The following is a 63,764-nucleotide window of genomic DNA, read 5'->3' as shown; positions in this document are numbered from 1 at the left end:
CCACTTGAATTGCAATGCCCATCAACTTTGGGGGTCCTGGCCCCCTAAAACACTTTATTGGGGGCAAAAGACCCCTCAGCCCCCAGGGGTTGGCTTCTATGCCACACCCTGAACATCAGCCCCATACCCTCCAACATTTCTCCAATGAAAATAGGGTTGTCCTAAATAACAACAACAACAACAACATCATCATCATCATCATTCTGGGCAGCTTCCAACTCACATAAAAACATTTAACATTAAAAAAACTTCCCTATACAGGGCTGCCTTCAGATGGCTAGGGGGTGGGATAACTCCATACCCTCCAGCATTTCTCTGATGAGAATAGAGATGTCCTACAGAAAAGGGGGACATTCTGGGATCGAATCAAAAACCAGGATGGCTTCTGTAAATCGGGGACTGTCCCTGGAAAATAGGGGCACTTGGAGAGTCTGCAGAACTTTTTTGTGCAAAACATGTGTTCTGCTACCACACGATTGCCTTTGATTTTATGTTGTCCAGTGGGGTCAACCTGAGGTTTGCACACACTAAATATGGGTTATTGTAATCCACAGATACATCTGAGCCCACTAAGCAACTTTCAAAAGTCTTGGTTGAAACACTGAAACACTGAAAAACGAAGTCCATGCAATTAGTAGCATCCTCAGAGAGGGTGTTCTAGTCACACATCCCAGCTAGCTTTGGAGTGCCTTCTTGAATATCTGGTGGGGTAAAGAGCAGCTGCTGATCTCCAGCAAACATCAGACAGCCCTGGATTAAAATGACTGGTGAGAAAGTCAATTACCAATTAGAAGATGAGATGATTGCGATAGCAGGAGTGAGTTTTCCCCTGGGCAATTTACAGTTGCTGAAGAGGCCTTTACTTGGTGTGAATAACATTCCTTGAGGGATTTGTATTGTATTTGCCGAAGAGCAATTGAAAATGGTTCTTTAGAAGCGTTCCTGGGGACGTGGGGGGCAGCATTTCGATAAAATGGGATAGCAGCAGCTTCTTTGTCACAGCAACATGGAGCCTCAGGCATCTCTCTGGTCACAAGTTAACCATTTGCTCTGTCTCTGTCTACAGTCTGCCTGCTGTTGTCTTCTGCAATTGCAGTGGACACCAGCCATCACTGCCAAGAACTTGTGCCCACCCTGCAGGAGAACACCCAGGGACGGGGAAGTGAAAACACGAGAGTCTGAGGACAAGGACATACTATACCTTTAAATCACATCCAAAGCACATTCTTTCCCCTCAGAGAATTCTGGGCACTGTAGTTTGTTAAGGGTTTCTGGGAATTGAAGCTCTGTGAGGCGTAAACCACGGTGGCCAGAATTCTCTGAGGGGGGGAAATGTGCTTTGGAAGCGCTTTAAATGTAGAGTATGTACACAGCCTGAATCTGAAGTCTCCTGAGACTTTTTATCATGTGAATGTGTGGGTGATATGACACTGGCAGGGCTATCTGTGGAGATAGCTAATGGGGAAGGAGAGGTATCTGAAAGTCCTCTTGGTGTGGCTGAAAGCTCCTAGGGACCAGTCAAGTGACCTTTGTCCTCTCTCCTCCTCCCCTCTGAAGCAATGTTCTGGCTTTCTTTGGGGGAGCTGCTAAGACAGTGTGTGGCTTGATATCCTCACAAAACAGAAATTGAAAGTTTGAGGAAGGGCCATAGCTCAGTGGCAAAGCATCAATGTTGCATGTAAGAAGCTCCTGGGTTCAGTCCTCAGCATCTTCTGGTAGGACTGGAGAGAACCCCACCTCTCTAAACCCTGAGAACCAGTGTGGTGTAGCAGTTAGAGTGATGGACTAGGACCTGGGAGACCACAGTTCAAATCCCCATTCAGCTATGAAGCTCACTGGGCGATCTTGGGGCCAGCCACTGCCTCTCAGCCCATCTTACCTCGTAGGGTTGTTTTGGGAATTAAATGAGGAAGGGGAGAACCATGTAGGCCACTTTGAGCACCTTGTAAAAAAACAAGTGCAATAGAAATGCAATCAGTCCTTTTTAAACAGGCCTTTGGTTGATCTGATTGACATCTTATGCCCTTTTTATAATACAGTGGTACCTCGGGTTAAGAACTTAATTAGTTCTGGAGGTCTGTTCTTAACCTGAAACTGTTCTTAACCTGAAGTACCACTTTAGCTAATGAGGCCTCCTGCTGCTGCCGCGCCGCCGGAGCACGATTTCTGTTCTCATCCTCAAGCAAAGTTCTTAACCCGAGGTAATATTTCTGGGTTAGTGGAGTCTGTAACCTGAAGCGTATGTAACCCAAGGCACCACTGTATGTTTCTTTTTTGGGAGTATGTGTTATTGGGTTGTTGTTTTTATTTTGATTACAGTGGCACCTTGGTTCTCAAACTTAATCCTTTCTGGGAGTCCATTCGACTCCCGAAACCATTCGAAAACCAAGACACGTCTGATGATTGGCTGCAGGAGCTTCCTGCACTCAGTCCAAAGCCGCGGAAGCTGCGTCAGACACCCAGCTTTCGAAAAACGTTCACAAACCGGAACACTCACTTCTGGGTTTGCGGCGTTTGGGAGCCTATTTGTTTGATAGCTAAGCCGTTCGGGAACCAAGGTATCACTGTATATATTGTAGTTTTTATGTTTATCTTTTCTATGAATCGCCCTGAGACCTCCGGGTATAGGGTGGTATATGAATTCAATAAATGAATAATAAAATGAATAATCAATCAATCAATCAATCAATCAATCAATCAGTCAGTCAATCAGTCAGTCATTCCTGGAGAGCCATTGCCATTCCATGTAAACACTACTGAGCTAGATGGACCAATGGTCTAACTCAGTACAAGGCAGCCTTCTATGTCGCTTTGTGTTGTTGTTTTTTTTAAAAATGAGATGATGCTCTTCAACCTACTTTGCTTTTGCTTCTCTTAGCCATTCCACACACACACACACACCCAGCCTTCACTGCAAAAACCTTCCATTCCCCACCCTTCTCACTGCAGCATTAAACAGTGTGAGGCATTCATCTGCCCTGGGCCCTGGCCAAGAAAATCCGTGACGACAGACAGAACCGCCAGCCTCTTGAGGATGCAATGAATTCTGGAGGCCGCTTGCCTGCCTGCCAACCACATCAAGAGCTGCCACCGAGATCACATTCCCTCTTTAATTATGAGCAGCCGTGTGAAAACTCTTTGGGGACTTCTTCCAAATCTGATTACATCTTGAAATGAACCTGGCATCGCGGGGATGTTGGAGGGTGGGGGATATCTCAGCCACTGGCTTCTTCTCAGCTCCCTCCGTTTCATCCTAGATAGCCATTATTGAAAAAGATGATAAACTAATATTGGGTAAAATAATTTCCCCAAAGTTTAAGTGGGTAGCTAAATGCCCCCCAGGCAGTGGCAGAGTTAGATAACAGTAATAGAGCCAGCAGTCAAGAAATCTCAGAGAGTATAGCAAAGTGATCCTTATTTTAAAAAATCCCAGCAGTGAACTAAGCAAATACCTCAAGGTGGGAAGGCCTTCTGTTGCTGTGATAATACTAGAGGATTCTGCAAAGTAGATTGTTTGTCCTGAAGTATGTATTCCTGTGCTGGTTTTCTTTTCTTTTCTAGTCAATAAATTCAGCTCCCAAGAGGGTAAACGATGACGTCAAGCATTACATGTTCTGCTTTTCCATTGCAACTGGACTGAATTATGTGTTGAATTATAATAAACACTGCCATGATGAACTTTAAGTATTAGGAACGCGTGCCATTGAATCTAGCTGAGAGGCTGATGCTCCTTTACTAATTGGCAAGTACTTAGAAAAGTCTGCACAGGGGGCATGAGGAACTCCTGGCTCATTCTGAAGACTTGGTGTGGTAGTGTCCAAGGATGTTATCATGCGACACCAGTCCTCCACAGACATTGCTGTGGTGTCACGGGAGGGACATGTGACCGCCAATGTACGAAAGAATCTACAGGAAGTTTGAGGAGGAAAATGGACTCAAGCCAACTGAGCCAATAGGATTTTTGGGTTGTTTTTTTTACTATGGTACTGAGTACCAGAAATTGTTCTTTGGAACTTAAGGTAAATTCCAACCTCTGATTTGGAAAGTCAGTCAGCAGGAGCCTAACCTTGGGAAAACAGGTCATCCATTTTACAGATAGAAAACTGGGACTCACAGAAAATTGGTTTCCTTTTATGTCATAACTCCTCAGGTCACCAGCAAGTAATTTGATTATATAGCACCTTTTAGATACAGATTTCCTTGTGTTTTTGGTACGAAAACACATACCCTGTTTTTTCAGATTTGGTTTTAAAATATTTAATGCCATAATTCAGCGCATAATTATGAGTATTATTACTGAGTCAAAATTATTACCTAATGGTCCTTGCTATTTCCTCCTTTTAAAAAATCAGGGTGCTCCAATCCCAGAGGCATTGGAATATGCACATTCCTTATTGTCAGATACATTGTTCAGGAGCTATGAAGAAACTGGAGTGATTCCAACTGCTGGAGCAACTGAAAGTATTTTCAGAGTCATCTCTGAAACTCTCCTGCTTACTTGCATAGGAATATTCTTGGCCATAGCTGAGCATTTGCCTTCATGATCCAAAAGAAGTGATTCCAAAAAGTTTACAAAGATGAATGATGATAAGAATCCTGTGCTTGAAAATGGACTCCTGAGGCTAAGGATGCCAGATGTTCGCATTTTAAAAATATTGTTCCTGGCTTTAAAGGATCATCTTGTATTTGCAAAACTCCAGTGGCTATGTTTTGCAAAGCCCACCATTCCTCCTCCTTGCCTCCTTTGGAGAGATTTTGATATGGCAGCCATAAATAGGAAACCCTCTGTGTTTTGCTGCAGAGATGTGCGAGCTGCACTCCCCTTTGTCTTCTTCTCACACTGCTGCAGTGATGTTTAGTCCAATTTAAGGGGCTGGCAGAAAACATTTCTCTGCCTAAGATAGTGCTCTCCTGCCCACTCCATGTACAGGAGCCAACCAGATGGACAACTGAATCTTCAGCCTCAAGGCTGGTGATGAGACAACCTCTACCACCACACCTGAGGGCTACAGGTGAGCTTAGGAAGTGTACGGCAGGCACACACTGCTCTGCCCTCCAACACCTCGGTGCAACTTGCTCCCTGCTGCACCTGGTGCCTGCTCGCTTCCCGCTTACGCAAATGCTTCAGGGCCAATGCGTGGCACATGAGCAGAGGAATGCATGTGCATGTGCGAGGCTTGCTGGAGTGCTGTCTTTTGCCCAGTCGCTTGGTGAAAGGGCCTTTCCCACTGCAACTGCCTGCGATGCATTGGAAGAAGGCCATGGGTCAAGGCAGCCAACCAGCCAGGCAAGATCAGCATCACTGTGGCTGGGACATCTCTGTGGCTGCAATATGTGTGTGTGCACCGAAGCAAGCAAAACGAATTGCTTCCTCATCCTGTGCCGAACTGTATAATAAGGGAGACAAATGGAGTGCCAAGAACAGTTCCAACAAATGGAAGAGTTCTTTTCTTTGGTGTGTATTGGGGCAACACACTCCGGGTTCAGCAGAGGCTCTTATGGTCAGGGCCGGTCCTACCATGAGGCAAAGTGAGGCAGCGGCATCAGGCATCAGATGATGGGCACTGGGGAGCTGCCACAGGGTGCTGGAAGACAGAGCTGCTTCCCCTAAGCTAGCCTTGCCCTCAGATACGGAGGAACGCAACACCATTTCCAAGATCAAAGTAAGATTTAGCTGTCAGTGCCATTGCTTCTGTACGTGGAACTGGGACGCCATCTTGTTCTTTGCTTCAGGCATCACAGTGGGGTCCTAGGTGGTTAAAACTACACACCATTCACGTGGGAAACAGTGCAACAGGGTTTGTGCTTGAGATACTTGTGTGTAGCACAACCAGCACCAAAACCCACTCGCTAAGATTGAAAGAGGCCAAGTAAAAAATATTTCCAGGGCTATTTTCACTCCCGCCCTTTCTTTTACGAGTCTAATATGAAAACTGAAGAGACATTGTGAGGGCGTCCTCTGCTTGGCCCAAACCCTGCCTTTCTGTGCTATTTTTGGGTCCAGCTTTAATTATTTTCACTCAGCAAGAGAACATGTTTAACTGTGTGGCGGTTTCTTTTTATTTTGATAAAAGCTCCCGAATTATTCTTACAAACCGAACAAGTCACAAAAGACACTCCTGCTGGGGTTTTAAATGAAAGCTTTCTTCTCGTTGCTGGAGGCAGCCATTTCTCTCTCCCGCCCCCCCCACTTTGCGAGGCTTGTGTAACCTCAGAGCTCTGACTCATTCGTCGCTTGTCCTCAAAGGAGTTGATTACGAAGCGCCGCTTGTTACAGCTCGCCAAGGAAGAAGTCTCAATCTCCTGAAGAAAGTTCAGGCCACAGCTGGTGGGCCTGATGCCTTTTCTATCTGCATTCATCCTCCTCCCATCTCTTTGCTGACATATGTATTCCTTGTACTCATGCCACTAAATGAGCACATGTTCATTGCACCGCATGTCAAATCGAGTGTCTTCCCAGCAATCTTAAAAGGTAGGCATGACACCAATGCCCCTTCTATCAGGAAGGAAAAGAGGGAGGTTTCACCCTTCAAATCGTAGTGTTTTTATCTCTTTTCCACTTCCCTGGCTAGTGAGATGTGAGAGTGGCAATCCTACCAGCTTCAGATCCCTTGGAATGAGTGACGACCGCAATCGCTTTCTGGCATTGGGTTTTGTTGACAAATATATAAGTGCGGGTGGCGCTGTGGGTTAAACCACAGAGCCTAGGACTTGCTGATCAGAAGGTCGACGGTTCGAATCCCTGCGACAGGGTGAGCTCCCGTTGCTCGGTCCCTGCTCCTGCCAACCTAGCAGTTCGAAAGCACGTCAATGTGCAAGTAGATCAATAGGTACCACTCTGGCGGGAAGGTAAACGGCGTTTCCGTGCGCTGCTCCGGTTCGCCAGAAGCAGCTTAGTCATGCTGGCCACATGACCTGGAAGCTGTATGCCGGCTCCCTAAGCCAATAAAGCGAGATGAGCGCTGCAACCCCAGAGTCGGTCACGACTGGACCTAATGGTCAGGGGTCCCTTTACCTTTATATAAGCAAAACAGTGCCTCTGGAAGACCTCTAAAAAGATGCAGCTGAGTTGCAGAGGGCCCATTTGTGCAGTCTGTCCCAAGCCATATTCCTGGCTTCAGTTAGCTCCAGAAAGAAACGCTGTCTTATCTCCCCACCCCATTTGGTTCAGATGAACCTACACCCATCCAGTGAACATGAGCAAAGCAGAGCGGGTCACAGTGGTACGTCCTGCCCATCGTGCCAAGGGAATGAGTAGCGAGTCAGGAGAGGAGTCTGGGAGTGGGTGAGATGGGCATGTGAGCAGGCTCAGTCTCTGTGAACCGCCCTGAAATATAAATTTAACTAATAAATAAAATCTCACCTATTGGTTTGAAACCACCAGCCAGACATGGAACTGCAGGGCTGTTAGTCAGAGTCAGATTGGCCAAACAGGTTGGTAGTGCTGGACTATCAATCCTTAGCAAGTTTTCTTGCCAGTGAGCCAGTTTGGTGTAGTGGTTAAGAGCAGTAGACTCGTAATCTGGTGAACCGGGTTTGCGTCTCTGCTCCTCCACATGCAGCTGCTGGGTGACCTTGGGCTAGTCACACTTCTTTGAAGTCTCTCAGACCCACTCACCTCACAGAGTGTTTGTTGTGGAGGAGGAAGGGAAAGGAGAATGTGAGCCGCTTTGAGACTCCTTCGGGTGGTGATAAAGCGGGATATCAAATCCAAACTCCTCCTCCTCCTCTGTCTTACCCAGAATCTGCCGCTTTCTCTTTCTCGTTAACGGCAATTTCAGATGCTTGCGCCATCTAATTAACTGTTTTCTGGGGAGTGGGGGGGGGGAGAGAGGAAAGGATTAGTAGCAACGAAGCCGATGTCTTGCTCTCTTCACGGGAGACAAAGCTGAAATGAGCAACCCTTGGGATTTAGTACTGCTAGCCCCTTCCTGCCCTGAAATTGCGAGGGGTGGCGGGGGCAAGGAGAGAAATGTGGAGGTTGCATCCATGTGGCAGGGAAAAAGGGATGCGATTTCCCTCTGGTACCGCTGCCGCTGCTAACTTTACCCCCGATCTGATGTGAGCCGCTGCTTCGGCACAGCACATCTTCGGATGCGCTTCTTGGCTTGTCACATTGAGGAGCCACAATTAGAAATGGGAGGGATAGCGTTAAAATGATTATTATAAGGTCACTGTTTATGTGGGAGTGGGGGAGGGGGTGGGGTGGAAGAAGGAAGAAGCACTCGTGAAACTGGCTAGTAATTTTGTTGCCTTTTACACCAGATGTCTTTAAATGCATTTGACGGCTGGGAAATATAAGGCTGCTTTTCAAAAGGGTGGCTTTCATTTGAGGGAATGAGGCCATATAGAATTCTGACAGGAGCTTATTTCTGCTCCTGTTTAAAAGCACAGTGTTCCGGGAAGAAATAAATTGTTTAAAGTAAACTTCCTATAGTAAAAATAAAAATAGCTTTTGTACTTTCCAGGAAGAATTACACCGTAATCCTAAACACGTCTGCTTAGAAGTAAGTCCCGTTAAATGGGGCTTAGTCTCACGTACAGTAAATGGTTATAGAACTGCAGCCTTCATTATTTTCTGAGAACATTTCTTGCTTTAAATTTTATCCTTTAGCTACCAAATTTCTGACCAGCTCTTTTCCTTAGAATGAGGTTAATTCCATTAACACAATGGAGAAATTGTAAGAAAAATATTGGGGTCTAATTTGATCTGTAGAATGTTTGGTATCTGGTGGGCGGGGCTTGTGTCTTATGCTCTGGAATCAGCCCCTCCCTTCTGGGTTTTCCGTTAAATTTCAGTTAAGAGGGACCAACTGCCTCTTCTTGTTTCTTGCTTCAGACTTGACTCATGTTGCTGTATTTAGTTTCCCTCATTATGTGATTTTGTCACAGTTTTCTTTATTATTAAAGCTTAGTTTACATTTACATTAGCCACTTATTTTTCTCAAAGAAGAAACTGCTGAGGAAAGGTGTGGAACATCCTAAACTGTGCCTGTGTGGGGATATTCCCAGTTTGCCAGGAGGGCTGATTTTGTTAATCATCCCCCCACCTCCACAACAGAAATAACAACCTGTAATGATGCAAAATATAAAGGAGGGAATCCTTCATTACAGTGACTACTGGTAAATGTTTATATTCAAGAAGCACAGCTAAGGATCAGAGATAAAATTCCCATTTGCCTCGCTATTGTTCTTCAGGATTTTATATAATGGATACAAAGGGTTACATCTACAATGCAAACAGAGTCCAATTTGTTGGTGACATGGGTACTTGGAACTGGGCACATTCCTCCATATGTGGTGGGGATGCAAAATAGTACAAGGCTTTTCAGAGCAGAGGGATCTTACTGGAATGTAGTAAAATCATAAGCCATCCTATTGAACCTTCCCTGACACCTGCATTGTTAACTGCTTTTGATGTTGCTAAAAAGTTGCTATTTTAGCTGCAGCTAGACAGGTTACAGCAATAAATGGGAAAACTGAAGGTGGAGAAACATTTCAAGAATGGAAAAGTGTAATCTGGCGATATGCTTTAATGGAAAAATTGACAAATAAAGTATATGCAATGTGACAAATGAACATGGCAGAAAATTTCGTAGGACAGTGGTAAGGAATCACCCTGTGAACTAATGAAGCTGTGGCTTCACAAGGACTTTCATGGAGAGACTGAGTTGGGAAGTTATATTGATTTCCCCTTTCCTTTGTATGTAGCATGAAAATAAAAATAATGGCATTTCCGCAGTATTGTATGCCAAAGAAACCAAACTAAACATTTTCTATGGACAGTTAGATAGATAGATAATTTATTACTGTCAAAGACCAACTCGCATAACACAATAAAAACAGCGTTCATAAAGATAAAATATACAATTAGAGCAGATTGCAGCAATAGATCATGAGTTAAAATTGACAGTTCTTTTTTTGTGTGGTTATGAAGGAAGGAGAGTTCAAAGTAAACAGCAGGAACAACTCCATAGGAACTATAATTTTGTGAGGTCACTGATAATGAAACTTAGGTTGTGACACAAAGTTCCTTTAAGCGAAATTATTAGAAAAATACAGACAACCATTTACCATTAGGGATGGTGGAGGAAATTGATTCACCATGTATTTAAATATGAATCTATTAAATTCACACTTTTTGCATTTCTTTGAATTTTGCAATGTAATTCTCCAACCTACCAATGTTTACAAATATGAATATATCAGGGAAGAGTGTGCATGAAAATGAAAGTATTAGTGAAAATAATATGTCCTGTGGGAGGCATGCCCCCCCCACTTTGCTTCTTCTCCAGATAAAGGGTCCAGCTAGCTTCAAGGACTATACTGATTTCAGTGGGCATAAGCACACTCTTAAGATCTGTTCCATTGAAAGAAATGGGATTCTGCTTATTCCTGACCTTTGGGTGGCTCTAACCCAAAAGCTTTAATGCAGAGAGCAATGAGCTGGAGCCTGAAGTGAATCGGAAGAGTGAAGTCACACAATTTTGCTGCCTCTGCTGCTTCCGTCCTTTGTGCAGGTGGGCAGCAATTTCGTAGGACCCGTGTCAAGAGGAAAAGCGAAGGCAGTAAGAAAGGCAGCCGAGCATGCAGCAATTGTTTGGCAAACCAACAGTTCAGCAAGAGTCTGGCAGAACCAGATCACTGAGCTGGACATTTGTCTGATCATACCTTCCTCTGCAACAGTCGGACATTTTCGGATGGGACATCCACACACATCCGTGTGCAAGAGAAGCGTAAAGAACAGGTGGTATTCTCTGCCTCCCCGTCATCCCAGAGACATGGTTGCCACTTCTGAAAATCCTTTTTTTAAAAAGCCAAACATGGGGAAATTCTTGTATAACTCAGCATGAATAAGTGGCAGATGGGGAAAAAAATCTATCGGATCTGACAGCTCTTGCTGTGCTCGTTTTGGGATGCTGACAATGACCCTGAGACATCCTGGCTGAAATATTTCTTTTGAAGTGAATGAAGCTAGAAAGCGATATGATTGCCCTCCCCTCCTTATTTTCTTTTCCTCGTACTGATTAAAAAGAAGAAAGAAAAAAAACACACTGAAAAGTATAGGGGATTGTGTGAGCCTCTGTGAAGAGTATCATTAGCATGTGTTAGGCAGCCTGCCCTTTCTAAGCACTATCAATTAATTGCTATCCTAATCTGCAATATCTGGTCCCCACTATTCAAAGCGCTGGCCGTTTCTGAAATAAAGTGCTAATTGGTCTGGACCACAGGCAGGGAGCTGCAGCAACATGCTCTGTAGCTGGAGGAGGCAGGCAGAGAAAAGGAAGTATCTGGAGACAGAGGCTTTATCCCCTACATGGAATACAAGCAGATTTCTTGGCCCCATTGTGGTCTCGACTCAAACATGGTTTTGAGGTTTTTCAGGCCATCGAACAAGAGTGCACACTCAAGCAATGCTGAGCAGAGAAACCAAGAATCACAACTAGAGGGATTCCAGAGGGCAAAACAAAAAGGGAGCCATTCACATATCCACTTGGATCCAGCTTTCTACAAAAGCTAACAAAAGTGCGGATCCTCTAACAAGATACACCTGCTATAATAATAATAATAATAATAATAATAATAATAATAATAATAATAATTTTTATTTATACCCCACCCTTCCCGGTTCAAAAATCGGGCTAAGGGCGGCTAACAACAAATTTAAAACACTTCAAAACACTTAATTATAAAAGCAGCATAAAATACAGTATAAAAACATGAATAACAATAATGAATAACAATGCTATGAACTATAAGCCAACCAATTTTACTTTTTAAAACCCAAGAGGCATTGCATTTATATACCATGAGTAGTAATGACGAGCCACCTATTCAGGAGAAGCCAGGTATATGTAGGGAAGGCATTCTGGCTTGAAGTCACACACTGTTCCACATACTGTTGGATATGTCCTAGTCAGGAAACTTGTCATGAAGTTCCTGCTCATCTGTCTGTCTTGGGTGGGCTAGGGAGCTGCAGGGTTTCCATGGTAGATCCTTACAAGTCAAAACCATTATGACATAGTTCCGGATGGTGGCAGTCTGTGCATGGCAGCCTACAGATCCTCCAAGTGTCCCTATTTTCCAGGGAAAGACCCAGGTTTACAATAGCCATTCTGGTTTCTGATTTGATCCAGGAAGGTCCCGCTTTTCCTTAGAATGTCCCTATTTCATCAGAGAAATGTTGGAGGGTATGGAAGAGGACATCCCTATTAAGTTGGAGGGGACGCATCTACCTTGAACCTGATGGTTGCTCTATTCTGGAAGCACCACCCCACCTTCTCTAACAGCTTCAGTCTTCTGTTCCCACCCCCTATTAGCTTGGGTGTGAGGTCCCCGGCAGCCTTGCCCATTGCTTGTTTCTCTACCCCCTTCCTTCTTGGCCTCTGGCCTCATTCAGTTCGGAATATTGCTGTTTGGAGTCTCATTGCCTCCTATGGACCCTGCTTCTTATTTTGAGGCCAGAGTGGCTTTCTAGAGATGCATTATACGAGCTGCACCATAAATTCTCTCCCAAAATGGGTATGATTAAAATGGACACTTTTTTAAGCTTACAGGAACGCGAGCGAAGGCAGTTTGTGTGGCAGATGAGCCATCTGCATCCCCAATATGTGATGAAAGAAGAACGAGCACGTTTTGTTAAAAGAGCTTCATTCCATATCTGGGAGGAAAGGGCTGTTGTACTGACTGTTATGGTTTTTAAATAGCTCAGCCGCACTGGGGTGAGCTCAGAAATGTTTCTGTGCCATGAGTCCCATTGATTCCAGTAGGACTTCCTCCCACCCAGCAAGTTTGTGTAGGGTTGCAGCTGCATATTGTTTCTCAGGAAGAAGCACTAGCCACATCACTCTTCATCGCTGCCAAGTTTTGCTGGCTCGTGCCAATGAAGTCCGGGTTGCTGCTGCTATTGCAAGCACAGCGAACTTCATGGTCATCCATGCCCCTGAGCAAGAAGTTAACTTGATGCTAGATAGGCCAGTTCAAAGCCTTGTTTAATATCTGCATGACTTGCTCCTTTCTGGGGAATCTCGGAGATGTCAAAAGAGCAAATAATGAAGAAGATCCACAACTGCATCCGCTTAATTAATGTAGCATCTCAAGCGAATAGAGAAATAACAACAAATGAGTGAGACTGATTGATTTTAAATGCTTATTCCCTCTCTTTCCACCAAAAGGGGCTGAAGGCAGCCAGCAACATTAATTCTGTCACCAAATCACAGCCCCCCCCTCTAATTTTCTTCAATATTAAACAAACAAATACATAAACAGAGAACAAGCACACAGGTCATGAACTTAAAGAAGAGTCCTAACCCTTTAAAAACTTTAAAAATGAGGCTGTAGACTGGATGCAATTAGTTGGGGCTGCCATACATGCAGAATTTCCCAGACATATACGGGATTTGTTGAAAATAGCGTCCTGGAGGAATTTTCAAAAAACCAGTAAAAATGTTGTTGGGGGAGGGGGGAGATTTTGCAAAAAGAAAAGTTCAACAAAAAATAAAAAACTCAGCATCTTTGCCTCCCCCAAAAGCTGAACAACTTTGCCCCCCCTCCCTCTGCCAGATTAATGTCTGGATTTTCACTTTTTAAAATACGGCAACCCTAAGTTAATCATCCTTAGGTCCACTGAAATCAAGCTGAAAAGTTAGGCGTGACTTACTTAAGACCCACTGATTTCAATGGGAACTAACAGAGCAACCCAAACTAGAAAAATCCAGCATAGTCCACCTGAGGGTAAATTATCCTGGTGTAATTTACCCAAATTCCAAACTCCCTTCAGGAGTGGAGCTACTGAGAAGGCTTCAGCCTGACAGAGTGAAAAGAATCCTTTACAACTGAGTTTGACTCACAGCACCCTTTTTTCCAACTGAGCCTTCTGCTGACTGAACTGAACAGAGTTTGGAGAGGGGTATGTCTGCCCTCACGAATATTGTTTGATTTGATATAAGTTGTTTACTTTAAAGTTATCTTTTTATTATGACTTTTTGTATTGGATCAGATTGCAATTAGGTGTGTGATTGTGGTTGTCTATTCTGTTGTTTCTTCAGCTTGTAAACCCGCCTTGCATATAGTAATAGAGAGAGGGGGGTATACAAAATAAAAGTGAAATGAAAATGAAAGGAGCCATGGTTAGCAAAAGCCTCTGCTGTCCTCCTACATCCAAATGCTAGCCGTAGTCTCTGAGCACTTCTCAAAAGTACTGCACATCCCTAAACAAAACATTTCCCCAAGGTTGGGTCAATCAGCTCCTGCGTTTTCTCGCTGACTAGCGCAGGCTTTGCTGGTCAGTCACAGGGAAAGAATTACAGCACATGAAATTCCCCGCCAAGAGATTTGGGAACATCTCTTAAACACGCAGCAGGGGGAGCCTGCAGACTGCTCTGAATGACTGTTTCCGTAAGTGAAGAGCGCAGGGACTGTGTCTTATTTCTTTTGCTGCTTGTGAGTCACACTTTTTGGTGCAAGCGCAGCATGAACATCTCGCCCCTTTTCCAGTTTGTGGCGGACTGCCTTGAGGATTCGTCACTCAGACCGAAACGTGGCGTTGACGCCCATGTGCTGAGAGTTCAGAGAGACTAGTTTTGCCCTGGGGGCGGGCAACCGCAGGGCCAGGAGGCAAGTCCATCTCTTCCAGCCTTTTTATTGGGATTTCTTCCCATGGCATAACTCCTCTTCACAATCCACAACCCATCTCTGGGCTCCCTTCCCATCTGCCTGTCTGAAATGTGTCCCGGAACTCTGCTGAGGTCTCTTGCATGCCTGGCTAGAGGGCAGAAAAGGGTGTCCGTGTGAGTAGAAACTAGCTTACAATATAAAGGCCACATTTCTATTCATTGCTCCATTTGTTTTTCTGCCCCTGGTCCCACTCACTGCTGGCATGTGGCCTCCAGAAGGTTCTCACATGGCCCTCAGGAGGAAAAGGACCATTCATCTTAGGGTAGCAGCGTATTAGTTAGCTTCTAGTCTGGCTTTTTTTGTTTTGTTTGCATAATCAAACATTTAACCAGTTCAGAGCAAACTTTCCGCAGACCATCTCTTTGGAAACCAAAGCTTGTGCCAAATCATGGATGCTTTTGTTGAGATTCCTGCATCGCAGGGGGTTGGACTAGATGACCCTTGGATCCCTTCTAACACTACAATTCTGAGATTCTAAATGACTCACTAAGTCACTCCCTCACGAGGCTATCATGGTGGCTGGAGTACATTTCCGCAAGCTGGAAATTAAGACATTGTTGTCCAAAACACTCATATCAGTAGCAGCAGTAATAATAGTAATAATAGTAATAATAATAATAATAATAATAATAATAATAATAATAATAATAATAATAATATCAGCCAGTATATGCAGACATGCTAACTTCATTCTCCAGTTCCTTATTATTTTGCACTTGACTTTGCAGGGGGCTTCTGACTTCGGCCTTTCCCTCTGAAATGTCCCACTTTTCCTTAGGGTCTCCCTATTTTCTTCAGAGACATGTTGGGACGTCCCTATTTTCATCAGAGAAATGTTGGAGGGTACACAATGGTCAATTCAGCAGATTGTGTCACATTATAGTGATACAGAGGTCTATGTGAGATATTCGAAAGGCTCCTGGGATGCAGCCCCGAGGGAACCAACCATGCAACACAAAGCAGCAAGAAACCCCAAACCAACAAGAGCCTGCACCAAAGGCAGTGCGGCGCTCCTCTCTCTTCTACCTCAAGAGCTGGCAATTTTTCATTTACGTGCTAAATTAGTAATGAGCTTCAGTCTCCACAGTCTTGTTCCTGGTGTTCACCAATGTAATGTAGGCCTCAAGACTCGCCAAGTGAGAATAATGCAATTTGTCAACCATTTTGCAGAGGTGTAAACAAGTGTATCCGATGGAGGCCGGGAGGGAAATCTCTCCGATACCCATGGAGGGGAGTGAAAACATCTACAACAAACATCCACGTTCTCAAGTTTATGTCAATATTTTAAATGCTTACCGTCAAGAGCTTTCATTCTGGGAATAAATGCACCAAATATTTATGTTCATATACATTGAGAAGTAACATTTGTATGCCCCCCACCTCAGCCTTAAAAAAACCCCTGTTTTTTGTGGTATGTTTTTGAACCAAAGTAAGGACAAGCAGATATGTAGGGCGTTGAAATGCTGCCCCTGACCAGTGGAAATCCTGTTTCAGTAGACATTTCTCCCTAATAATAATAGCTAGAAGCTTGCTGTCTTTTTACAAATGGAGGCTTACTAGGCCTGATACTCTGTTAGTTAGAGCATGGTGCTGATAACGCCAAGGTTGCAGGTTTGATCCCCATATGGGACAACTGCATATCCCTGCATTGCGGCGGCGGCGGGGAGGGGGGTTGGACTAGATGAACCTCAGGGTCCCTTCCAACTCTGCAGTTCTATGATTCTATGAAGCCGAGACTCTCAGAAAGCTTTATTCTGCATTCAGAATCTCACACTGTGGTGTTTACATGGCACTAACCCACATGGCGATCTCTTTGTCTCCATAGTGTGCCATCCACTACCTCCCACCCATTGTCAACACATGGATTTTTTTTTAAGATTAATTACCTGCCAGCTTTTGTAATTGCTGTGTAGATTTTCTTGCTAATGGCATAGCCATAAACTTAACGAAATGAAAACTCAGCATCGGGCTGAAGTCAGTGGGGGGTTTGCCACTGATTTCTACTAAGCCAGGATTTCACATGTAAGTAGTTAATCACACTGTCTATGGGATGCATATCCCAAGGAAGAGCATAACTCGTGAATTCTCAAGCCGTTCCAGAGAGGGGGGAAAAGAAAAAGCTTGTCGCAGTCATAAAAGGGCCAATAGTAATCCAATCCTAAGTGTTTCACTTGCTATTAATGTCTGTCTGATCTACATAACCTAAACGACACATGTGAAGTTCATCCTTCAGCACAAATTAAAAGACCCTTAGTAGCCAACCTGGTGCCCTCTACACCTTGTAGACTACAAATACGAACACCCCTAATTATTGGCTGTGCTGGCTAGGCTTGATGGGAGTTGTAGTACTCAAGCTCTGGGCTACTATTTGATCAAATCTTCCTTTGCAGCAATGTTTATATCCTGCTGACCTCTGAGCTCAGGAGTACAGGCCTCAAAGAAGAAAACAATTATTTGGCAAAGATTCGATTCTTCCATTTTCGCTCTGGAAAATTTATTCTGTTTTCTCGTTTTTATTTTGACCGGAAATTGCATTTGCCTCAGTAGTTTTAATCTAGTGAAAGCAGTTTAATGGGTCATCCTACTCCGGCACTGTTATACTGGAGATAATATAATATATTTTGCACATCACTTGGGAAGACAGGCAAACTAATGCCAGTGTATTGGAAGAAGCAAAGATCACCAATGTCGAAGCAATGATTCTTTGACATCAACTTTGTTGGACTGGTCATGGTTTTGGATGCCTGATTATCGTCTTCCAAAGCAACTACTCTATTCTGAACTTTAAAATGCAAAGCGTAATGCTAGTGGTCAACAAAAGAGGTTTAAAGACTCCCTCAAGGCAAATCTAAAAAAACACGAACAATTGGGAAACACTGGCCTGCGAGCGCTCCAATTGGAGAACAGCCTTTACCAAAGGTGTCATGGGCTTTGTAGATGCTCGAACTGAGGACGAAAGGGAGAAACGTGCTGAGAGGAAGGCATACTTGGCAAACCCTCACCGTGATCAACTCCCGCCTGGAAACCTATGTCCCCACTGTGGAAGGACGTGTGGGTCCAGAATTGGCCTCCACAGTCACTTACGGACTCACTGTTAAAACCGTGTTTATAGAAGATAAACACCGTGTTTATTCGGCTGCGAGTGATTGCCAAAGAAGGTTGGAGATAAGCAACACAGACTCCTTCCTGAGTCAAGAGGGGAGAGTCCCAATTTGTGCAAGGTCTTTCTGGTAGTTCACTGGGGTTTGGCGGCATATGTCCCTGTTCTGGTATTTCAGAACCAGCAATGTGAAATGGACTGAAACCCCGTTTTTCGGTGTTTGGCTATAAACATCAATCTTGATACGAGATAAAGTGGTACCTCGGGTTACATACGCTTCAGGTTACAGACTCCGCTAACCCAGAAATAGTGCTTCAGATTAAGAACTTTGCTTCAGGATGAGAACACAAATCGTTAAGAACAGTTTCAGGTTAAGAACGGACCTCCGGAATGAATTAAATACTTAACCCGAGGTACCACTGTATCAACAATGCTTGGGTGCTATTACTTGAATACAGGATGTAAAGCTATACTAGTTCATACAGACTCAGGCCGGAATAGCACTAGACATTTAAAGCAGCACCTCACCCCTTTAAACAGTGCCGTCTTCCTCCAAAGAACCCTGGCAACTGTTTGTTTAAGGGTGCTGAGAGATCCCATTCCCCTCACAGAACTATAGTTCCCAGACTGGTTTAACAATCAGCCTCTCTTCCCAGGAGAGTCTGGGAGCTGAGGGAAATAGGGGTCTCCTAGCAAATCCACTACATAGGCTTGGGGGAAAATAATCTGGAATGGATTTAGGGGTGTTGGAGTCTGCAGGGGGAAAGGGAGGGATAATATTTTATTTGCTGCCTTGACATCAAATTGCATTGTACCTTGGAGTTTTCAGTTGCTGCCTACTCTGTGTCGTTGCTATGGCAGGTGTGTAGCTGAAGAATGTGATACCCAGATAGTATTGGGGTTCTGAAAAAAATAAAATAGTTTAAGCCATAAGTGCACCTTGCACCTCAGGCTTAGCAGGAAAAGTTATCCATTAGGCCTGTGAGGCAACAGTCCACTACCTACTCGCAGCTCTGAAGGTTGTAACAGGCAGACAATAATAGTTTACTGAGGTTTTGTAGGGTTTTTTTGGAACATCTCATTTTGGGTAATGGATAGGACTGCTGGGCAAGAGGTTAGGAAATACTTGGCCAACCCCCCTACCCCCCCCAGCAAATACTGTGAGACTTTTAAAATCTGCCATGCGCTAAGAATAGGACTCATATTGATGACCACCAAGAGCCACAAAAAAACCCTTAATCAGTCTTGTGTAAAAGTGCTGGTGACTGTTGGAATCATTTTTAATTAAGCTAAAATCCCCACTGCCTATTGCACATCAGCGCTACATTTCCAATAGTGACTTGAAGAGCAGACAATTCAGTTACCTAATAGATTTTCAACCAGTGGGACTGCGGTTGGGGACGTGTGGGAGGAAAATTAGAGCGATAAACCATGATTAAGCCAGAGGATTTAAAAGCCTAGAAACAGGCAAGAATATGAGCAAGGTGGGTGGATGGGAGGGAGGGAGGGAGAGGGAGGGAAGCAGCTTTTGCTGACTTTACCCGTTTCATCCGTTCACACTCAAACAGCAACGCAGGATTTCACTGTTGGGAATTAACTTGTAAATCTCATGATAAAGATCATGATAGAAACTACGAACACAGGAATTGGTGTGTTTGTGCTGTGTTTGTGGAGGCAAACTCATTCCCTCCAACATCTCTCTGATGAAAATAGGGACATAATAATAATAATAATAATAATAATAATAATAATAATAATAATAATTTGGGAAGCTTCCAACATATATAAAAACACAATAAAACATTAAACATTAAAAAACTTCCTTAGTCAGGGCTGCCTTCAGATGTCTTCTAAAGGTTGTATAGTTACTTATCTCCTTGGCTCATGGGTTGCATAACTCCATACCCTCCAACATTTATCTGATGAAAATAGGAACATCCAAAGGAAAAGCGGGACATTCTGGGATCAAATCAGAAACCAGGATGGCTTCTGGAAATCTGGGGCTGTCCCTGGAAAATAGGGACTCTTGGCGGGTCTGCAAGCTCAGCTTTTTGGCAACATTTTCTTCAGTATTGAGACATTTACCTCAGATTGAAATTCAGATCCAGCATGGAATGATGCCTCTATTCAGGCTGGCTCTGGGCATTACATATATTCAGGCACCTAGCTTGTTTATCAGTTATAAAAATTGTCACCAGATACTTTTTTTAAAAATAATAATAATCAATCAATTATGTTAATTTGAAAAACCTGAGGGTAGGCTAGGGAGAGGGAATAGCTTTATTATTGCCATGGGTGGGGGGCTAGCCAATTAGCACTCTTGCACAGCCAGTTTCCGCTGGAAACAGGAAGCACTGCTTGGACCTGAGCTCAGTTCTTTTAAGAAGAGTTTACATATGTCAAAAAAGAGAGAAAACGCAGTTCCATTGGAAGCCCAGTCCTCAGGCTGTATAAAGCCTATTAGGGAGAGCAGGGATGGGGAACCTGTAGTTTGTCATATAATAATAATAATAATAATAATAATAATAATAATAATAATTTTTTATTTATACCCCATTCTCCCCAGCCAAGGCTGGGCTCAGGGCGGCTAACAAGCAATAATAAAAATAAGTTGAATGAATACAACTTAAAAATTAAATTACAACATTAAAATATTGAAACATTAAAATATTAAAATGTAGCCTCATCGCAGGAGGAGAAAGGAAAAGAAAAAAGAAAGAGGAGGAGGGAATCAAATTGGCTCCAAGCCAAAGGCCAGGCAGAACAACTCTGTCTTACAGGCCCTGTGGAAAGAAATCAGATCCTGCAGGGCCCTGGTCTCATGAGGCAGAGCGTTCCACCAGGCCGGAGCCAGTGTTGAGAAGGCCCTGGCTCTGGTTGAAGCTAATCTAACTTCCTTAGGGCTCGGGACCACTAGCATGTTGCTATTTATGGACCTTGAGGGTCTCCGTGGGGCATACCGGGAGAGGCGGTCCCATAGGTATCTATGTGTTGCATTGCAGCAACCACCAGTCCTGCCTTAGGCATCCTTTAACCTATACTGGAAATGGATGGAAGAGGTTGCATTATTCCAATGAATATGTTGCAAGATGACAAGGGTCAAAAAGGGCTTTTGATTCCTGCATTACAGGGTTTGGACTAGATAATAATGATTTTATTATTTGTACCCCACACATCTGACTGGGTTCTCCCAGCCCTTTGAGGTCCCTTCCATCACTACAATTCTATGTTTTGAAGAAGAAAAGGGGCTCTTTTTAATGATTCTGGCAGTTTATCTTCATGGCTGCATGCTGTTCAACCCAGGAACAATATTAATTCTAGAGCCCAGCTTGATAGCTAACTCTAGTGGAAGAGTTGCAGAATACTCTGGCGCTGAACCAAGCCCTTGAGGCTGCAGAGTCCACATGGCTTGTCAGAGCACATCCTGCCACCGCATGTCGAATGTGCAATCCTAAACGACATGAGCAATCCTTAAAGACATCTGTGGGAATTTTGCCACGACTTTTCATGGCGCTAAGATCTGACCCGGTGGGAGCTGGTAGAAGTTACAGCTCAACAACAACAAATGTTCCGGATGAAACCAAAACCTGACAACAAATGTCCTCAACAGGCTTGATCTCCTTTGAAGTGTTTCTTTCCAAATCGCCAAGTTCTTCTTCTGAGTTCATCCAAAGCTGCAACATGACCTCTTTCAATTCTGGGGAAATTCCAAACTGTCTCCAGTTCCTCACAGATACTATGGAGAATCTACACCTTAGCACTTCTGAATCACCAAGGATGTAGTCCTATGCATGCTTACTTAGGAGTAAGCCCCACTGAATATAGCGGCACTTACTTATGAGTAAGCACACATAGGATCACACTGTCAGTCTTTTATGCTAAATCACATATTTATTTTCATTCGGTGGTCTGTTTTACTGTGTTTCCCTCCTTAAAATGCCTTTACCCATTCTCAGCCCTCAAACAAGATAGGATTAAAAACAAAATAATAACCATGCATCAAAGATAAGACAGGACCTGAATTCATTTCCATCACTGAAAATTTTCATCACTGATCTCAAGCTGCTGAGTGAGGTCATCTCAGGAGCTGGAGCAAGGAGGTCCATCAGTATGCTGATGACATCCAAATCTGCTTCTCATTTACATCTCTATTAGGTGAGACACTGGAAGTGCTGAACTGGTGTCAGGGAGCAGTAATTGACTGGATAAGTGCCAATAACTGAAAGCTCAGTCCTAGCAAGATGGAGAGGCTGTTGGTGGGTGGGACATTCACCCAGATAGATGTTTAGGCTGCTCAGTATGGGCTTCCACTCCCCATTAAGTCAGGTGGTGCTGTGGTCTAAACCACTGAGCCTCTTGAGCTTGTCGATCGGAAGGTCGGTGGTTCGAATCCTCGCGATGGGGTGAGCTCCTGTTGCTCTGTTCCAGCTCCTGCCAACCTAGCAGTTCGAAAGCACACCAGTGCTAGTAGATAAATAGGTACCGCTACAGTGGGAAGGTAAACAGTTTCTCCTTGCACTCTGGCTTCAGTCATGGTGTTCCATTGTGCCATAAGCAGTTTAGTCATGCTGGCCACATGACCCAGAAAGCTGTCTGTGGACAAATGCCGGCTCCCTCAGTCTGAAAGCAAGAGCACCACAACCCCATAGTTGGTTTTGACTGGACTTAACCCTCCAGGAATCCTTTACTTTTATACCTTAGTCAGGTCTGGGGAACCTTTTAGGTTTGGGGAAGGGCAGATATTTATCCCCCCACACCTGTGGGCCAACTTTGACACACTCCCTGCAGGATTGAACCCTGAACCTCCACCCTTCAGCTGACAGTTGGGTGTAGCTGCTGCTGCTAATGATACCATTTTTGTATATTTTAGAACTTTATTGGTATCTTTATTTTAAATTTAATGCAGAAATAGTTCAATTTGGTTGTGTACTTTTTATTGTTTATTACTATTTTTGTTATATTATGTAATTTTTTTCCTGTTGTAAGCCGCCTTGGGCTGGTATTTAACTATGGAATGTATGCATTTATGTACCTCTAGCACAAGTCCCAAAGGGACGCGGGTGGCGCTGTGGGTAAAACCTCAGCGCCTAGGACTTGCGGATCGCATGGTCGGCGGTTCGAATCCCCGCGGCGGGGTGAGCTCCCGTTGTTCGGTCCCAGCTCCTGCCCACCTAGCAGTTCGAAAGCACCCTTAAGTGCAAGTAGATAAATAGGTACCGCTTTATAGCGGGAAGGTAAACGGCGTTTCCGTGTGCTGTGCTGGTGCTGGTTCGCCAGAACAGCTTCGTCACGCTGGCCACGTGACCCGGAAGTGTCTGCGGACAGCGCTGGCCCCCGGCCTCTAGAGTGAGATGAGCGCACAACCCTAGAGTCTGTCAAGACTGGCCCGTACGGGCAGGGGTACCTTTACCTTTACCTTTAGCACAAGTCCCACAATTTCCCTAGCATATTATATCTTCTTTCAAGGGTCATAGTTGGTAGAGCACGAGACTCTGAAACTCAGGGTTGTGGGTTTGAGCCCCATGTTCAGCAAAAGATTCCTGCATTGCAGAGGGTTGGACTAGATGACCCTTGTCACTGCAACTGCAACTCTCACTGCAAATGGCCCAGACTTTAAACGAAGAATTGTACCCTCACCGACGGAAGAGAGGAAAACATCTTTGCAACATAGATCTTCATTTATTTCTTATTTTGTCACAATACATAAACTGCTATGGTTGAAATATTTAAGAAATGGAGGAAGGAGGGCCACACCTGTAAATTTTCAATATTGCTGTGTCCTTGGCAGTGTAACATCGTCCATACGGGGTTTTTGTTTCTGATGGATTTCCTAGCTCTTTGGTTCCATGCAGACATCCCTTGCTCCCTCCCCCAACGAAACTCAATGGGGGATGCCCAATTTTTATTAAGTCAGTGTAGGATTTCCCCTGCCTTGGATGGTTGAACCAATGGTGACCACATTCACTTGTTGGTACAAATCCAACAGCTGCCACCTGGTACATAACAGGAGCCCATAACAGAAGAGAAGCAAATAAAAAAAACCCAAAACATATTGCATTTGTATAAAATGAGATGAAAAATAAATACATATATGGATTTTTTTCTTTGTATATAAAGCTTTTCTTTTCAACATGTTGTGCTTAAACATCCTTTCAAAATAAAACTATGTACCTTGACTTTCTGTTCCAGCATTGGAAACAGAGCAATACTATACTCTTGTGCAAATAGAAACTACAGTCGTAACTTGGATCCCGAACGCCTTGGTACTCGGACGTTTTGGCTCCTGAACGCTACAAACCCAGAAGTGAGTGTTATGGTTTGTGAACGCTCTTTGGAACCCGAACGTCCTATGGAGCTTCTGTGGCTTCCGATTGGCCACAGGAGCTTCTTGCAGCCAATCAGAAGTCGCACTTTGGTTTCCAAACTTTTTGGAAGTTGAACGGACTTCCGGAACGCATTCCATTCAACTTCCAAGGTACGACTGTATGCGCTACAACACCTATGTCATAAACAAGTGGACTCAAGAGGTTCTGTATGGAAGAAGCTACCGGACGCTTTCCCCCCTTCTTCCTGGAAACAGGTTGAGGCCTGCTCTGCCGAGCCTTTGAGGTCCTGAGAACCGCAGCCGCCGGGAGCTGCATTGTCCCACCTTCCATTTTGTAAACTGCTCGATAACCACGGCAGTTCTCTCTCAATGCCGTTGAACAATGAAGTCGATGTGATCCAGTTCAACAAGCTGAAGTCCGCCTGGTCTGCTGTCGAGTTCCTTTGGAATGTCTCATCTAGTAAGTTCGGCTCCAGCTCTGAAGTGCCTTTGTGAAAACCCAAAGGTGTTTCTTCTTGACTGTGAGCCGACAGAAAACACCCGTCCCCCTCATATAGCTGAGCACCAAGAGGGGGAGCAGGGGGGTTTAACCCTGTGGTGGGTATGGTCTTTGGTTGTTTAGCTTGTTCTTTCCCTTGCTGAGATAACCTGGAGGGACTGTTTTGGCAACAAGCTTTTAAAGAGTCGCCGACGAGGGAATGCGGGGTTTCGGGAGAGTAATGAGCACAGGTGTATTTGTGGGGACCGGCCTCCTTCTTGGTGTGCCATCTGTTTAAAAGCTGGTTGCGAGCATCTGGGGGCATCTTGGACAACTGGCGGCCGAGCTGAAGCTGGGTGGGGAACACCGTCCCTTGAAGGGTTCTGTACAGGAACCTGCCAGGGAGATGAAAAGGGCCACAGGACCAAATAAGTCAAAGAACTGAGAAAAGCGAATGTACCAAAAGAAGATGGTCTCAAGTACACTTTGTCTGAACGGTGCTGGTGGGATGCTCGGCTAGAATGCCATTTGAGGAAAGGTTTCTCCTTTGAGAGAATGGAGAAGGTGAGACCCTTCCTCCATCAACTACTTTCTGGTGTTCCCGTCTCTGTCATCGTAATACTAGGGAGAAATGGCTGGGCACTTTTCAATGCACTCCTGGTTCTGAATGGGGTAACTGTGCCCCTGAAGGACCAGGTGCGCAGCCGGAGAGTCATTTTGGACTCACAGGTGTCCATGGAGGCACAGGTCAGTTCTGTGTCCAGGGCAACTGTCCTACCCGTGGACTGTCTCATCAGAGTGGTGCATGCTCTAGTTATCTCCTGCTTGGACTACTGCAATGCGTTCTACATGGGGCTACCTTTGAAGGTGACCCGGAAACTATATCTAATCCAGAATGCGGCAGCCAGAATGGGAATGGCCACCGAGACCATATTACACCGGCCCTGAAAGACCTACATTGGCTCCCAGTATGTTTCCAAGCTCAATTCAAAGTGTTGGTGCTGACCTTTAAAGTCCTAAACGGCCTCAGCTCAGTATACCTGAAGGAGCGTCTCCACCCCCATCGTTCAGCCCGGACACTAAGGTCCAGCGCCGAGGGCCTTCTGGCGGTTCCCTCATTGTTAGGTTACAGGGAACCAGGCAGAGGGCCTTCTTGGTAGTGGAGGCAGTGGGCATGACCCAATCTCTCCCCATAGTTCATTTCTATTATACAGTGGTACCTTGGTTCTCGAACGACTTATGTGTCAAACGAATTGGCTTCTGAACGCCACAAACCCGGAAGTAAGTGTTCCGGTTTGTGAACCTTTTTCAGAAGCCGAACGCCCAATGCTGCTTCTGCTTGAGTGCAGGAAGCTCCTGCAGCCAATTGGAAGCCACGCCTTGGTTTTCAAACTGTTTCAGGAGTTGAATGGACTCCTGGAACAGATTAAGTTCGAGAACCAAGGTACCACTGTACATAAGAATCTGCACACATCTCTTAAAACATATTAACGCATAGTGTCTTTTGTTATGTGAATTTAGGTAGGGTTTTTATTTATCTGTTCACAAATCTGCTTTGTTGTGATCTATTTGATATTCATTTCATATATTTGTTATGGCCAACGGCTAAAAACAAAACAAAACTATTGATTCATTTGGGCTTGACAGCTCTAGGACACATTTTGATTATTTCTGCATATGCACATGCCTGCAGCTTAGCAATATCTTCACAAAAGAATGAAAACGAGGTCTGTCCACTAACAAATATACAGAAGAAGAAGGGGAAAAAATACTTTACCTCGGAAGCAGAGCAACAGCAGGTGTTATGAAGCAAGTCAGATAAAACATAGGATCTCCCATCAGCTTTTCCATGGTCCAGTAGGGATTGGATGGAGGGTAACATATTGGGCAAGACGCGTTGTAAAGGAGAGCAACAATGAAGAACAAAACAACGCTGAAGACACAAGATGACAAATGCAGCCAAGTCTAAAAAGAGAAACATTCTCAAAATTAATGTGCAATTCCGGAATGCCGAACAACATGGCTGCACTCACATGTCATGATAAACCATGGTTTGCTGTACACAGGGAAATTGTGTCTGGTCCTCTCCTCCTAGCTTGCACTTAGAGCAGGCAATAGGCAAACCTGGCCCTCCAGATGTTTTGGGACTACAACTCCCACCATCCCTAGCTAACAGACCAGTGGTCAGGGATGATGGGAGTTGTAGTCCCAAAACATCTGGAGGGCCGAATTTGCCTATGCCTGACTTAGAGGAAACACACCCTGTCTTAGCAATTATATCTGATCATGGTTTGCTGGAATGAAACAAACCATAATTCCTGCTCTGAATGCAACACTAAGCCATGGATTGCGATTAGTTTCCTTCATATACAGGGTGAAAAGGAGTTGGGAGGTTATAAATTTGATGCGATGGAAATTAGGACATGAGAAGCTGCCTTTTTTATCTATCTCTGGGCTTTTGTTACCATTGACCATGGTATCCTCATGAAACAGTTCCAGGGAACAGAACTTGGGGATACAGTGGTGCCTCGGTTCTCAAACGTAATCCATTCCAGAAGCCTGTCTGGCTTCTGAAATGTTTGAAAACTGAGGCACGGCTTCTCATTGGTTGCAAGAGCTTCTTGCACTTAGCGGAAGCCGCATCACACGTTCGTGTTCCAAAAAACGTTCGAAAACGGAAGCATTTACTTCCGGGTTTTTGGCGTTCGGGAGCCAAAACGTACGACTCAGTTCAGGAATCTGTACTGTGTATCACTACAGATTGTAAACAATATACAATAGCTCCGCAAAACTTGATGGGAATTTGTTTTCCCAATTCCTAATTCCAACCCAGCAATATGTTACCCGCCAATGTAGCTGCCGCAGTAGCACTGAAATAGCTTCAGGATGTTTTAACGGGAAGCGATTCATAAATGGAATAAATAGCACCAACACACAAAACTGTGGTCCTAGAAACCAATGGCTCGCAGCAAGAGAGTTTTATGACTGCTCCATTTGGAAGGTTCTTATCCCTCAAAAATGAATAGGCAGTTAGTCCCAGAAGAGGGAAAATAATAACTGAAGGAAGGAACAGATAAAATTGGAACGAACCATAAAAGAAGACCCAAGAGGGTGTGTTTGTGTGAGGGGAGGAATACTGGTGACAAGTTTATACTACAACCTAGACAGCTGCTTCAGGCTTGGCCAGGCAAATACTAGCAAGCAACAAAGATTTTTCCTCACTGAACAGCAGAGGTTCCCTGTCTGTCTACCCTCCCATTCCACACCACAATCAGATGATAATAAAATAGTTCATTCCTTCCCACATTTGGGATAATTCTGTTTCGTTTATACACACATAAATATGCACAACCGGAGCAGATTGGGTGTTGCTCAATAAACTCAAATGTTTGAGATCTACCCTTAAAGGGGTAAAAAGAGAGCTATAACCACCAATTGGCCTGTGTAAGGCAAATGAAGAAGTGGCGACAGTGGTCATTAGGAAGTATGCTGATATCATCACTATTTCTCCTTAACAAATGAACAGGAGTTCAAGCATTGGTTACTAGAAGATTAAATGACTGCAGTGTGCTCTGTGGGGCTTCCTTTGATCTGGAAGCTGCAGCGAGTGCAGAATGCTGCGGCACAATTGCCGGCAGGACCCGGTCGGGATATAACACCTCTTCTCAGAGACCCGGACTGATTTGCTGCTTATTTGCTACCAAATTCAAGGTGTTACTATTAGCATATACGTAAAGCCAGTTCAGTTAGGACCGGTTCACTTGCAATATTGCCATACCCTGTGTATCCCCACTTGATTGCTTTGAATGCCTTTTACAGGCACCACTTAGTACTCAGTCTGCATTTGAAAGAAATGGATCTTTTAGTGTGGCGGCTCCCATACTCTGGAACTCCCTGCCTGCTGACATCACTACAGGGGGTCAGACTAGATGGCCCTTGGGTTCCCTTCCAGTTCTATGATTTTCTGACCAGGCAGGTGCCGAGCCTCTTGGGCTTGCTGATCAGAAGGTTGGCGGTTTGAATCCCCGTGACGAAGTGAGCTCCCATTGCTCTGTTCTAGCTCCTGCCAACCTAGCAGTTCGAAAGCACGCCACTGCAAGTAGATAAATAGGTACCGCTGTGGCGGGAAGGTAAATGGCGTTTCTGTGCACTCTGGTATCCGTCACTGTGTTCTGTTGTGTCGGAAGCGGTTTAGTTATGCTGGCCACATGACCCGGAAAGCTGTCTGTGGACAAACACCAGCTCCCTCGGCCTGAAAGCGAGATGAGCGCTGCAACCCCAAGTCACCTTTGACTGGACTTAACTGTCCAGGGGTCCTTTACCTTTACCTTTAGGGCACCTGCTAGAAACATTCTTATTTAGGCAAGTCCACCCAGACATGCAGAGTGCTGACCTTTGTTTTAATCTATCTTTGAGTTTATTGTTGTTTCTAATTATTTCTTTTAATGTTCCAAACGGTTTTTCCACTGATTATATTTTTTAATTTATTGTTTTATCCTTTTCGTAAACCGCTTTGAGGTTTCCTTACAAACAAGCGATGTATAAATCTTGCAAAAACAAACAAACAAACAAACAAACAAACAAACAAAAAACATTACATTGGCAGAAGTCAATCCCAGCCGTACCTGAAGATGCTTTCTGCCTGCAAAACTGAATGCTTCAAAAGGATGGCAGTTGGATAAGCCAGCTGTTTGAACTGGGCCTGTTCTGTGTGAGATGCAGAAATATTTGCTCAAGGTCAAGAAGAAAGTCCCCAAGAAAGAACCTGGCAGCTGACCTGCTCTCCTCTTGTGAATGTACAGAAAGCATTCTAGTCAGGGGAAAATTCAATGCAGCGTTATTTAAATGGAACATATAAAATTGCTACACTACAGTCTCAAGCCGCTCTCTGTTCGAGCTGCTAATAAAACCAGCGAAATAGAGAGACCCTGGAAGATGCGTAGCAAGAGTGACAGGTAAGGCAAAGAGAGCAGACTGCTATGCTGTGCTTGGGTAGGCAACTTACCCAGGTTCTGGTTTCAATAGCCAAATGCAATATTATGGTGAAGAGAGCGATGGTGGTGACTGGAGTTCCCCAGGAGAATATGTCCACATCTGAATCATAATACGTCTGAAAACATAAAATGGGGATTAGACAAATTTGGTTGTTTAAAAAAGATCCAAAAAATAAACATGATCAATGTACAGTGGTACTTCGGGTTACATACGCTTCAGGTTACAGACTCCGCTAACCCAGAAATTGTGCTTCAGGTTAAGAAATTTGCTTCGGGATGAGAACAGAAATCGTGCTCCGGCGGCGCAGCGGCAGCAGAAGGCCCCATTAGCTAAAGTGGTGCTTCAGGTTAAGAACAGTTTCAGGTTAAGAACGGACCTCTGGAACGAATTAAGTTCTTAACCCGAGGTACCACTGTATTTGAAAAGCTCACTCTATGTCAATTTTATTAAATCTCCAAAAATATTTCCAATTGTTTATTGTCATATACCATATTTTTTAAAAAACCACAAAGTTTCTTCTTCCTCCTTTCCTGATGAGTTTTTTTATTATTATTATTATTATTATTATTATTATTATTATTATTATTATTATTATTATTAACTGTTTTACCACACTTATGCTTTTATTATCTAAACTTCACTTTCTGTCAGGACGCTGTCAGTGGCTCCTGGCTGGTTGCCCAGGAAAGTATAAAGACAAGGAAACGTTTCTTACAGTCCTTTTTTATTTCAAACTTTACAGAGAGAGGCTATAGAACCTAGCCTCTTGGATAATGGCATTGCCCTAAGTGAATCTCCATGCCCCCTTCTCTCCCACTTCCTCATTCAACATCTCCTCTAAGGGTGCCACTAAGTGGCCTGTGTCTTTGAGCTCTTTGCTCTCTTACTTTTAAGGCCTGCCAGGTTCTCGGAGATGGAGGGTCTGGAATGCTTTCTAGTGACAACATGTCAGCCAGATGTTGCTCTGGCTATCCCATGATTTCCCAACTTCCCCCCTCATCTGCCTCTGAGCTGTGACCTCCCTCAAACCCCTGTTGTAAATCTATACTGTCTGCCTCTTCCTCCTCCCTGGAAGGGTCAGGATGGGGAGGCGGTCTCCCCCACTCTTTCTCCTCCTCTGTCCAGTCCCTGACACTATCGTTAGTTCTTTCAGTAACCCACTGCTTAAATTTCAAATACTGCCCGCAACTTCATGTATGGGTGATGCTTTGATAGACAATCCATCCATGGTCTCCATTCTTCCTTGAACCCTTTGTTATTATGTCATCTTAATTTGGCAAACTAAGAGGACAACATATTTGAAAAGTTGAAGGCATTTTCACATGCCACACAGTGGCAAGCCTGAGATTGCCACCAAAGATGTGCTCCATAAGGAGCCCGGCCGAAGTCATGACTCCCAACATGTTATTTGCCACATTCACACATACATTCTGTCTCTAGGCATACACTTAAAGAACCCTCTTGCTGAAGCCCTTTTCAGTGGGTATTCTTGCTGGCATCAAGAGTTTTAAACTCCACAAGTCGAGCAGACTTCCTGCTGCAGAAGTTCATCTTCTGAGCACATGGGAACGCAATGAAGCCAGGGATGTGGGCAGAATGCGCTCTCCCAGCATGTGATGGTGAATGCAGCTAGCAGGAAGAGGGCAAGAGAAGACACACAGAGAGAGCTTCAGCATGTCTGCAACTGGTAACTTACGAAGTATGGGATGAAAAAGCAAACCAGGCTTTGGTAGAGAGCATCGATCATATTCATCCAAAACATATGTGGCTGGTACTCCTGCAATGGAAAAAAAGGGGGAAGCGAAAACTTTGAATCTGATAAGAAACAATTTGTATGTTTTTCTGTTTAAAAAAAATCAACTGCAAAAAGGCACAAAGCAGCTCAAGTTGTGGATTTCTGTCCCAGTCAAGTCCATCTAGAGATGCCCGTGTAAGTTTCTGAGATCATGTCCACATACAAGCTCTGAGGGCTTCAGTTAAAAAGTGACCATTACAAGATCTCCAATTCTTCTCTGCCTCAGATTAAGTTCTGAGCTTATCCCCCAACCGAGCCTAAAGCCCACCTTCCCTCTTACATCAGCTCATCAGCCCCCACCTCCAAAAGCCTCTTTTTCTTCCTACAACTTATCCCTACTCAGCCTCCAGCCTGCCCAACATTCCCCTCAAAGAGCTACTGTACTCCTTGGGAGGAAAAAGGCCTTGAGTCTTCATGACAATCATGTGGCTGCACCACACAAGGAGTCATGCTGTCTCTTCTGCCCCCTGGCTGGGGTTGATAGGGAAGTGGGGAGGGGGAGGGATTAGGGGAGGCTGGGTAACTGGTGAAAGTCTGATTGGCTCAGACGTAATCCTTCCCACTAATCTTATTGGAAGTGAATCATCTTATTTTCCAAGCCAGCCTGTCATGGGATGAGCTTGAACGTATTCACTTCCATCTATAGCCCTCCAGATATTCCTACAATGCACAACCTTTGAAGCTACACTTTTTACCTCTTGCCTCCTGATCTGGCCTGACCATCAGGTTCCTAAACATGACTCTACTTTTGTTCAAGACTGCATCAACTCGCCAAAGGAAGTGTTGGATCCAGACTAAGTGAACTGGAAGACAAGCCATGAGCCCCATGGATTTTAATGGGAACCAGATTTCAATGGGAACAAGGTTCAGCTGACTTAATCTGGATCCAGCTCATTATCTTTAAAGATGAAGTTTCATAGGTACTGGGGCTGGGGAATGGGGTGTTCATGACTCTTCACCTACCTTTACATTGTGCTTTCCTGCTCTTGAATTCTACAAACGACGTCCTTATCCCAACCTAATCTGGCTCCTTAGCATTCCTCTTCAGAGGAACCCACAAGATATTTCACTCTTGCCTGTATTCTCCAAACAGCTTTTCTTGGGAAAAGGTCACACGGTGTTTTATACAGAGAACTCTCTGACAGGCTGTGCTCTTTACACAGCTCAAGCAATTTTTCAAACTTCCTTAGCAACGCTTATTATGACTTAAATGTTTAGTGAATGTCGACCGGCCAATCTCCCACTGCGAGATCTTAGGGACATAGAGGAAAGACAAGGTCCCCCAGCCCACCCCTTACCTCCATGTTCTGACCACTTTTGTAGAGCTGAGGCACAGCAATTAAGATATCTGCTGGTACGTCTTTATCAAGCACTCCAACTATCAGTTGGGGAAGGGATGAGAATAACAAGTTGAAGAAGATCAGGTACCACTGATCTATCATTGAAGACCCGGAAAACCCGCAGTAGAACTGGAACCAGAAGAGAAGAGCTACAAACATCTTTGACGGAAAAAAATAAAGGGGGGGGGGAGAACACACACATTAACCATATGCAACCTTTGGGACTTGCAAGCATAACATCACTCTATAACTTTTTGGATATATCAACTCTCTTTTTGTTCTGCCAGAAAAGAGGCCCCATCCCTGTGCCTGGACTTTCTTTGAACAAAAGGAAGAGAGCCAACTAAACAATGGTTCAACCTACTCAGGGAGGGAGAGAAACTGTATGCATATAGGTAGCAAAAATAATTTCTCACCCCCCCCCGTAAAGTGGTAACTCTGCAGGCAGATGTCCCAGGAACCACAATGGAAAAGGATTTAGATTACGAAAGAGTACACAGAGTTCTGCTACATTTGCAATAAGAAAATAAAAATAAAATAAACAGTGGCACTTTAAAACCTTCCATCCCAGCTTCTCCAAACCAGCCTATGTGTGGGTTGTGTAGAAGTTTAGAGACCGACAATGGGGCTGTGCAAAGCTCACGTCCCATGCAAATCCCACAAAGGCTGTCCAGTTCTCACCCAACCCTGACCTGATTTTAGATATCCTTTATGGTTGCTTTGGGTAGTTGAGTTCAAAGACAACACAAGTTATTAGAATCAGTTCTCCCTCCAGCAATGGTCATGTGGGAAGCTTCCTCTGAGACTCATGTCTCCTCTCCACTTCACCCCACCGAACCAACTGGGCAGGAAAACCGGGAACCAGATAAAGTCTTATCTGAACCCAAATCCTTCTACATCAGGGGTGAGAAACCTGGTGCCCTCCAGGAATTGCAGGACTACAACTCCAGTTGTCCCTGCCCATTGGCCATACTAGCTGGGGCTGATGGGAGATGGAGTCCAATGACACCCAGAGGGCCACAGGCCCCCCAACTCCTGCTCTATAACACTTGAATTGTTGCCATGCGTTTCTATTCTTCAGGTCCCCGCAACAGGCTTTTGATCTTTCACGAGGCTGGTGGCTTGTGATTTCAGAGTGAGCAGCTAAACACGACTGCTCCTAACGGCTGCAAACTCAGAACCCAAGCCCCCATTCTGTTGCACACATTTAAAGTGGGATCAGGACCATTGCAGCCATCCCTGTCCCTTTAGCAAGCTTGGGGTCAGCGTACTGAATATCATATGGCTTATCACATGCATAAACGCCAACATGCTGAGGGTGAAATTCTATGGATTATTTATTGTTGTTTTATTTACTGAATTTATATACCACTCTATACCTGGAGGTCTTGACTAGATGGAACCTGGATGGCCAATGTTTGGATGCTTGGCACACTAAGGGGGGGGGGGGTCCTCTGACCAGTGCAACTCCCACCCGACCCCAGTCCTATGCAGGAAACCAGCTGCACAATTTCTACAGAACTCCACATGCAGCTGCTGGGTGACCTTGGGCTAGTCACACTTCTTTGAAGTCTCTCAGCCCCACTCGCCTCCCAGAGTGTTTGTTGTGGGGGAGGAAGGGAAAGGAGAATGTTAGCCGCTTTGAGACTCCTTAAAGGGAGTGAAAGGTGGGATATCAAATCCAAACTCTTCTTCTACAGAAAACTGCTGATACTACAAGTGCTTCTGCTCTTGTATTATTCTGAGATGCTTATTACAAATAATTTATAATTACAGGGCATCTCAAATGTGCATTTCTGTGAGAGCATCTGCCGTGTTTCCATTTTTACAATGCGGGCTATACAAGCAAGAAATATAAAGGCTGCCCTGGTCAGATACTACTAGTGCAGTCGTCTTAACAATTTTCTCTGGAGTAGTTCTGTTGGCTTCAGAGATGCTAATCCAACGCAAACTTGTTTCAGCCTTTCTGCCTTAGGAATTCTCATTAAAAACAACAAGAAGAAGAACTATTGAAACTTGAATTGCTCTCTGAGGGATCTTCAGGACAAGACGATTCTGAAAGCTTTATGTTTAATTTATAGGCAGCCTCTGAGCAAACCATATCAGGAACTCATACAATAAATGCAAAAGTAAACTGCATGATTGTTTCCCCCCTCTCTTCCTCAAATCCAAATGTGTGCAAATTTCGGAGGCACCTGCTCTCTGGGCTGTAGGACTTCATACAGGTGATTAACAGGCTGAGACAGAGCCTGCAAAATCATTTTGTCAGCCCCATCTGCTGGAGGCTCAGTGCTTTTGGTGACCCCAGTATTCCAGGAATTATGTTAAGAGCAGTTCTTTTCAATTCCTGAGAGGCCAGGAATTTCATCATATTGTAATTCTTTATTGTAATTGACAACTGTAAACTGATTAATTATTATTTGCTAATACTATTATATTCTGATAGATTATTGAATATTGCCCTAACTTGCAATGCTGTGGATGATTCTGGCTGGTGGACCTTGAGGAGGAGATTTAGGCAAGCCTCAAGCCTGCCAACCCTGCTCCGTAACTTATCCCTAAGTAGCAAGTCTTATTCTTGTTATCAAATTTACACAGACTGATTCTTCGGCACGTGATTCCTGTCACACAGCAGGGTCTGCTATTCCTGTAAATGCCACCCATCTGCATTTTAACAAGTGCTGCCAGATGAAAACTCCTAAAATAAAGGGATAATGTGGAACTGTGGCATCTGCTCTCTCTACAGAAGGCTACGGAGCTGGGCTTCTGAAAGGGAGAACACCTACTACCCTGAAAGGCCTGCAGATGATAAATAACTACAGTATGTACACAACATCCCCTTGCCCACCAAGAGGCGTCGGGAGAATACGTTGTCTCCCATGCTGTCTGTCACTTTTTCTCTCCACTTGCCACATGACTAATTTGCAACCGACTGCTTCCCATTTCCCTTCACAAGATCCTAATCCCCAAACCCTGATCTTTCTCTCCTCCTCCATCTCTCCTTCTCCTTCCTCTTTTTTGATAGACATGCTGCGTCACCGTTCCTCTGTATGACTGCCTGGTGCACAGATTGTTCTCCTCAAGGTTTCACCATCACAAGCAACACGGCACCTCCTTCTCATGTTAACAATATGGCAAACCAAGGCTTAGTACAAAACAAGGAAATGTGCAGGCTCCTATGGAGGATACTGTGGCTGCTTTGCTAAGCCATGGTCTGGGTCCAGTCCAAACCTTGGCTCATGTTTCACCTCTCTCAAGGCATCCTGCAAGCTGCAAACCATAGGACAAAATCTCCTTTCCGGGAGCCTGCATGTTTGCTGATTTGTGCAAAGTTTGGCTTAACACAAGCATCTGGGCTGCTTATATGGAGTGCGACTGAACACATCTCTCATATACTTGGGTCCAAGCCATTTCGGCGACTATAGTTCAGAACCAGCAAAGTGAATTGCTCCTAGAAAGCTCTAGGATAGAATGGAGGAACCTGTGGTCCTGCAATATTAGATGGACTACAATCCCCATCATTCCTGACCATCAGCCATTCTGGCTGTGGCTGATGGGACTTGGAGAGCAACAATATCTGGAGGGCCATAGATTCCCCATCCCCACTATGTGAAGTCAACATAGATTCTGGAGCACCAGAGTAACATCCTTCTGTCCCCCCCTATTTTGGCAGGATGTGCTTTGCACCCTCTCCATTCATGGCAGAATATGGCTCCATATTCTGCCTCCAAAAGAAGTTTCTGTATGTTGTGCATGCAAGGTTCTGCAAGCACAAGTCACGATTAACAGGTCAAAGCAAAAATCAAAAGCGTCACCATCTTCTCAGCAGACGGCGTAAGTGAAAAGGCACCCCTAAGTACAATCCGGAAACATGTTCAGGCTACAAAGCTAACACACACTTACTGCATTTTTGTAGAAGAAATACAGCACCATGTTGGCGAGCCGTGAGTAACACCAATGGCCATGCACAAGCAAGAGTTTTTCCAAGTGCCGGAACTTTGGGATTGCGAAGTCACTTGCCATCACAGCCTTCAAGGCAAGAAGAGTTGACATTATCCTTCTGCAGATGTTATTTGAACATTTTTTTTTTAAAAAAACAATTTTAGGTGGAAACAAGCAGAAATCCACAGATACCCCTGAAATAACGCTGGGAACACAGATATTCACAAAAGGGAGGAAAGGCCCTCTGATCAGCTTACTAAAGTGCTCCAAGGCTGATTTGTCAATCTTTCAATATCTTATCACTCAAAGACTTATTCTTATGCAACTGACTCCACTGAGAACTGCTACGGTGGATGTCACTGGAACATTCATTGCTTGATATATTCTGCAGCGCTTCCCATTTCATTGGGATTTCTGGGCTCACAGGAAGTAAGGACACATGTGTTTATGTAAATGTAAGTGCAGTAGAACCCCAGAGCACATAGGTACACCATGGAATCCGCCCCTCACAAGTGGCAGTGATGTCCACCAATAAGAGGTTTTTAGTAAATTCACGGAGGACAAGGCCACCAATGAATACTAGGCACAATGTCCATGTTCCGCCTCCACTGTCAGGAGAGCGTGCTTCTGAATGTCAGTCACTGAGAATCACAAATGGGGAGGGCCCTGTTCTGCTCAGCTACTGCTTTTGGGCTTACCATAGGCATCTGGCTTGCTAGTGGGAGAACAGATGTTGGACTAGAGGGGCCACTGGCTAGACTCAGCAGACAGCTGCTAAGTTCTTATGTTCACTGCCCCACACCAGATCCCCAGGGGGAGTTAACTGCGCTCCAAGATGCTTCCAGATCCTCCATCCCTTCCATTTCTCTCTCTCTCTCTCAGTCATATTCCACTCACAGACTCTGATCACCCCCCTCCCCTACTGGAGGGGGAGATGGGGAAGATGACTGATCAGTTTCCCAAAGCTGGCGTTCACATTGGAGCAATGGTCCTTCTCTGACCCTTGGCACCTATTGGCATCAGCCAGCCAGCCACCCCAAGCAACGCGCCAGGAATCTGCCCGACAAATCGAAGGGGTGGCCAAGAATGGCTGGCCATGAACAATGCATTTAACTGGCTGTTTATAAATATTAGAAGACTGTCCGTTAGTTTTCCCATTTCTCTGTTCTTCAATCTTTCTACATAATGGAATGAAAATGCAAACGTGTTTACTTTAGTCTTTCCACAAAATTGCCTGACTGCATCCCCCCCCCCCCCTTTAGGTCTATTTCTGATCAGGGAGAGAGAGGAAAGCTATTTGAACGCACTGACAGACTCAATTTCCTTCCACATTTCATAGGAACAACGGCATGTGGCACAAACCACTATTTAATAATTCCCATTCATAAAACCAACACTTATGGAAGCCAAGACGATACTTGGTGATAAAATAAATATTTAGTGAGATGATGGGAAAAGCTGCTCTTTTCTCAAGATTTCTCTGCATTTTTGGCATCCGAGGCCTCTCTTGTGAGGTAAGCCTCCAAGAAAAGGTATAAACAAGCTCTTAGTTTTAGGTTTGTGGATGAGAAAACATGGCCCTTTACAGAACAAAATTACATCTCTGTGGTTAAAGGAAATAAAACCTGATGACTATGATATAAAGACTATGTTCTTTTTTTGCAGCCATTTTAATATCCCTTTTAGAACTTCACAACAGCTAAGTGAGGTAGATTAGGCTAGGAGTTACTGGCTGGCCCAAAGCAGAGCAGAGAATAAGCAAAAAACCCAATGGTGGATAAAGTATGTTTTTAAGGCAGAAAACTGCACATGCTCAGAGAATTTGTGTTGTTGCTTATCAAGGCTTGAGGTGTGTGTTTATTTCCAGCGTCTCCTCACTTCATCTTGCCAGTAAATGTTGTACCTTATATGGTCACAGATGTCCATTTCAGAATACAGTGGTACCTCAGGTTGCTTCAGGTTACATACACTTCAGGTTACAGACTCCGCTAACCCAGAAATAGTACCTCGGGTTAAGAACTTTGCTTCAGGATGAGAACAGAAATTGTGCTCCGGCGGTGCGGCAGCAGCTGCAAGAGGCCCCATTAGTTTCAGGTTAAGAACGGACCTCCGGAACGAATTAAGTACTTAACCCGAGGTACCACTGTATATTAACACATCATTTCCTAATTTTTTGCTGCTGCTATTTACTCACTGAATTCTTTGCATGGCTTAGGGTCAGCAATGGAGGAGAGCGAGTCTCTTCTGCCTTTAACAGTTGCGTGGCAACGAAACAGGGCAAGCCCTTTCCATGGTATAAATACAACCGTGAGACAAGCTTCACATTCTGTCTGTCAGACACCGCCTTACATTGTGTGGCCTCTGTTTGCTTTTGCGGGGGGGGGGGGGCACCTGCAAGAGTCTGAAGCTCCTCTCTACTTAAGGGGTCAGGAGTCATAAAGCAGTGCTACCAATCCCCCAAAATACCGTCATCTGGTTGTGCTCTTAGTTGTACAAAATTAATACAACTGTACTGAATGATGACTCTAGGAGACAGGAACAGACGTCAAGAGCAAAAGGCAGTAATTAAGGAAAAACAGAACATTCAAGGTACAGACATGCCTCAGGTTAAAGTCGCTTCAGGTTGAGCGTTTTCAGGTTACACTCTGTGGTGACCCGGAAGTAACGGAACACGTTACTTCCAGGTTTTGCTGCTCGCGCATGCGCAGATGCTCAGAATGACATCACGCGCATGCGCAGAAGTGGCGAATCGCGACCTGCACAGACGCAGGTTGCGTTCTGCTCTGGATGCGAACGGGGCTCCGGAACGGATCCCGTTCGTATCCAGAGGTACCACTGTACATGGCAATTGAGGGGGAAAATTAAGAGAACTATTTTTAAAGTATTTTAGATGTTTTACCGTTTTATAAAGGAAACTTAGCCGAAAGGTGAAGCTGCGCAAATGTAAGCTAAAGTACTGCTAAAGTAACTTTTGCAAAGCCCAGCTGGCCCACCTTGGGGCAGGCAGCTCACGAGACCTCGGAAATCTGCGGCGGCTGTCGCAAAGTGTCTTGCTGCAGCACAACGGGGGAACGAGATGCAAGTGGACATATGGAAAACATATGGACCCGACTCTTTCCCGGGGTGGCTTCTCGGTCTGCATACGGTACCTGCATGCCTTCTGGCCCCGAGATCCCCACACCAACATCAGCTACTTGGATCATACTGACGTCGTTTGCTCCGTCACCTGGTAACAATTGGGGTTGGGGAGGAGGGAGGGAGGGAGAAAGAGATGTCATTTGTTTTTAATTGAAGCAGACATGACCAGTGGCAAAAGAAGCAATGGAAAATCAAGGGGAAAGGAAAAAGGAACCAGGGCCATATTTAGCAGTGAAATGGCTACGTTGCTGTGGAATTAATTGCAAAGCCCAATCTAAATTGCTTGTGCAGACTGGACTTCACTAATTACATGCATAACCATCAAATGAAGTAGTATAAAGCAGAGCAGCACACCTGTTCTCCTTAGCAAATATGCCAGACAAACGAGAAAGGTAACCCTGTTCTTGGAAACAACAGTATGACTTTCTGCTGGGCTGGAGTGTAAAAGAAGCCCGGACTCCTATGTTTTAATAGTGGTGCATGAAAAACTGCACATGGTGAAATCCCCTCTTTTGCACAACTGTTAAAATGTGTAGGGACCCTGTCCTTTTTTCACTTGGCCACCCGTACCTGTAAAGTACTTGTCTAGTTGGAAGTACACATGGGAAGTAATATCAGGAAGGTGTGTGTTCTGCAAATTGATGTGCACCATGCAGTAACAGATGCAGACGTGCACCTAGAATGCTGATATTTTATTTTAAAGAGAGAACAAGTTTCTAGTCCCCTTGAGTTAGTTCTGTGAGAGCGCAATGTTTGGCTCTGATAATCTGATGCATCTGCATAGAAACAAATAGGATCAACCCGCTGAAGATCAGTGCTTTTTTTGGGTGGGGGGTATAGTTTATTATTATATCTAGAACAATATATTCGGTTCCACCCTATGGTTAAATGGGGGGAAATTGGTGCCATCCAAAATGCGCCATCTCTCAGTCATCGGTGAGTTTATTCAAATGTAAAGGGAGAGATGGAAAGCAAGGTCGCTCCATAGGCCCTGCTGAGAAACTGATTACTTTGGCTTTTCTTCTCCTTGAACTGTTTCCCCTCCAAGTGGGTTTGCTTGTTTTCCTCTTCCTTACAGATTCCCTTTTCCTTTTGTGTCATGTCTTTTAGATTGTAAGCCCAAGAAAAGGGGCTGCCTTCTTTTACTGCCTGCTGTTGCTCCCAGGCTGCCTGCTTTTACTCCCAAACAGCTGTGGGAGACTTTTTAGCTGGTGCGTGTGTGTGGAATGCTAGCAATAAATACATACGTTAATTAATCGCCGGTCAGCAAAGACGATTCTAATTGTGGAGACAGAAGAAAGCCAGAAATAATAGGCAAGCACAGGCTCTATTGAGCTTTATCTTTTAATAAGACTGTCAAAGCAGATGGACTTGTCCTTTTTCTCATTGTTCTGAAGCACTGCTGCTGACCTTATAGCATTATCTTTCTCAAAAATAATGCAAAACATGCTTCAGACCTTTGCTCCTCTATCTCCCCGCAATAATCATATACCTAAAAGGGTATTTTTTCGGGGGCAGAAGCGCTGAAGGGAAATGCATGCAAAAACAATCTCCATTGTCTGTTCCCTCTCTAAAGCTAAAGCAATTAGATTTGCGAGGATAGTGCTCTTTCTCGCAGAACCCAGGTTTCTCATTGCATTAGTCTGTGTAATTTTCAGATCTCTGCTCGTGAAGCCAAAGTGCAATTTATGCTAGTGGGTGTTGCTAGAGAACCCTGGCCCTTGAACATAAGCTATGGGGATCGGAGGGATGGCTGGTCGGAAAGAAAGCCTAGGCGCCCTCCCTGCTTCAGTCACAGTGCTGCAAACAGATGCCAGTCGGATATACGAAGCTGGAAAACTCTGCCCTGTTCTGTAAAGAAAACCCACTCAGGCCCAGCCCTGCCGTTAGGCAGAGTGAGCCTCAGGCAGCAGATGCTTGGGGGGGGGGGCAGATTCTAGGAGGGCGCCATCTTGTCCTTTGCCTCAGGCAGAAAATGCTCTGGGGACGCCTCATCTATGCACAAGAAATACCTCGCAGTTTTCGCCCTTCGAAAGGAATAACCATTCCCACAAGACTGGAGGGGAAATGCCTTCTTCCAGAACCTTCAGGATCATGCCAAGAATAGCGATCTAACGCACTCGGCGACTAATACTTGGTGGGGAAGTAGTGGAAAAACAAAAGAGTTTTCCTCAGTTCCAGAGGCTGAAAGGCAGGCTGAGATTGATGAGAGAGCACCAAATGTTCCCAAGGAAATCATACTTTTTTGTGGTTTCTCCCTGATGAATTACAGAGACATGCCAACAGCACCCTGGTGTGAAATAAGGATTGGGAGAGGGAGAGGGAATCTTGAATAAGAACTTTCCAAAATGTCTAATGAAACACAGTTTGGGACCCCACACTAAGGGGTGGGAGTTAAAGACTCCAATTCCTTTTGGCAAAGGAGGGAGGGGAAGGGTTGTTACGCCTACGTGGCCCCCATCCTGCTCTGCCTTCTGCAAGATAGGAGATAAGCACCCACCCTCCTCCTTCCTCCTTCCCTGAACAGGAAGCAGTGAGATGGTAAGGGCAGGACTTTGGGTCAGGTGTCCAGTGTCCTGCCAAGCAGTGTGGGCAGCAGGATTCCCCAATACAACAGGGCTAGCTTCTTGCCAAGGACGCGGGTGGCGTTGTGGGTTAAACCACAGAGCCTAGGACTTGCGAACAGAAGGTCAGCGGTTCGAATCCCCACAACAGGGTGAGCTCCTGTTGCTCGGTCCCTGCTCCTGCCAACCTAGGAGTTCGAAAGCACGTCAAAGTGCAAGTAGATAAATAGGTACCGCTCCGGCGGGAAGGTAAATGGAGTTTCCGTGCGCTGCTCTGGTTCACCAGAAGCGGCTTAGTCATGCTGGCCACATGACCCAGAAGCTGTACGCCGGCTCCCTCGGCCAATAAAGCGAGATGAGCGCTGCAACCCCAGAGTTGGCCACGACTGGACCTAATAGTCAGGGGTCTCTTTACCTAGCTTCTTGCCATGTTCTGAACTTCGCAAAGGAAAATGTACTACCACCTCAAGTGGGGAGGGTGCCGGAGACCAGTAAGTCCAAAATGGCTCAGGAAGGTCTAGAATTAATGCAATCGATTTCAATTTTGTATGACCCACCCTCCCACCAACCCCCAAATTGGCAAATATCATTTCCCCACAAAAGCTGCATTCTCCGTTTTAATCTGTCTGCCATCTCCTTCATATCTTGTTGTCCTTCGCAAGTGCCCTAAAAGCTTGCGGCAGCTTATGCACTGCTCTGAACAAAGAAGTGATTTCTACTGTAAAAATTACATTCATTTCTCCACTGGTTTTTGCTTCTGGCTCTACCAAAGCCATGTGGCTGCTGGAAGTTTGCCCACAAGAAATGCAAGGAAGGGAAGGAAACATTTCGCGCTCGAAAATGTTCCCCACTTCCACTTTAAATGAAAAAGCGATAGCTCTGGCTGAAAGAAAATGTGCCTCCTTTGCGTTTGTCTGCTCATCAGACCGAAAGCCAAGGTACTTGCCTATTGCCAAAGTCATTGTTTTGAGTTTGTCTCTGACCAGTTTCACAACCATCCCCTTCTGAATTGGGGTCGAGCGGCAGCACAACACAGAGCGGCACCTCCTGGCTAGCAAAAGGAATCTGTCCTGCAGTCCTTTCTCGAGGGCATAAGCCAAGGTCCTTCCGTCAACCACCAAGCCCAAGCTGGGATGCACCAAGGGTGATGGCGGCACGTAGAGAGGGGTGAAGCTCACTTGTGAGTTCCCGGTAGGTTTTTCAGCCGCTTTGTTTGAACATTTAGACTCGATGCGCTTCAAGTGTTGCTCCAGCAATGTGGCACACATTTCCTAGAATAAAAGATAACAATAAGTTGAGTGTGTGGATTTACAGCGAGAAGAAAAAAGAGGCAAGCTCTGGGTTCTGCTCCATGATCTCAATTTGCTTTACTTGAGAAATTTATAAGCAGCTTATAAATGAAAACCAACAAAATAAGGACAGCCACTCAGAAGGGGGGTGGGGGGGAGAATGGAAGATTAAAAAAGAAAACAGCATTGGAACTTTGCAGAAGAGCTTCCATATGCAATGGTCATCTTCGCTGGGAGGTTTTTAAGCAGAGGTTGGATGGCCATCTGTCCTGGGTGCTTTAGCTGAGATTCCTGCAATGCAGGGCGGGTTAGACTAGATGACCGTCAGGGTCCCTTTCAACTCTATAATTCTGTGATTCATAATCAAGCACCTCCCTTTGGGACATTTTACCTCCAGGCCAGGCTTGCACAGCTTGCAAGCTGAACACAACATTTAATGTGGCCTAACAGATGGAGGGGGGACGCGGGTGGCGCTGTGGGTTAAACCACAGAGCCTAGGACTTGCTGATCAGAAGGTCGGTGGTTCGAATCCCCGTGACGGGCTGAGCTCCCGTTGCTCGGTCCCTGCTCCTGCCAACCTAGCAGTTCGAAAGCAGGTCAAAGTGCAAGTAGATAAATAGCTAACGCTCCGGCGGGAAGGTAAACGGCGTGTCCGTGCGCTGCTCTGGCTCACCAGAAGCGGCTTAGTCATGTTGGCCACATGACCCGGAAGCTGTACGCCGGCTCCCTCGGCCAATAAAGCGAGATGAGCCGAGAGTTGGTCACGACTGGACCTAATGGTCAGGGGTAGCTTTACCTTTACCAGATGGAGGACAATCACTGCAGCAAAAAATGAGGTTTATCAAGCCTTCCCAGGGCGGGGTGGCATCCACGCATGGCTGGAAGGCTGTGCTTGGCTTGGTAGCTCACATATTACGCAGGAATGTCTAGGTATACATGTTGAGTAAGCCTCCAGCCTGGCCAGACATGCTATGAAAGGCTGAGAGCCCGCTAGATTTACAAGGCCCAGCACTGCACGGCAGTGTCACCATACCGGCGAATCGGCATTCAAGGTGATGATTTCTTCGTCGTGGTCCAACAGCTTGCAGGCATAAGCAATATTAACGGCTGTTTCCTGTTTGTCTCCAGTTAGAACCCAGATCTGCAGCCCGGCCTTACGCAGGTTTGCAATGGTTTCTGGAACTCCGTCCTGTAAACGGTCCTCAATGCCAGTCGCACCTACGACACAAAGCAAACGGAAGCAAAAATAAAACCAGGACTTTAAATAGATAACCACACACACTTAACCTTGTGTGTTTGGGAGCTGGGAGAGTGACAGTGCCACCCCTACACCACCGTAGGGACTGCCGCTACAGTGGATTCTTCCGGTAAGGAAAGAGGAAGGGATGAGTCCTCGCCAAAGAAGACTAGATAAGTAAGATAATGGACTATGCAGAACTGGAAAAATTAAGAGAATCTAATGATGAGTGTTTTATGGAAGAATGGATGCCTTTTTTGGACCATGTGAAGAAATATAGTATGATAAACTTGCGAGGTAGGATTTGAGCTATGAGCAACAGAAGTAATTATATAATATTGTGGTTATGATTTAATAGATAGAAGACAGGGCAGAAGGGGAGAAACAACAACTCCATCGAAAATGGGGTGGCAAGTCGACAAAAATAAAAGACAAAATTGTGTTTTGATTGTATATGTCAAAAATGTTGAAACTTAACAAAATATAATTAAAAGAAAAAGAAAGAGGGGATTTTTGCAGTTCCTCTCTCCCCTTAAGCTCTCATAGACCCCTAAAAAGCATGTTGATGGATCCTACGGAACAAGGTGAAAGGTGGTTGTCAACGGAGTTAACAGAGGCACTGACTGGATCAAAAGCTTTTTCGTAACTGTGAGGGCTCCACTTGCATTTCCCCTTTATTATGTGGGACAAGGCGGACTAGGAAAATCGAAAGCGCAATCAGGTGTTCCAGAATATGCTGCATCCATGTCAGCTGATATACCACCTGACTGCAAGTAATTCCAGAGATTAATGGCAACAACTGAGAGAATGCTCCTCAAGTTCACCCTCTCAATTGTTAGGCACACGCCTTTCCTTCCTGCTTGCTGTTACCTAGAAGATGCAAATCAGTCTCTATCCGAACAGCCGACTGAAACAGCAGCTCTTCCCGGTTGTCGATGGAAGATTCTGCTTCAATGTGACTTTTCAACCAGCAGGAATAGTCTTCCTTGCTCAGGACCTGTTGAGGAAGGAAAGAGGGAGGGAGGGAGGCAAGGAGGAAGAACATTCACATCAAAAGAATATAAAAGGCCACAGACCAGCACAGAGACACCGAATGAAAAACCCCACGGTTTCAGTAGGGCTGAAAATACCTCATGCTGTGTTATATAAAACAAAATTTACAACCCCCTCCCCGTATATGTGAGATACACCCCACCCCCAAAATGAATTTAGAACGTTTCAGGCACTTACTTTCTTTGCAATGCACAAAGTTCTCAGCCCATCAGCAGCATAAAGATTAAGAAAATTCTGAGTTTTGCTTCGGATTTTCTTCTGATGTCTGTCTCTAGGGTCATCTGGAAATGTTTTTTTTTTTTTCAAAAAAGCAAAACACTTAAAAATGATTAAATACCAGTAATTTTGAAGTCTAAAAATGAACAATCCTTTTCTCTCCCTTGTGGCTGGAAATAAAAGCCATATATATAATAGCAACACTAGTATCCCCCAGGAAACCCCAAATCTTCCTGCTCAAAGACAATTATTTTGTGTATGCCACATAGTTTTTCTCTCATTTAAAAATGTGCCAAAGAGTCTTGCATTATTGTTTTTTAATGTTTACTTTCTGTTCAGTTGCTTGCATTGATATAGCTACAGGTGTATCATTTATTCCATGAGAAGGACATGTCTGTCCTACTTTATTGGTTGCAATCCTATTTCCACAAAATGATTTGTGCTGGGCTGCACTAATGTAGCTCACTATGGGGGGAATCAAAGAGATGGAACTAGGGTGGTACATAGACAATGGGCCTCAGATGCCACCAAGACCATGTACCTATGGAATGTTTTGATTTTCTGGACAATACTGGAGTTTTATTAACTTTGCTTCTAAGCTTTGTGGTTGGTTTGTTTTTTTGTTAAGGAAAAGTAGGTAGAAGAGACAATAACAAGGGGAGGGACAGAAAGAAATGCACTGATATGGATTTGGAGTTTTGAGCCTTCATCGCACAGCATCAACTTTAGCCTGGTTGCTTTGCTGAATTTGTTAATACTTATGCTGGGTGGCATTTTGTTATTTTTAGATGTATTACTTAAATTATCTCTGGTGAGCCATCAGAGGTCTTCACAAAATGGAGTAGAAAGCATCTCTCTCTATATATAGATAGATAGAAAAAGGAGGGCTAAAAACTTGTTTCTGTGGCAAATAATCCTCCATTTCCCAGGATTCTCTAACCTAAGCCAATTGCAATATTCAGTTCCGTGTTGTTACTGAATAAATGAGCATTATAAATTGTTCATATTTTACATTGTAATAATAAGACGTGATTGCATTTGTCACCACATATTTCTTGAACTAGAGCTCTCTTTCAGCTAGCAAGAAACAGACATTCCGAAGCAAGTTTTTTTAGGCTGCAAGATCTAAGTAGCATATCCGAATAGGGAAGGTTACTTTTGGTGCTAGAATGACAAACAGTTCTTAATTCTGTGGTCCTAGTCTAACTGACGTATGTGAAGGACAAAAAGTCCAAGCTTGCATGTTTGTTTATTTTATTAAACAAATAATGCAGAACAAAAACGATTTCACGGCAATTTGCTCTAGTGTTTTCCAGTAAGATTAAGTTAATTATGGTAAGAAATTTGTGCTGAAACCAACATTTGCTGTCAGACTAAAGGACTGAAGTTCACGGATCCACAAGTTGCAAATGTGTCAAAGAAAACAATCCAATTTGACTAGCAAATCCGAAGTACAGAGTTCATTTCAGCCTCATATTTTATTGGCGACATCAAAGCATTGACTACAGAACATCGCCACTTTTTATTGATTTCAGATCCCCCCTGCTTAAGTGCAGAACACAAATCTCTGCAAATGGACAGGAAAAACTGCTCCAAATATAAAAATTATGGGAAAAAAATAACCCAGCACAATACATTGAATACTAGAGCGAGTGAAAGCTCATCCATTTTTAGATTTGTTCAGCCAAAGGGCCGATACCTCACTGTCAGGTTGCTGCTTCTAAAGAGATCATAAAGACAGAAGATGGTACGAACATAGTTCCTCAAAAAAAATATTACAGCAGCGCACAAATCTATCTGTGTTGTGGCAGAAGAAGAAGAGTTTGGATTTGATATCCCGCCTTTCACTCCCTTTAAGGAATCTCAAAGCGGCTAACATTCTCCTTTCCCTTCCTCCCCCACAACAAACACTCTGTGAGGTGAGTGGGGCTGAGAGACTTCAGAGAAGTGTGACTGGCCCAAGGTCACCCAGCAGCTTCATGTGGAGGAGCGGAGACGCGAACCCGGTTCCCCAGATTACGAGACTACCGCTCTTAACCACTACACCACACAGCCCTAAGCTGTTATGCCTTTTTCCATAACTTGAGAGAGGAAGTTTGTACCTGAAGAGCAGGGCAGAAGGAGATCCATGATAGCCGAATCCGCTCCTTTAGTGTAAACATTGATCTCATCGGTGAGAGGATGCCTGACCACCACAGACATCCGTTTCCGGATGGAGTCGAAGCCCAGAATGTGCAAGAGTTCAAAGGTCAGTCTCCCCAGGTGAGGCAGCTCTACAGAGACCTGGTCAGGAAGCCTACCAACCAAAGCGCAGTCGTAGGCTCTTGCTGCATAGACAAGGGCGGCTTCGTCTGGGCTCTCTGCCTCATAGCGTAGTTCACCCTCTCTCGGCCCATTGCCCAGTGTCCATTTGGGCTGCTGGGAACTGTAGCTATTGTTATTCACCTGGGCAGAGTTAGCTAGCTTTTCTTCTTCGTTGAGTAAAGTGCTTTCCGTGGATGCGGACGAGATCATGCTGGAACCAGCTCGCTGTGTCGATTTGCTGGTGGCCAGGCTGGACGAGCTGCTGTTGTTGGAGCCGGACGTCAGGCGGCTGGGCGTGAGTCTCCGAATGAAGTCCTCGATGGTCTTGACAGGAGACTTCAGCTCAAATCTGATCCGAACCTTAAGAAACAAGGACCAAAAATGATGTACAGATGGTATTTAACTCCTAGTAAATTAGCAAAAATGTCTAAAACATGCTCAAATGTATGCTGGAAATGTAAAGGAAAAGAAGGCACCTTTTATCATATGTGGTGGAATTGGCAGGTAGTAAAAGGATTTTGGGAAATGATATATAATGAATTGAAAAAAAATGTTTTAGATAACCTTTGTTAAAAAGCCTGAAGCCTTCCTTTTAGGAATTCTAGGTGCCGAAATCCCAAAGGAGCATAAAAGACTATTTATGTATGCAACCACAGCTGCGCAGATGTTACTCACCCAGAAATGGAAAGAAGATAAAGTTCCTACCATAGAAGAATGGCTGATGAAGTTAATGGACTATGCTGAAATGGCTAAAATGACTGGAAGAGTCACAAATAAATTTCAATAAGGAATGAGGAAAATTTATAACTTATCTTAAAGACCATTGTAAACAGTTAAAATCGTTAGTAGGATTGGAATATCACTTGTAGTTTAAGGTTGATTCAGGATATAAAGGAAGAGGTAAAGGGTTTGGATTTTTATAAAAGATGCGGAATTGATTAATAATAGGACCCACTAAAGGGGAGGATGGAAGCCCAGGAGATTCCTTGGAATCTTGTTTTTATGATTTATTTTGGATATATTTCTGTAAAATTTTAAGTTGAAAAACCAAATAAATAAATTTATAAAAAGAAAAAGAAACAAGGACCAACCACCAAGAAGGGATACTCGCGTGAGAAATCAGCCTATGTAAATCTGACAGTGCAAATTAATAGAAGCAGAGCACAGTGGATGTTTTGCACACATTTCTGGAGCTAATAAAAGGCTTCCAAAAGCAAAAAATAAAAACAGCGCACAAGGTTATTCCACAGCAGGCCCTCCAGATGTTAGAACTGTAGAGTTGGAAGGGAACCTGAGGATCATCTAGTCCAACCCCCTGCAATGCGGGAATATGCAGCTGTCTCATACGGGGATCGAACCTGCAACATTGGCATTATCAGCACCATGCTGTAACCATCGGCATAAACCGTCACCATTGGCCATGATGGCTGGTGCTGATGGGAGTTGGAGCCCAACAACACTACTGTGATTATATTAAAAACCCCTCAATAGTTGCCCAAGCATCTGTCCCTTTTCATCCTTTCTTGCCCTATGTGACTTTGACGGTGAAGCCATCAGGAGCAGGCACAAGCCCTAGGCATGAATAACTGTTGTCAGCCACGCGAATCCTTAAATGAGATGTACACAAATACATCGCCTTTCTCCCAATGTAGTATTCTTTGTTTATTTAACAAAATTTATATGCTGCTAAATTGTTAGAAACAAAACCTCCAAGTGGTTTAAAATCATCCTTGTATTGCCTGAAAAGAAGAATAATCAGACATTGGTTCCCCCCCATACAGCTCCAGTATAGGGTTCTTTGCAATTAAATTTAATGAGATCAACGCTGCCCTTGACAAAGTCCATGGAAACGGCAGTAAATATGCCTGGGAGGACATGCTCAGGATCAAACTATACTTTTTCAGGAGTCAGAGCCATTATCTCTGTAGGGGTTCCTTCAGAGGGAACACGCAGACACACCAAAGTCTGCAGAAGCAGAGTCGCAGCTGCCCAAAAGCATCTGGTTGGCCACTGTGAGCACAGGATGAGGGACTAGAACTAGATGGGCCATCACAACTGATCCAGCAGCCTCTTCTTAGGTTTTCACGTCACAGCTTTCAAAAATCTATCCTAAAGCAGGCTTAAGCTTCTTTGCACGGTTTCTCCCCTGTCAGGGAACTGCCATCAGCTCAGAGGCAAGAGGTGGAAGGGCAATTGTGTTACAGGGAGCCTCCGAAGATTGTGCGAAGCAGCTCTTCCTCCGGCGAGGAGGGAAGCCCCGCCTCCAGTGGGGAAGGAAGGCAGGGATCGGAAGATGCTAGAGAGAGCCACAACACTGAGCCTGAGGAAGGCGGAGGGGAGGAAAATCCCCCTTTGCCAGCGCCCTCCCTGTGCAGTCGGTTCACGCGCAGAGAGGGGAGGAGAAGGATGGGGGTCAAAAGACTGTTATGCCGGGGAAGGTTTAAGGACCGCCCACTCCCAGATCTGCTAGCGATTGAGCAGACATGGACTTGAGACGCTCTGCACTGTCAATGTCTTGTACAGATAAGAAAGCCTGGAAAAGACCGGTGGGAGTCTTGCCTGTTTGCTCTCGAGCAACCATGCCAGCACCTAACGTCCCCTAACCTACCTTCTGCCGCGGCTGGTTCGGAGAGGTGACGACCACCGTATTGCAAATGGTCAGTGCTATGAAAAAGTCAAAGATGTCAGAGAGTTCGGGGGACAGCTGCGATAACGGTCGGTCGTGGCTCCTCGTGATCTCCAGGTAGCTCGCACATTCGTCGACTTTCTGCAGCAAATGAGGATCCGGCGTGATATCTTTTTCCTGGAATCGAAAGACAGGCCAAGTGAATCCCTTGCAGGTTGGCGCATTTCGAGGGCACCCTTTCTCAAGTCTCCAGGCTGAGCTTGTTCCGCAGATGTGCTCTGTCAAGCATATCTCTGATAATCCCATCTGTGTCTCTGGAGACAACCTACTTTCCCTCGCCCCACGGAATATCGCAATCCAAGCCCTGTGCTTTACAAATACCGTTTTCCAGTATGCAAGAGGGGTGGGATAATCTCCCCCCACCAGCTTGCAAACGCTCTGAAGCAAAGTAATGACCGTTCCTTGTTTACATTGGGGTAGATAACCCTAAGAGTAACCCGAAAGCAACAATGTTTGACTGTGCACCTGCCAATCATCTTTAGAGAACTTTTCAGCTAAGACCATTGGCAGTATGTGTATTGATTCAAACGCCAATATGTTTTCGCTTCTCCAAAACAAACTGTAATACCCATTAATACTGAAGCTTGTGTTAGTGCAGTTGTATTGCAGAAAGGGTGAGCAGAAGGTAGGCTAGGGTCAGGCTTCAGGGACTCGACTTCCTCCCCCCCTTTGGCAGGAGATAAACAGAACAAAGCGAAAGGAGTCTATTACTAGTTAGAGATTTTAATGAACACAGAAAGAGAACAAAGAATCCATTCCTAGGGATGAAGGTGCTCCCAATTAAGGGTTTCCCCCACTCCCCCCCTAGTCATCCCCGTCACTTATGTGTCTTGCAACCTGATCTCACAATCACTGTGCTTTCTGTGCTGTCATCTTATCTGCTCTCCTTGAACTTGGGCTTTCCAGAGAAATTGAGTCTGTTAACTCTCTCTCTTTCCCAGTTCTTCTTCTAGCTATTCACCACCCAGTTCTTCCCAACTTCTGTCTTCTGAACTATGCCCCTCTGCAAACCACTGTTCCGAATCTATACTGTCCCACTGCTCCTGGAAAGATTCAGGATCTGGATCCGGAGCAGGGAGAGACTCCCACCATTCCTCCTCAGTGCAGACCTTCTCAGCACGATCCCTGACAGCTGGGATTTACTGGTAGATCGGTGGGTAAGCAGCAGTATATCAGCAAGGGCTACCAAGGCCCAGTAATGTAACAATAGCAATGGCCCTAGTGAGGAGTAAACTACAGTTCCCGGACCCTTTGGTGTGGGGGCGCATGTACTTTATAGGATTGGTGTATATGCAGTCAGTAACCATCATAAAAATCAGGAGAGGCCTGCTCCTCTGTCAAATTACAGTGGTACCTCGGGTTACGTACTTAATTCGTTCCGGAGGTCCGTTCTTAAGCTGAAACTGTTCTTAACCAGAAGCACCACTTTAGCTAATGGGGCCTCCTGCTGCCGCCGGAGCACGATTTCTGTTCTCATCCTGAAGCAAAGTTCTTAACCTGAAGCACTATTTCTGGGTTAGCGGAGTCTGTAACCTGAAGCGTATGTAACCCGAGATACCACTGTAGTGTCTCATAACCCTTTCAGGAATCACTCTCCATGCCAAACTCCACTGTTGCTGGCATTTTCTCTTTTATCAAATGCTCTAACCAGGCCTTCCTCCTTCAGACTCGTCCACCTTATGACAGGACAAAACTTTGCGCATGCTTTTGCAAAGCACAATCCGAAAATTACCCTGCATGTGCCTACCACCAATTGATGCATCTGTTCCAACTTTTCTCCCTCCTCCCCGTGTCTATCTGGAATCTCCTGAGGAATTCAAGGCATTTAAATTCTGCTCCCTCAGCAAAAACCAAAAACCAAAAGGAGGATACATCAGTCACTGCGCACAAACGGCATGTGATTTTCTTGCAAAAGTTAGGGATAGCCGCATGACGTCTCTTGCAGCAAAAACAGCTGTAGAGTCTGGTGGCACTTTAAAAGACTGGATTGCGACATAAGCTTTCGTGGACTCGGGCATCTGGCAAGGCGGGTTTTCGAATCCACGAGAGCTCATGCCGTAATAAACAGTCTTTAAGGAGCCACAATGTTCTTTGATTATAAAAATGACTGGCCTCAAAATTGTTGGGGGTGTGGAGATGCATAAAACATGCATAACATGCATAAAACCTGCAGAACATAGCAGGAAACAATGCGTTAGAAAACCGAAACATGAAAGATTCCAACAGAGGTATGAGCAGAGGCCTGCGCAGCTTGTTACTCACAAAGCTGAACACAGGTGTCAGGTGCTTTTGCGGTTCCCCAAAGGGAACAAAACCAAGAAACGTATTGAGCCTGTGGTGGGATGCAGTGTAGATGACTCATGGTCTGCATTTGCATGGGTAAACCACAAGTTGTACAACTCTATTCTAAGTACAACTAAGGTTCCATCAAAACTATACATTTAAAGCAGTACCGTGGTACCTCAGGTTACATACGCTTCAGGTTACATACGCTTCAGGTTACGGACTCCGCTAACCCAGAAATAGTACCTCGGGTTAAGAACTTTGCTTCAGGATGAAAACAGAAATTGTGCTCCGGCGGCGTGGTAGCAGGAGGAGGCCCCATTAGCTAAACTGGTGCTTCAGGTTAAGAACAGTTTCAGGTTAAGAACAGACGTCCGGAATGAATTAAGTACTTAACCCGAGGTACCACTGTAAAGGTAAAGGTAAAGGAACCCCTGACCATTAGGTCCAGTTGTGACTGACTCTGGGCTTGCAGCGCTCATCTCGCTTTATTGGCCAAGGGAGATGCATACAGCTTCTGGGTCATGTGGCCAGCATGACTAAGCCGCTTCTGGTGAACCAGAGCAGCGCACAGAAAAGCCCTTTACCTTCCCGCCGGAGCGGTACCTATTTATCTACTTGCACTTTGACATGCTTTTGAAATGCTAGGTTGGCAGGAGCAGGGACCAAGCAACGGGAGCTCCCCCTGTCGCAGGGATTCGAACCTCCGACCTTCTGATCGGCAAGTCCTAGGCTCTGAGGTTTAACCCACAGCTCCACCCACATCCCAATTTAAAGCAGTATCACAGTACTTTAGATTGGTCATGTATTCTCCCAAAGAATCCTGGGAAATGTAGTCTGTTTAGGGCAGAGGTTTTCAACCTTTTTGAGGCCACAGCTCCCTTGACCATCTACATTCCTTCTGCAGCACCCCTGTGGGGCTCAGGAGCCCAGTTATGTCACTCAGCCTTTTTCGAACAGCCTCCCTCTTGGAGCGTTCCCTTAGCCTCCTCTCCTCTCTCCTTGGGAGTCCTCTGGGCAGCCACAGCTGCCATCCCTGGTCCCTGAGCTGCCGCCCCCTACCCCAAAGAGAGATGCCTCCTCACACTGCCTCACGGAGGCCTACTTGCACTCTGATGTGCTTTCAAACTGCTAGGTTGGCAGGAGCAGGGACTGAGTAACGGGAGCTCATCCCGTCGCGGGGATTCGAACCGCCAACCTTCTGATCGGCAAGTCCTAGGCTCTGTGGTTTAACCCACAGCGTCACCCGCGTCCCTCACAGAGCTACGATTCCCAGAGTAGTTAAACAGGAACTCTGGGAACTGCAGCTCAGGGAAGGGAATAGAGGTCTCTTGGCAACCTTTAGACTTCCCAGGCTTCTTTGAGGTAAGCCATGGCTGTCTAAAGTGCTATGATACTGCTTTAAATGTATAGTGCAGATATGGGGCCTAGATATGGGAGGATTAAAACAATGGTTCAGCGGGAAGACGCCAGCGTAAAGGGAATACTTACCATGGGGCTACTGAAAGCCGTGTGCTTTGAGAGGATGCTCGCCCTTTTGGCTTCCACTCTGCTCCCCGTGCGCCTATGAGATTTTGTACTCTGGTTCCTGTGGACAACCTTAATGCTCTGGTGACTGCTAATACTGTCCCGCTGGGACAACGGCGCCGGTTTAGGGGCAGCTTCTTCATCCTCGGAATCAGCTTCCTGGTACATGGCAATACGTTTTGCTATTGACAAGAAATAACAACAACAACAAAATTGGCTTGTGGAAGAAATGCAAAAATGAAATAGGAGTACAGAACAGATAAAAAATGTGTTGGGTAACACTGCCAACACAACCAGTGACTAACCCCAAAGGAAAACTAACACACAGCCTGGTTTCTCAGAGGATGTGATTTGGAGACGAAAGATTGACTTAGAAGCCTGGAAGCCCCACTATTGAAATGTCTTCTGTCCTGAGGATGCTAAGTCCTCAGTATGTTGCATTCAGTTGTTTAACTCTTTGGGGAATTAGGGAGATGGGCACAATCCCCTCTCATTTGCAGGTATGGGAAGCAGAACAGGCACTGGATGAGACAGGCCTGGAAATTGTTCCGAGTGGGATGCCCGGCCGTAGCTGTAGATTTCTTACTCCACAAGTACTGGCTGCAAAGCATGCAGGTCAAATTAATTGATCATAGCATTTTAATTACAAGGATGCCACTGACAGACTATATACAAGTCCTACTTCTGCTCCAGATTTGGGTCTCTAGAACCAGACTAAAATGGAAGAAGACACCCCCAAAAGAAACATACAATGTGGATAAGTGTATAGCTCGGCTGCAGAGTGTACGTCTTACATGTTTAAGGTCCTTTGTTTAATTGCTAACTTCACCTGAGAAGGGCTGCAGCTCATTAGGAGCGCATTTGCATTGGAAGCAGAAGACCCCTGGTTTAATTCCAGGTAGGCCAGGGACAGAGCCTCTTTCCTAGCACCCTGGAGATATGCTGCCAGTTGGAGTAGACAATATGACGCTAGAGGGACAAACTGTATGAAGTGGCATAAGGCAACTTCTTATGTTCCAGCTGAAAACATAGAAAACAGCTGCCAGCCAGTATCTTGGGCAACAGGGACCAATGGCCTGTCGCTGAGTTGATAAAAATACTCAGTGAAATCAGTTTCTTGTATATGGTGCAGAAGCACTCTACATTCATGTACTTCCAGATAACCCAGCCCATGCTGATCTAGATGTTGCCGCTAAGCTGCCATGAAAACACTTAAGAGACAATGAAAGCTTTCCCCAAGAGGCCAGAATCCTTCCTGCTGGGGATACGATACAGCAAAATCCCAAAGGAAGCCTCGACGGTTTTTATGTATGCAACTGCAGCGGCAAGGATTCTCTAAGCTCAGAAATGGAAGGAGGGAAGAAGAACACCTTCAAAGGAAGAAGGACTGACGAAAATCTTGGAATATGCAGAGGTGGCAAAACGGACGGCACTGATGAACGATACAAATTTAGAATCTCTCAAAGAAAAATGGAAACCATAGCTAGCCTATATAAAAAGTCACTTCCTGCATGCGAAGACCACAGCGGGGCTTGAAGTGCAAGAAAACAGCAGAATACATTAAGAAACATGTTATCGAGGAGACGGAACCTGAGAGGCGCAATTGTACGTAATCTGGGTTATCAACATTGGTGTTGGGCGAGTGGGAAGTCATTAGTTTTGTTGAATAGGAATACAGTTGTTGAGTAATGAATGTAACATTCTATATGGGGAAAAGAATAAAATATTATGAGAGAGAGAGACTGACTATGATAGCTTCAGTTCAGGATATAACTGGCTTGTGGGAAAATGAGCCCACCAGTATCTAACCTCACAGCTGATGACACATGACCGGTGGAGATCAGGCTTCAGCTTATCTCTGGTCAGAGATGGAAGTGGAGGGAAGGTTACCTGCATCAGCTAAGGAAGTCTGCATGCACCAATAGCTGTAATACAGGATGTGGTCCTCCAGATGTTGCTGGATTCCAACTCCCATCAGCCACAGCCAGCATGGCCAATCATCACGGCTAGTGAGAAACATCTGGAGGGCCACAGGTTCTCCATCCCTTCTGTACCAGTTTAGATGATCATCCCTGCTTCCTCAAAAGATTTCTTGTCTGTCTGAGGAACAAAGAGGCTGCTCATTCTTGCCTTCATTCCATCCTCAACAGTGCAGGAAGGAACCAGGACTCTCTGACAAGCTTCCCTCAAAAGTCCCATGCAAACACACCCTACTATGCACTCTGACACCCACGTTTCGTATTATATGGCACTTGCTGGAGAATGAACCATTTGGGTATTACAACGCAACACAGATGAGTCTTAATTGAACATCAACTTTTAATGACTGATATAGACAAAATAATTAGTTATTTAATGCAGTACATGGCTTCCCTCATTTTCTGGCTCAATGTGACAAGGCTATTACATTCTGAAATAGCTCATAAAATCCACCGGAGCCCATTAGGAAACTCCCTTTGCAGTACAGCTTTCCCTAAAGCCACCTACATTATCTGCAGCTCTGCCGGCAAAAGACCAAAAATAAGAATAATAAAATAAACCAGAAAGAGGCCACCAAGATGATTAAAAGCAAACAAACAAAGACAACTCATCAGGGAAGATTGGGAACTTTGCCGAGAATTTTGTTCACAGGATATTAATTTAAAATCCGTGGCAAAAGAGGAAATGGGAGGTCAGAGTGTAATAAATGCAACACTGCAAATAGCTGTGAATAATGATTTTCAAAAACCTCACTCCACAAAGGCTCTTCAAAAAAACTCGTTAAGGACTAAAATAGCTTTAAGCCTGGCAGTTATCTATTTGCGGACTACAATGCCAAGTGGTCAAACGGATTAAAAGAACTTCCTTAGTGAGACATTTGAAATGTCATTTCTTTATAGGCGATGGCTTAACTGCAATGCATTCCAGATAACATTTATGGATCTACATTAATCTGGATCTGCAGCAAAGGCTTTATATTGGAAATCAAATATCAGGGAGACGATGGCAGCGAATTCGCATTGTTTGTACTAAATGGAACAATGGCATAGTACTTCTAGGAACAAGATGGATGCTAAGCCTCAACGGGCAGACTAGCTGTGCTGCCGGCGAATGAATCCTCAACAGCACAGCTACCATCATTAAGGACATTAATGGAGTTGCCAGGGAATATGCCATAGGGATGGATCCAGTGCATGGTTTGTGGATCCTGGCTCATTCCTTTGTGGCTGTGGTGCACTTGTAAGCCAAGACGACCTTTCCTCAAGCCCTTCTCAAAGAATCTCAATTTTCCCAAATTCATCGATGAAGCATCAGAGACGTCTGAACTGGGAGGTGTGCAATTGTAGCAGGTGCTCTGTTCTTGTTACTGGCCTTTGAGCTCTGTTCTGGCCTTGCCAAGTTATCTTTTTACCTGAGCAAGGCTCTATTTCTATGTTTAGTGAAGTATGGTTGCCGATGGGACTCCGGAGGATTGAGCGGATGAGACCAAAAGTGCGCCCAGCAGTCAAGAAGGATGTTTCTGCATGTGCTGTAGAGGGAAGTGGGTAGCAGATGGGGCTCATCAACTTGGGAAGGTAGCCTAGAAGATGAAAACTCTGGTCCTAAACCTCTGCTGCCTTGTGGGATATCTTTGGGAGAAGAAAAACCTAGAGAGTACACCTACACAAATCTCAAGTAGAGTCCCTAAGATGGTTGGCTGGCACCTTGTACACCTCCTTCTGGCAACACCTGTTGCCAAGCTGGTGCTGAACATATTGCTCTGCTTTCCTTTGGATGACATCAGCAAGGCCAAAAGGGGCAGCCCAGGAACTTAATACACCCTGCCCAGGCTTGAGTCCAGGGGAGGTCACTTTGCTGCTGCTAATGCAGTGGTTTGAAATTCAGTGAGGGACTCCCCAGTCTTGAATGAGGTAACTGTGCCCCTGAAGGACCAGGTGTGCAGCCTGGGAGTCATTTTGGACTCACAGCTGTCCATGGAGGCACAGTCAATACTGTGTCCTGGCCAGCTGTCTACAAGTTCCACCTGGTAAGCAGGCTGAGACCCACCTGCCCGCAGACTGTCTTGCTAGAGTGGTACATGCTCTGGTTATCTCCCGCTTGGACTACTGCAAAGAGCTCTACGTGGGGTTACCTTTGAAGGTGATCAGGAAACTACAAGTAATCCAGAATGCGGCAGCTAGACTGGTGACTGGGAGTGGCTGCCGAGACCATATAACACCGGTTCTGAAAGACCTACATTGGCTCCCAGTACATTTCTGAGCACAATCCAAAGTGTTAGTGCTGACCTTTAAAGCTCTAATTGGCCTTGGCCCAGTATACCTGAAGGAACGTCTCTACCCCCATTGTTCAGTCCAGACACTGAGGTCCAGCTCCGAGGGCCTTCTGGTGGTTCCCTCATTGTGAGAAGTGAGGTTACAGGGAACCAGGCAGAGGGCCTTCTCAGTAGCAGCACCCGCCCTGTAGAACGCTCTTCCATCAAATGTCAAGGAAATAAACAATCTGACTTTTAGTAGATATCTGAAGGCAGTCCTGTTTAGGGAAGTTTATAGTGTTTGATCATGTTTTTAATATTCTGTTGGGAGCCTCCCGGAATGGCTAGGGCAACCTAGTCAGATGGGCGGCATACAAATAATAAAATCATCATTATTATTCTTACTCATCCCCAGCTGCACACTCCATTGTCTCTCAAGACAGATGGATGCCAACCAGGTTGCCGCCTCCTCACTCATGATTCATATCTACATCTTCCATCCACAACTGTGTGGATTGTACTGTAATCCTGATGACATATATTCCATCATGAAGTGTGTCTTCATCAGCCCAGAAAGGTGCAGATGATATCTGCAGCAGGATGGGAGCAACTACAGTCATGCCACTCTAGGAATTCTGGACTGAAGAGTGCCCACTGTTTATCCTGCCCGCATCTGGTCCCGTACTAGAAATGGCTTGGCTGCCTTCTGGTTCCTAAGACTGAATCCGCATCCAAGTATAATTTTGCTTTCCTGTTTTCCCCTCCTGGAATGTGCATGCTTGCTGTTAACTAATGCTGAATTTGCACAATCTTACCTACACACCTATATATCATACAATAGATTTTATGCACAGTGCTGAAAGTAAGAAAGAAAATAAGGAAAGAGAAGAAGAGGCCGGGCGATTCAAAGGGACTGCGATTTAATTGACTTCTAGGATAGCAGAGTTACCAAGTCCCTCTGGGTTTCTGTTGTGACCAAAACAAGCAATGTGCAAACTTTAAAATGTATGGGTGCAAATTTAGAAAGAATAACTGTGGGGGGGGGGGGAAGGCACTCATAATTAAAAAGGAAGGATGGATTGGGCACTGCCTAAGAAGGAAACGGGGTACTAATTGTGTAAAATGCCCTCGTTTCATTAATGATTTGTGCCATTGGAGAATAAATAGTGGCACTACAAAATGTGTTTAGGATCCCCCCCCCCCCAATTTCTTCATTTCATCAGTAGCAATGAATGGATGCCAATTGCAAACAAGTCTTAGGCAAGCTCGGCCAGTTCAAAGTTTACTGCTTTGTTTATGAAATATAAAGAAACATGTTACAAAGGATTACTCCCGCCCTGGACACAACTATTTTAAAAATGTGTTAAGAGTGATGTTGGAAAAATCTAACTACAGCTCTTCTACGTCACATACAGCTTGGCCCTAAGATAATGACTGGCCCTCCTTTTTTTTTTTTTTTGCAATGGTGCTGCAAGTCTAAAGGATGAGACACCAATATCTATCTATCTATCTATCTATCTATCTATCTATCTATCTATCTATCTGGGACGCGGGTGGCACTGTGGGTTAAACCACAGAGCCTAGGACTTGTCGACCAGAAGGTTGGCGGTTTGAATCCCCGCAACGGGGTGAGCTCCCGTTGTTCGGTCCCTGCTCCTGCCAACCTAGCAGTTCAAAAGCACGTCAAAGTGCAAGTAGATAAATAGGTACTGCTCAAGCGGGAAGGTAAACAGCGTTTCTGTGCGCTACTCTGGTTCACCAGAAGTGGCTTAGGCATGCTGCCCACATGACCCGGAAGCTGTCTGCGGACAAATGCCAGCTCCCTCAGCCAATAAAGCAAGATGAGCGCCACAACCCCAGAGTCGGTCACGACTGGACCTAATGGTCAGGGCTCCCTTTACCTTATCTATCTATCTATCTATCTATCTATCTATCTATCTATCTATCTATCATCTATCTATCTATTATCTATCTATCTATCTATCTATCTATCTATCTATCTATCATCTATCTATCTATCTATCTATCTATCTATCTATCATCTATCTATCTATCATCTATCTATCTATCTATCATCTATCTATCCATCATCTATCTATCTATCCATCTATCTATCATCTATGTATCTATCATCTATCATCTATCTATCTATCTATCTATCTATCTATCTATCTATCTATCTATCTATCATCTATCTATATCTGAAGCCATCACATAAACCCTTTAGTGTAGTTTTGCCTCTTAAGTACTGAGCTGGTGATCACTGTGGAGGCAAGCAGGAATGTAAGGTCCAACTGTGCCACAGCCAAACCATGTTCAGTTTAGACATGCCACAAAAATACTGTGACCGGTTGTACATGCAACACTTTGTGGCTGGTCACTGATATGATTAGATGTCAGAAACAGATGCCAAATTTCCACAAGAAGACCAAAGAAAGCTAGGTCATTTGGTATGACAACTTTTCCTGCTGTTTAAGATGCAAAGGGTGTGTTTTTAAGATGCAGATGCTCCTCACATGTATTGCTGAGCTTTCGACACCATGAAAGGCCATTCGATGTGCACTATGACCAACACCACTCAGAACACTAAATTCTCTCTCTGTACCCCGCCCAACTCAAAAGAAGCAATTTCTATGAACCTTACAGTCCATAAGAGGCTACGGTGGGACAACTGCCAGTGTCAATATTTTTATTCCTTGACTTCTGGTGTTCTTGGATTAGCCCCAAACAGAAGGCTCTTTATTAAGAGCAGAGAGGTATGCGCCGTTCAGAAACACACACACGCAGCAACTTGCGAATAAAGCTCATTTCAATCATTCAATGTTTGTTTGTGTCTCTTCATGGATGTTTCGAGGTGGGGCAGGATGGGTGAGCTCAGCAGGTCAGAGCCTAAGATAGGTTAACCAGCTCAGTGAGACGGCATTTGTTTCTCACGCAGAAAGGTCCCGCCTGAAACCCTGGAGAAACCATCGCTAGCCAGTGTAGACAATACTGAAGGAGATGTACCAATGGCCTGACTCGCTTTAAGACCGCTTGCTATGTTCCTAAGGAAGTTGCCCGTCTCTCCCAACCCCCAAGCCCTGCAGCCGCCTGCACATGCCAAAAGCCTTTGCGTGGTCTGGTGAGCCATGATGTGAGGGGCTGCTGAAAGAACTGCCTCAAATCAGATGAGGACCTTAAGATAACTTAAGGATGATTATGGGAGGGAAGGGTTCCTCTTTCTCTCTCCCCCCCCCCGCACCGCAGTTCTCTGTGCTCTATCACACATTGTTTGGGGGGACCTCCAACCCTCCAGAGATGCTTTGCGAGGAGCCGAGGTGAGGACCAGAAACTTTCCTTCCATGAACTCCCTTCAGTGAATTGGGGCTTTATTGCCACCTGACCTGGCATAAGCACCAGGGCCATGCAAGGCAGATGCTGAGGCCTACTGCTGTGAAGAAAGTGCTACAAAGTGGTCTTCTTGTTTGAGAGAGAAAGGGAGTAAAGAAGAATCTCAGAAACTTTCTCAGAAAAATCAATCATTTAAGAACTACTGGTTCAGCTCTGGCTTACACACCTCAAATCAAGAATCTGGCTTTTAAATAGAGATGGGTAAATCTGTCGATTTTAAACCCCGCCCCATTCTTCTCAATTATTCTTACATTTCTCATGGCAATTAATCAGCATTTCAGTGCGAAGTTCCCTTTAATATGTACATTTTAAAATGCAGTTTTGCCTAATATGCACATTTCTCCAAAGCAATGAATTTTTTTATGTTATTGCTACCAATATGTAAGGGGGACGCGGGTGGCGCTGTGGGTAAAAGCCTCAGCGCCTAGGGCTTGCCGATCGAAAGGTCGGCGGTTCGAATCCCCGCGGCGGGGTGCGCTCCTGTCGCTCGGTCCCAGCGCCTGCCAACCTAGCAGTTTGAAAGCACTCCCGGGTGCAAGTAGATAAATAGGGACCGCTTACTAGCGGGAAGGTAAACGGCGTTTCCGTGTGCTGCTCTGGCTTGCCAGATGCAGCTTGTCACGCTGGCCACGTGACCCGGAAGTGTCTCCGGACAGCGCTGGCCCCCGGCCTCTTGAGTGAGATGGGCGCACAACCCCAGAGTCTGTCAAGACTGGCCCGTACGGGCAGGGGTACCTTTACCTTTTACCAATATGTGCCTCTCTCCATATGAACCTACCTGGACCCTGAGATCACCACCTGAGGCCCCTTTTCATAAGAGTTCTGGAGGGTGGCAACATGAAAACGGGCCTTTTCTGCAGTGGCTCCCCATTTGTGGAATGCTCTCACCAGGGGTGTTTTTGGCTGGCGCCTTCATTATATACCTTTAGGCCCCAGGTAAAAATGTTCTTCTTTAACATCTTACTTCCCATTTTAATGTGTTTGTGGCATGGGGGTGGGGAAGAGAGGGTTATTGGTTTGTGTTTGATGTTTTTATCATGTATTTTAAGCTTTTTATTATATTGAACTGCCCTGAGATCTACAGATGAAGGGCAATATAATAATAATAATAATAATGATGATGATGATGATGATGATGATGTGTACATGCCTTTAGCTCAGAATATGCATTTCTCTACTCATTACTTGGATGCAG

General features: G+C 45.0%; 1 protein-coding gene across 1 annotated transcript; it reads right to left on the bottom strand.

The window, feature by feature from the left end:
* Nucleotides 1-23,435: 23,435 nt before the first annotated feature.
* Nucleotides 23,436-55,701, bottom strand: ATP10A (ATPase phospholipid transporting 10A (putative)). Its single transcript, XM_077927569.1, has 14 exons — nucleotides 54,913-55,701; nucleotides 51,061-51,255; nucleotides 48,251-48,812; nucleotides 46,110-46,213; nucleotides 45,750-45,876; nucleotides 44,676-44,860; nucleotides 43,300-43,624; nucleotides 39,801-39,877; nucleotides 36,613-36,738; nucleotides 32,668-32,868; nucleotides 31,271-31,351; nucleotides 29,585-29,689; nucleotides 26,357-26,544; nucleotides 23,436-24,974 (listed from the first exon to the last, which is right to left on the bottom strand). The coding sequence occupies exons 1-14, from the start codon at nucleotides 55,114-55,116 to the stop codon at nucleotides 24,281-24,283; spliced, it is 3,174 nt and encodes a 1,057-aa protein (XP_077783695.1). The 5' UTR covers nucleotides 55,117-55,701; the 3' UTR covers nucleotides 23,436-24,280.
* Nucleotides 55,702-63,764: the final 8,063 nt, after the last annotated feature.

The sequence above is a fragment of the Podarcis muralis genome, chromosome 4 (assembly GCF_964188315.1).
Source record: "Podarcis muralis chromosome 4, rPodMur119.hap1.1, whole genome shotgun sequence".
Taxonomy (NCBI): Eukaryota; Metazoa; Chordata; class Lepidosauria; order Squamata; family Lacertidae; genus Podarcis; species Podarcis muralis.
This window is presented reverse-complemented; position numbering and strand designations above follow the sequence as displayed.

What these genes read in the sequence shown, in the direction of transcription:
- ATP10A (XM_077927569.1), bottom strand. Translation starts at nt 55,116, where the DNA reads ATGTACCAGGAAGCTGATTCCGAGGATGAAGAAGCTGCCCCTAAACCG. An exon ending in GCTTTTTCATCCCATACTTC is followed by an intron (nt 29,690 to 31,270) that starts GTAAGTTACCAG and finishes TTATGTTTTCAG; the next exon opens with ACGTATTATGATTCAGATGT. An exon ending in CTATTGAAACCAGAACCTGG is followed by an intron (nt 26,545 to 29,584) that starts GTAAGTTGCCTA and finishes TTCTCTTTTTAG; the next exon opens with ACTTGGCTGCATTTGTCATC.